This window comes from Solanum stenotomum, chromosome 3 (genome assembly GCF_019186545.1).
Source record: "Solanum stenotomum isolate F172 chromosome 3, ASM1918654v1, whole genome shotgun sequence".
Lineage (NCBI taxonomy): Eukaryota > Viridiplantae > Streptophyta > Magnoliopsida > Solanales > Solanaceae > Solanum > Solanum stenotomum.
The window spans coordinates 21,262,389-21,334,477 of NC_064284.1; the positions used below are offsets into that span (position 1 = coordinate 21,262,389).

The 72,089-nt window shown below is 32.8% G+C and overlaps 4 protein-coding genes across 4 annotated transcripts; 2 read left to right on the forward strand and 2 right to left on the reverse strand.

Moving 5' to 3' along the window:
- The first annotated feature begins 5,968 nt into the window (after window positions 1–5,968).
- LOC125861003 (protein LONGIFOLIA 1) lies at window positions 5,969–9,063 on the forward strand. The gene is made up of 4 exons (XM_049541083.1): window positions 5,969–6,244; window positions 6,391–6,512; window positions 6,729–7,931; window positions 8,248–9,063. Exons 1-4 carry the CDS (start codon window positions 5,974–5,976, stop codon window positions 8,833–8,835), a joined length of 2,184 nt encoding a protein of 727 aa, XP_049397040.1. The 5' UTR covers window positions 5,969–5,973; the 3' UTR covers window positions 8,836–9,063.
- Window positions 9,064–16,912: 7,849 nt separating this feature from the next.
- Window positions 16,913–26,721, reverse strand: LOC125861020 (uncharacterized). The gene is made up of 8 exons (XM_049541106.1): window positions 26,404–26,721; window positions 26,278–26,309; window positions 25,082–25,179; window positions 24,914–24,996; window positions 22,146–22,223; window positions 21,965–22,063; window positions 20,277–20,586; window positions 16,913–17,424 (listed from the first exon to the last, which is right to left on the reverse strand). The coding sequence occupies exons 1-7, from the start codon at window positions 26,515–26,517 to the stop codon at window positions 20,302–20,304; spliced, it is 789 nt and encodes a 262-aa protein (XP_049397063.1). The 5' UTR covers window positions 26,518–26,721; the 3' UTR covers window positions 16,913–17,424; window positions 20,277–20,301.
- Window positions 26,722–27,457: 736 nt separating this feature from the next.
- On the reverse strand, window positions 27,458–31,876 carry LOC125861014 (probable fructokinase-7). Its single transcript, XM_049541100.1, has 7 exons — window positions 31,495–31,876; window positions 30,660–30,877; window positions 29,388–29,600; window positions 29,097–29,294; window positions 28,878–29,018; window positions 28,462–28,578; window positions 27,458–27,739 (listed from the first exon to the last, which is right to left on the reverse strand). Exons 1-7 carry the CDS (start codon window positions 31,514–31,516, stop codon window positions 27,605–27,607), a joined length of 1,044 nt encoding a protein of 347 aa, XP_049397057.1. The 5' UTR covers window positions 31,517–31,876; the 3' UTR covers window positions 27,458–27,604.
- A 12,334-nt stretch (window positions 31,877–44,210) lies between these two features.
- LOC125861007 (phosphoglucomutase, chloroplastic) lies at window positions 44,211–58,157 on the forward strand. The gene is made up of 22 exons (XM_049541090.1): window positions 44,211–44,585; window positions 44,670–44,735; window positions 45,372–45,416; window positions 45,507–45,599; window positions 45,704–45,756; window positions 46,175–46,226; window positions 46,302–46,370; window positions 46,596–46,664; window positions 46,866–46,988; window positions 47,076–47,128; window positions 53,466–53,544; window positions 53,633–53,697; window positions 53,778–53,845; window positions 55,635–55,753; window positions 55,832–55,906; window positions 55,986–56,101; window positions 56,511–56,652; window positions 56,798–56,879; window positions 56,958–57,004; window positions 57,085–57,162; window positions 57,486–57,591; window positions 57,669–58,157. The coding sequence occupies exons 1-22, from the start codon at window positions 44,355–44,357 to the stop codon at window positions 57,734–57,736; spliced, it is 1,899 nt and encodes a 632-aa protein (XP_049397047.1). The 5' UTR covers window positions 44,211–44,354; the 3' UTR covers window positions 57,737–58,157.
- The last annotated feature ends 13,932 nt before the right edge of the window (window positions 58,158–72,089 follow it).

The window sequence follows — 72,089 nt, forward strand, 5'->3', positions numbered from 1 at the left end:
TAGTAGTGGTATTTGTACTACGCACTTGCGTTTCATTAGAAGTGGGGCATATACTATATAGTAATTTGTCGTTAAAATATGAGAACCATGTATCGAATTTATAGTATTAAATTTTGAAATCAGTTTTATAATTTTAAAAATAAATTCATATGTTTCAGAAACCATCTAAAAAGTATAGAAAATCTCAACTTCCATATTTTAATCTTTTGATAATTACTTAAAAATTATAGTCAAATAAACATGACTTAACTCACCAGATAATAAAATAGTGAACATCTTGAGGGGAAACGAGCTTTTCTTTGTGCGTATCCTATATTCCAATTTAATAGCAATAAGAAGGGCATGATTAAGGATCATTCACGTCACGGACAATAGATCCAATGAGCTCAACTTCACTGAAAAGAGAGGCTAGATCTTAACCTTAGATTCAAAGCCTAAAGATAAAAATTCTCTTAATCTTTCTTCTTGATGGTACGATTTAAAGGAAGATCTAGAATATTATCAAGAATTTTAAATTTATGGCGTTTGAATCACAAGTTATTGATCAACTTGTTTATAAAAATTAGGTGAATTCCTTATATGAATATAGAGTTTTGAAATAAAACTATTATATTTTGTTGATTCATAGTAACTTCCATCCAGAGGCAATTCTGAAAACATCAATTTACCACAAACTAAAAAAAAATGTATTTAGTGTGAATCAATTCTTAAGAATCCTATAGGCAGTGGCGGAGTCAGAAACTTTATCAAGGGTATCCAAGAATAATGATGTGTGTTTGTTAAATTAAAACAAAAAAATATTGTGCTATTTGAGGTTCAAACCTAGAATTCTTTCATTCAATTGGATACCTATTACCACTTCGTCAAAGGCATAGGTTATGTCAAAATTAGTGTTCAACTACAAATATTATCCTTTAAATGTAGAATTTGACATATATATATATACAACGTAATTTTCTGACGCCCCTATCTATAGGTAAATAACTTGACAATTAATCAAATATATCAAATAATCTTCTTGTAGAATGTGAATCAACAATTTAAAAAATGCTTATATAGTTTGAGTTGTCCCTTCAAAGAGAATATACAACAAATGTACCAGTGCGATCTTATAAGTGAGGTACTCTAGATAGTATGAGGTGTATCCGGTATACACCCTCAATTTAGGAAAAATATTTCAATAATAGGTTAGACAAATACAAAAGTAAAAGCTATGACGAAAATACTGTAGGAAAAAAAATATATTGATCGCAACAAAAATAATCCAAGTAAAAGTAACAACATTAATGGTAATACAATTAAAGAATAAATATAGAATAACAATAATAATACTGATAAATAAACGAGAGAGCATAGTGCTCTAATAAGCTAGAACCATGCTCTCCTATGTTGAAGGAAGAAATCACTTGACTACCTAACTATTAATTGTCTATCTTAATCATCGACCTTTATATTTTTCAAAATATATATATATATATATATATATATATATATATATATANAATCAATTTTATAATTCTAAAAATAAAATTGATATGTTTCAAAAACCATCTAAAAAGTATAGAAAATTTCAACTTCCATATTTGAAATCTTTTGATAATTACTTAAAAACTATAGTCAAATAAACATGACTTAACTTGCCGGATAATAAAATAGTGAACATCTTGAGGGGAACGTTTTCATAACCAACGAATGAAGCTTTTCTTTGTGCGTATCCTATATTCCAATTTAATAGCAATAAGAAGGGCATGATGAAGGATCACTCACGTCACCGACAACAGATCCGACGAGTTCAACTTTACTGAAAAAAGAAGCTAGATCTTAATCTCAAATTCAAAGCCTAATGATAGAAATTATCTTAATCTTTCTTCTTGATGGTACGGTTTAAAGGAAGATCTAGAATGTTATCAAGAATTTTTAAATTTATGGCATTTGAATCATAAGTTTTTGATCAACTTGTTCATAAAAATTAAGTGAATTCCTTACTATGAATCTAGAGTTTGAAATAAACCTATTATATTTTGTTGAATTTATAGTAACTTCCATCCAGAAGTAATTCTAAAAACACAGATGTACCACAAACCAAATAAAAAAATGTATTTAGTGTGAATTAATCCCTAAGAATCTTATCGGCAATGACGGAGCCAGAAATTTTATTAAAGCTGTCCAAGAATAATGGTGTGTGGCTATTAAAATAAAACAAAAAAATATTATGCTATTTGGGGTTCAAACCTTGAATTCTTTCATTCAATTGGATACCTATTGCCACTTCACCAAAGACATAGCTTATGTCAAAAGTGTTCAATTTTAAATATATATCATTTAAATGTAGAATTTGATATATATTAATCAAATATATCAAATAATCTTCTTGTAGAATGTGAATCAACAATTTAAAAATATACTCATATAAAAAAAATATTTACATAAAATATTTAATTTTACGAAGAGATTATACTGCCTATAAATTGGCACGGGCCTATTAACACTCCTCTATTCTATTTCAAGGCGGTGATAATTGGGAGGAGCGCATTTATGAAAGAAGTGTTGAAACACGTGGCTGTGGTCCTAAGTGGGGCCTTTTGGAAGTTTATTGGTAGAAGCCCAAAGAGGCCCAGAATAAGCCGCACACATCAGTACTCTTAGCAACTGTGGGCCGTGGCCCATCAATGTGACAGGGACACTTTTGTCATTATAAAAGTTAGTAATTGTCGGGAATCTCACATGCAAACGTGTCAGTTTAATCTATATATTCATAATTTACTATACATTTTGTGGGAGTAACGTGACGATAATATTTATCTTCCTCTCATAATTTTGATTAAATCAAATAAAATTTACCATTAATAATAAGTAAAAAATAAAATAGTATTCACATGAATAAATATTTATATAAAATATATGCCTTACGTGTTGAAATAAAATTAACAAAAAATGACTAAATTGTTATTTAGATTCAGGTGTGAATATCTTATTCACTTTTAAAGAAATTCATATTTTTGTTACGTAGGATTTTCTATCAATGCGATTATCTTTTATCTTGATCACAATTACAAACATGTTATGCACGCCGTTAATTATGTTTTCTCTTTGTTCCTTGACACAATTATTATGAATTTTATTCAACATGTATTTGCTTAGCAGAGAGCATTCATTGCAAACTCTACAAGTTGGAGTAAATGATTATAATGATTATATAGCATGTGAAGGGGAAAAATATTACGTGGTTAATTATGAATAGCATTTTAATTATTTATTAATTCTCTTATTCAATTCGAAAAATTTAATAAGTAGTCCGTATCTCATGTCCCATAAGTACTTTTGGTCCCATTTCTTGAAATTAAACTTTTTCAAAATAATGTAGCATTAAATATCATCAAGTGTAGATAAGATAAGTAGGTTTTTCTTATTCACTTTATTTAACTTTCTAGAATTTATATTTATAAATATAGTAAAAAATAAAAGTTTATATTATTTGTGACAAGTGTAGAAATTCAATTTTAAATTTAAGAGATAGTTGCCAGAATTTCTTAGATTTATTTTGTTGAATATTCTGAAAAGAACAGTGTATACTTGTTATCATACTGGCAATTTTAAACTACGTCACTATTATGCAGAGTACTCGAAAACTATACGCCCAAGTAGACGATGTATCATCCTTTGTCTATTTAAGGTTTGGAATTTGGATTATTATTCAAAGAAAATGATTTATAGAGTTTGAATTTTGACAATGATAGTGTAGATTTTTTACCTCACTAGATAAAAATGACAACCTACATTATTATAATAGGTAACTTTTGTTTATAAAGAAAAAATAGGCAACTTTTAATAGTATGTCTCACATAAGTAACCTCAAAAATTATATTCATGCTAGTTGTCGTAAGAGACAAAATTCCCCTTCCCCACATAGCTATCCAATAATTATTCTAAATAACTATTACTCCTTCCGTTTCACAAGAATGACCTACTTTAATTTTACACGAAGTTTAAGAAAATAAAGAAGACTTTTAAATTTTGTGGTCTTAAATTAAAGTTGTGTTAAATGTATAAAATTGCCTTTTAATCTTGTGACCATAAACATGCCATGTGGAAAGCTGAAATTAAAATGTTTCCAAAAAGGGAAAGAGGTCATTCTTTTTTAAACAGACTAAAAATGAAAGGAGATCATTTTTTTTAAACGGAAGAAATACTAATTAATAAAAATTATGATAGAATAATATAATTTGTTGTATTTTTTTAGTATTAATATTTCGGATGAAAACAAATCCTATTCGTGATCATTGTCTCCTTTTAAATAAATTTTAGACGATGCAAACTTGAATAATCAAAATCTCAATACATGTTCATATAGCACAAAAAAAAACATATCTGATCCATCCCTTTCACAATTGAAGCGTAGGCAGGGCATATTTAGCTTTTGTTCAAAATAATTTATTTATGTTAATAAATTTATTAAATATGTATATATAATAAATTTAAAATACTTATAAATATTTGAATGAATAATTAAAAACTTATGAAAAGTACTATAAATTACAATCTTTTGCATATTAATATGATGAAAAATATAATATAAAATATTTGTCAAAGTTCTTATAATTTAACTTTAAAAATAATGTAATTAAAAGTGAACGAAAGAAGTATTATGATAAACTATTTATACCATTCATTATTTCTCAGGTAACTTATGAAAGTTCAAAATATAAATAAATAAAAGTGAACAAGCAAGTAGCATATGACATCCCCTATCTCTTTTCTCCTCTCGGTTCCTTCCCGGATGTAATAGAATATATATTTTTAGTTCATCCAATTAGTTACAATGGAAGTGTGTTTTTAAAATTATATTTATATCATACATTTTTTTTCCTCTAAAATTATTACTCCAACAATTTCAAGTTGCTTGTCTTACTTTTCGTTTTAAAAAGAAAGATTTTTTTTTTTTTTATCATTCTTTAATTTCAACTTTTATAATATGTTTATAATCCCAAGATTAAAAGATATTTTGATACATTCTACATAATTTTAGTCTAAAATCACATTCAAAAGTTTTTTCTACTTTCAACTTTGTATCAAGTCAAAAATCAGACAAACAAATTAAGATGAAAAGAGTCATACATATACTCCCTTCACTTTGTTTTAGTACACCCTCCGTCCAACAATAGATGTCCACTATACTATTTTGGGATATCTAATAAGACTTGTCGACTTTACGAAATTAATGAACAATTTCCACTTGATTCCTAATTTACCTTTATTATTAATTATAGTCATTTGTCTATTACATTTTTCAAGACAATATATTTATTAATATTCAAAGGACGATAAAATAAAACTATCTTTCTATTTATAATTTATTAAGAAATATGCAAAATCAATTGTGAGAAATAAACTTAAAAATAGGAGGTCACCTAGCAGTGAGGGTGTTAACCATGGTTAGGAGAAGAGGAGGGAATAAATAAAGTACGTCATGATTTGAAAAAGAAGAGTGAAGGTGGAGGGAGTACTATTAGATTAGATGCAGATCCCCAATAAACCACATGACCTCGGGTATTTAAAACCCCACAAAGCGCAAGTGAAGAATAGTGGCCATTGCCTTGTTATACCGCATATCGATCTCTTCACCCAACACTACTACTACTAGAGAGAGAAAGAGAAACCTTTATTATTGCAATCTCTTCAAATTTCTATTCCCAAGACTAGATAGAGTTAGTTTTCTGGTCTTTGGTCTTCTCCTCCTCCTGCTATTTCTTACTTGCTTTGGGAGTGAGTGAGTGACAGAGGGAGGACAAGAGAAATACAGATAAAAAGCAAATTTTTCTTCACCAGGATCAAAAGGTATACTCAAATCATCCCTTTCATGGATCCGCATTTTCCGCTTCTTGTTCTTCAGTAATGACTATTACTATACTAGTTTTGTCATTTTCATGATTCTTATTTGTTTCTGTTACTTGTGTGCATCCAGCTCTCACACAAATGGGCAGAGAGTGGTTATACTGGGGCAGTGGCAGTGGTACTAGTAATAAATCCAGTACTCAAAGAGGAAGTAGAAGAAAAACAAAAGGAGAACAAGTCATCAATAATATTATTAATGAAGAAGCTACACCTCCTCCTGGTGGCTGTATGTGTTTCCAAATTTTCGATTTACCCCATTTTCAAGTAGCTTTGAACCAACAATCTCGCTCTCTCAAGCAACATCATCATCCTTCCTTCTTTCAACAACACAAAGAACCTTCTCTCTTCAAAGGTAACTCTCAACAAAATCACTCGTACCAAATCTAGAAATTTTACTCGGAATATTATTCATGATGTTTTCTGATAAAAGTTGGTTCACTCACCCCAACTCTTTTCTCTAGTTTGTTGATTAATTTCAACTTTTATTGATAAATGCAGGAGTTGAAGCACCAAGAAACAGCTTGGAATTAGATGAGCCTGTTCCAGAACGGAAATCGGTATCAAGTTCATTGTCGTCTTCATCAACCATGAAAGTAGACGAACAAAATTTGAATACCCCGGTTAGTCTAATTGTAACCGTTACGTTCATTATCTTCTTACAAATATTATTATAATAAGCTTTTCACTTCCCAATGATGTAGAGTGAGAGAGAGAAGATACTCTATTTTTTTGTTTTGTTTTGTTTGTTTGGAGTGGGGGGTTGGGGTGGGGTAAGTTCTTTGAAAGTTGAATATTAGACACAAATTTTATTTGAAAATGTGTATTTTATATTTCAGGTAGGTATTCAAATCAGAACAAGCTGTGATTCGAGATCACCGCGAGTGTCAACATCAGGCGGATCAAGAACAAGGACAGATCATGATATATCATCAGAATGTAGCAGCAGCTCACCAGCGGGGACCAAGACCCCAACTCTAGTAGCTAGGCTAATGGGCCTTGATCTCCTCCCTGAAAACAATAACTCTCCTCGCATTTCAATTTCAACTAATTGCAATACAAAGTCACAGTCAAAGAATGTGTTGGTTAACAATAATAATAGTAATAATAATCAGTTGAGCAGTAAAAACAGAAGACGATTCAGTAGCTTTGAAAGTAGTGATACTAATTATATCACTACAGGTACTCTGTCACTACCAGAGACACCCAGAATATCTTTAGCCAGAAGGTCAGATGTAGATCATCATCAACGCCACCAGCATCACAGGTTATCTCTTCAAATTAATAAAGAGAACATGGGTGATGCATTTGAATTTTCAGATTCTTCTTCTACTACCAGTGTCGGTAGGAAAATGGCGAGGAACAATAGGAGGAGTTTTTATCAACAAGAAAATGATAACCAAACGAGAAGTCCAGGGTACTATGCTAGGCAGATTGTGAAGCAAGTGAAAGAAAGCGTCAGCAGAAAAGTTGGTCATGACATTACCAACACTGGTAGTACTAGTATCAGGAGAAAAGATGATCAATTAGCTGCTAAATATGATCAAGTTGTGTTGCTCAAACCAAAAAAATCATCAAATGGAAATGACGATGATTTTAGACCAAGCAAACAAACAACTCCTTCTTGCTCACCTAGGTTCAGATTTTTGGAGCCCAAGAGTACTGGTACTAAACATCAAGCTTCTCATTCACCCAAATTTTCACCATTATCTCCACTTTCAGAGACTACCACATTATTATTACCAGCAAAAATTGTCACTAAGCCTAAGCCTCAAAGTTTGCCGAAAGACCAAGTGCAACAAAGAAAAGGTGACAAATTTGTTCAAAAGAAGCCACCGCAAGCTTGCGATGCCATTCGGAGCAAGAAAGAAGAGCTATTTGTTCGTTCAGCAGTAGCAACAAATAAAGCAAATTTTGCGGAGAAGAAATGCAAGCTGAAAACTCCATTGTCAAATCAACTTGTTAACACCAGTACTGTTCCAACTATTTTGCCATTAAGGAAAGACCCTTCTCCTCCAACCACCAAGTTACTCATTAAGCAGGTACCAAATTAATTCTTTACTTCAATATCAAGTATTCTCTCTGTTCCACTTTTACTTTACATGGCATTATCACTAGACATTAAAAAAATAGCAAGATTTTTCAAAATAATTTGAATTATTAATCATTTGTGACTTATAATAATTTCATATCTAAATATGTGAAAAACCCCGTTTGACAATAGATTTGAAATTTGAAAAACTGAGTTGTATTTTGTTTGAACTTTTGTGCCCAATTTATGGAACTTGAAAATTTTGAAGACAGTTAAATATTTGTATTTGTTGAATTTGAAAGATGAGTAAATTTGGTCTGCGACAGTCTCAGGAATCAGATACTTATCCATCGAAAAGGAGCAGCAGAGAGTTATCTAGTAGTTCGAGCCATAATTCGTACTACTACAAACTCACCACACTCCAAGAAAACCGCGACAAATGTAATGGTGTCATTTCCATTGATGGGCTCAGTTTTCATCATCAGTACATTCAGAGAATACTAAAACGTACGGGTCTTGACAAAACTACTCCAATCTCCTTAGCCAAATGGTACTCTCCTTCTCACCCACTTGACCCCTCCATTTTTCACTACTTAGAACTTTTCAATTCTACCACCCTCAAATGCAATCGAAAGTTAATTTTCCATCTCGTCGACGAGCTCCTCGTCGATATCTTGATGAAAAATAACAATTTCAAGCATCGATCGATGGATGGGGAGGAATTGATTGACACATTGTGCTCGAGAATACGAAGTTTTCCTTCAGCTAATTGTCAAGTTCTTGAAGATATTGATGCATTGATAGACAAAGATATGGAAATTGGTGCTAGTGTATTTTTTGAGGAAGAAGTGGAAAGTATAGTGTGTGAGATTGAACGTGAGATTATGGAAGAAGTGGTGCATGATACTGTGTGATGATTGAATAAAGGAACAAGGTCTGACTTGGGTCACATGGGTAATTCACGTGATGAGATGCCATTCATTTTTAAGGGCCAATATTATTAGTCATTGTTGGACTCATTCTACTTGCAAAAAGGCAAATTAAGTGTAGTGATAAAACTATAATAGGAGTTGTTGCTTTTACTTTTTCTAATGTAATTACTATTACTATATCTCAATAAACAACTCATATTAAATTGCTTTCTTTTAATCTTTTTTGGATGTTAGTCACATCAACACATCCTAATAATTCCCTCATAATCGAAAAAAATGAGATAAAAGTGCCTTATAGGTTTTCAATTATAAAAAGGGATAAAAGTGGGCTCTATTACTTTTTGCTCTACTTTTTTATTTTTAATATTAATAAAAAGACTAACTGGACAACTATTGAAGTTGTCCCTATAACTACGACAGTTGTTGGACTAAAGTGTAAAAGTTAAAAGTTTGGGACTAATTAATACTATTTGTCACTTCTACCCAATTTTTAAGACTTGAAGAACTCTTACCTAATTGACTAATTAGTTTATCCCTTTTAATAGACCTTCCCACGGTTATATGAGTTCTTTAAAATATGTATAATTTTATATATATATAAATATATATATTTAGTGAATATTTTAATATGAATATAAAATTGGACTAAAACTGTTGATTCTGTTGAATATATGTATAATATTGAAGCTTTGCTTCAGTCTAAGTAGTTATCCTTTTAAAATTGTTCAAAAATTGATTTGACAGTAAAAAATACTAGTTTAAATTCAAAATGTTTCAACTGTCATGTTGTTCAAATTCCAATGACTTACAAGTTACACCAGATCTTATCAGTTGCAAATTTGTTATTCCTTATTGAACTATTGGCAAAAACAAAAAAACAAAAAAAAAATATCTTTCAAATGGGGTTTTCTTGAATGATAAGCGTTTTTCGCCTCAAACTTTAAGACTCTTGAGTTTAAGAAAAAAAATACAAAAACCCTTAGAAAAGTATATTTTAAAAGAAGTATTTTTTCGATTAAAAAGGGGTAAAACTTCCCTTAAAACACACACACAAAAAAATAGACGAATTAGTCCCGTGTTGCTTTCAAATATTACAAGTTATATGGGACCATATTAGGTTGATAGTTACTCCCTCCCTCCATTCCAAAATAGTTGTAACGTTTCATTTTTCAAGAGTCAATTTAACAAACTTTCAAAACTAAACTTGATTAGATTAATTCGATATTTTCAAATTAAAATTTAGATATTTCATATAATTTTTCTCATATCAATATAATAAAAAAATATATCTTAAAAATATTAATCAAAATTTATACCATTCTGACTGTAAAAAAAATTATGACAAGTGAAAAAGATTTTTTTTTAAAACTGTAAAATGGGTAGCTAGAGGTTAAAACAAGGACAATAAATTACTTAACTACACTCCTTTACTTACCTTAATATCCATTTATCCCTACTTATTTCAAAAATTTCAAAAATCCCTTTTTTACCTATATATCCCACATGTATCCCGTGCACAACGCTATGTATCCCGCTATGTGGAATGTATCAAACATAATATATCCCGTGCANATAAAAAAATATATCTTAAAAATATTAATCAAAATATATACCATTCTGACTGTAAAAAAAATTATGACAAGTGAAAAAGATTTTTTTAAAAAACTGTAAAATGGGTAGCTAGAGGTTTTAACAAATTAAAAGGGGCCTCATTAGGAGAGTTGCATGGTGGGATGTGTAGTACAATAGACAATTTTGAAGACAAAAATAACAAGACAAGGAATAAAAGGTTATGTCATTACTTTTGGTAAAGCCACTCACTTTTGCATCAAAAAGAGGTATCAAATCATAAATCATTACGATATGATTCCTAAACTTTTTTTTTTATCAAAAGACGAGCTTAAAGTTTCTCATAATAACACAACAATAATGCTACTAGAACTAATATGTACAAGTTCAATTCATTAATTAGTACTAGTATATAATTAGTATACAAAAAAAAAACCTAATCAAAAGAAGTACTATAAGAATGCATTATCTGAATTGTTCTGTATCTTGTGCATACATCTGATATATACTAACCAATTTACATATATTCAATTTTAACCTTTCCAAATGGGAAAATCCACTTACAAAACAACAGATGTAATCGAATTTAACAACTTAGGCTTTACCTCAACTTCCAACCTGCGATATAAAATCATGATTTAGAATTAGATTGCTTTGAAATTAAAATTTTGTTTAAACAAATTCATAAACAAGATATCAAAATATTTTAAGACACTATATTGATAAATTACATATTTCCATTTTTAAAAAAAATAAATTTTGTAATTCACAAACTTTTAAATATATATATATATATATATATATATCTTTATAAAGATCTACTAGTCAACACCAGTAGTAACGAGTTATTCTTTAACATATTTTTTTTCATGTGGTATGTGAATCTTTACAAAATATAAACCTATGAGTCAAGTTTTACATTTAAAAAATTTTGAAATCTCGAATAATTCTTTTTTTGAAAATTTAAGATTTGAAATCATTATTCCAAATTATATTTTTAAACATTGATTTAAAATCATAACTTTATATCGTAGGTTCAAACACAAACACAGTTTCTGCTTTGAAGTTCAATTTGTGTTTGCTTTCCCCTAAAAAAAAGTAGTACGTAAAATTTTCTTTTAATACGGTATTTTATTATTGAAAATGTGCTTTTGAACTACAAAAAGTTGAAATCTTTATAAACTTTAATTTCATGTACACTTTCTTGCTCACTTCACCGAAACACAATATACTTTTACTTTCATTTTGACAACTTTTTAGAATAGTTTTTTCTAGGGAACGTTCTCTTTTATTTATTTATTTTATATATATTTCTTCTGGTAAATTTTACTACAAAAAGGGAAATCATGTGTACGGTTATTTTTTGCTTTTAAGATGGTGTGTGAGTGTTCTCAAAATTTTCTTTTTCACCTTATGTTCGATATGCACATTGAAACCTAATTAAATTTGCATTAGCATCAGAAAGTTCCGTTGTTACTAAACTAAGGCGACTCCGTACCCAGAAAGATTCAAATCCAAAACCAAGATGAAGGAGTACTTACTAATCTACCACTCAAATTATTAGAATTATTTTTTGTGAAGATGCAATTTTTCTTTCAAAAATATTTCCCCTAAAAACTTTTGCCACAAAAGTACAAACACCCTAGCAAACTTTAGTGTACTTAAATAGAGATGTGATAGTAGAAAACAATAATTTTTTTCACTAATTATGTCCTCAAGGACCTGCTATTTGACCCACATACATAGTCCTAGCCTTACAAAAAAGAGAAAAGAAAGAAAATATATAAATAAATAAAAGCCTTTTGTTTTTCATCAACTATCTCTGTCAAAAGTTTTTTTTTTTTTGGTTGAATCTGTCAAAAGTGAAAAGAAGTTACTCATCATACTATAGAAGAAAATTTCTTCTTGAAATAGGTCCAATTCAGTAGTACACTCTTCTTTCTTTCAAAATGAAATTCCTCAATCAACCACTACAAGCCAATTCTATATACTTTCTTGTCCTTATTCTTTTAAAAAAAAAAAACCTTTTTTTTTGGGGTGATTACTTAAAGGTTTTGTTCTTCTCCTCCTTTTCAACTTTTTCCAATTTGCTATCTCCCTTGCCTCATTTTAATTCGAAAGGAATTTAACTTATAACATGTATAGTATATACAACAGAAACGAATTCAAAATTTCAAAATAATGAATGCACCATTGATTTTTAAGGTAAGAATGAAATATCAATTTGACATTATTTATGATGGTGATTTAAGAGACAACATGTACCAATTAACTTATGAAAGGTGCAATATAAGTGAAATTAAAACTAGCTTTCAATCAGTGTGCCACTCAATCTTTTTCAATTACGATTTTTTTCAAATAATAATAATAAATATATTTTTTGAATTATACGATATCGAATTTACTTGAATAGCCTGTATTCACGTGACTTTTTTTCATGTGTAAATTCGTCCCTAGGTGCTCCCACCCCACACTCGTAATAAGCAAATAGTACCAAAATGGAATTCATTTGAACTTGCATCATGCTTCAGGACAGAATTGCCATGCTCATTGGACATTTTTGAGTTTCAGTTTTGGTGAAGACTCCAAAGAGGGTATTTTACGCAATAAATTTGAGTTATGTATGACCATTTTTTCCCCATTTTCAAATGAAGACAAATCCAAAAGAGGGAATTAGCATTCAACACAAAGGCATAACTATAGCCAACCTAATTAAGATAAGATTGTGATATAGTGGTAAGACTGCTTCACTCTTAATTAGAGATTTCGAGTTTAAGTCATGAATATGAAAAAAACCTTATTGGAATCATCACCTTAACTAAGGCCTATAGTGAGGGATCCAAATTTAGTTGAGGCTTCAACTTATACTTAAACAAATCTATAGCCAACCTAACTACATTTTAACAAAAATATTTATGAACTGCACTACCAGGTGTCAGCATAATGAAGGAGCTGATACATATTAAATATTCTACCAAGTACCTTTTCAACTTCCCCAACCCCCAACTCTGCCCCAATCCTCCCCACTTGACCCCACCTCGATCTCCTTCTTCCACCAAATTAAAACCGGATTAGATATTTATTAATTTTGAAAATCACAATGATTTTCCAATATTGAATGTCGTATATATTATTTACACATATATAGAATTTACCAAAATAATTGAGTTTTACCAAACATATAACTTCAATTGACTCTAGATTTTCCCCGCAGGAAATAATCTCACATTTGAATAAAATATTATGTTTATTTTACAAATTACATAAATAAATCATTTAATTTGACCGCATCTCATATTTATGTCCTCCAATTTATGTACAAATATATACACTTAAAATTTGTATAAAATCAAATAAATAAATATATAGATCCTACGTGACATCCTAAATAACAATTTGTGTCCTACGAAAATCAAAGTTCTCCCTTGGCCGTCTCCTAGGTTCTAGGTCCATTTTCCTGGGAAGGGTTTTAGACTTAAAAAATGCATACCGTATCATTTTAAGATTTCTTGCTTCCCCCACCTTACGTCACCCTCTTTCTATAATTCAAAACGAAATGTTTCATCCCACCTCTCTACACTATCAGATGATCACTACAATGAAATAAATTAAAGTTTCTGGATAATTTATATACTACTATCAGATAAGGATAAATTTTCTGAGGTTATAGTTATCACCTAGCTTCTAAATTTAACTTATTTTTTAGAAAATACCTTTGTTGAGAACGATTTGTTTTTGTCCAATAAATTTTAAAAATATGTTTGATCAATAATTTATTCTCCTTCCATCCACTTTTAATTGTCATGTTGCGACTTTCAAAAGTCAATTTGATTAATTAGATTACATTAATTCACTATTTAAAGCAAAATATTTATATATTCAAAAACTATACGAAAAGTACTATAAATTGCAATTTTTGACATGTCAATATGATGAAAAAATATATAATAAAATATTACTCAAAGTTCTTAAAGTTTGACTCAAAAAAAAAAAACCATGACAATTAAAAGTGAACGCAGGTAGTATTTGACTAAACTTTCTTACCCTTAAAAAATATTTTTTGGGAAAAATTACTTTTCTTAGCTTCTAAAAAAGTTTTTGCTAGTCTCAAGAAACATTAATTTTCTCTCAAAAACTGACTTTTCTCACCCTGTTAACTTGGCCAAACAAGCTAAAAATAAAAATTCCAACCTTGCCAAAAACTCAACTTCATATCCAAACTTATGTACTACACCAGTAGTGACATAGGTCGACATTGTTTGCCCACATGCCACTACTAGATCCTAGCTCAGTCAACCAACAAATCTCTAATTCACAAAGCAATTAAAATGGCCTCTTTACTTGAACCTAATTCATTCAGATTATTTTTAAAATTTAAAGAGAAATAGATAGTGTGTCTTTGTTAATTTGGAGCTGGGTTTAGTCAAATAGTGGGATACATAATCTCTAGGGTTGCAACCCTGTCAGTCAAACAAAGGACACCTCTCTCAGTGAACGTTAGAGCACTAATGATTCCTCATTAAACAATTATTAATCAAATTTTGGATAAAGACGTTGGAGATTAGAGAAACCCTAAACAAATGTGCACTAAAGCGTCTAATTAAATGCAAAATGCAGATGGCAGAAGTGGCAGTGGGATGACACCCAGCTCATTGAATTGGAGGCACATGGCAAATATTGATGGTTTCTTGTAGGAGTAAAAGAATTGACAAAAAGGTACTGGTTGGAACAGATACCCAAGGATATGGATTGGTTGGGTACCACTCAAATTCTCAATGAAAAGTTGGGGAGTGTTATCCACAACAAAGTGTTATTATCAATCCTTTTTTTTTTCATGCCTGTATCTATGGCCTTAGGCTCAATTTAATAAGATAGTTGGAATAGTTTTGGAGAAACACTTGCAGTTTAAAGTTTTTTCAGTAATGATGTTGAAATATTTGCAGAGCAGAGAACAGGCACTACTGTTAGGGAGGCAAAAAAACGTGAGTTACGGGAGATTGGCAGCAAACAGAAGCTAAGATTGTAGATGACAAAGGACGATCTTATTTATTTATAATGTCTCCACTATAAACATAAAGCATTAACTATTTCTATTTTCTAGTGGTCCTGTAATTGATGGGTGAATTTGAATTCTGAGGTACCATCACTGAAATATTATTCTACCATACCAAGCAATGTAATTTGGCTCACCAAAACTATGTAGTAGAGTATTTTTTTTTTAATTTCCCACCCAGACAGATGTTAGTAAATACTCCCTTCCATCCCAAAATAAGTGTCGCTTCAGTAAAAATAATAATCTCAAAATAAGTATCGTTTTAGAAATTCAAGACACATAATTGTTTCCAACTACACCCTTGCATTAAAGAACTACATCTTAATAGTGCTCGATTCTCAAAATAACATCTAATAAAAAGGGAATTTTAGTGAACTACACCTTGTAATGAACTAAAAATGAGCTAAAATAACACTTATTTTGTGACAGAGGTAGTAGTTATCTAAATTATCATTTCTCTCTTACGTGTCTTAATTAGTAAACCTGAACTGATTGAAGTAGTAATAGTGTCTTAGAGAAAATTACATTTCTTTTTTTGAAACGTCAAATATTTTGAATAAATACTGTTATGAAATGGAGGTAATGAAGCTTAATCCTAATTTTTCTGCCCTGCTAGTAAGAAATCCTAGTAGCCCACTGATGTAAGACTGCCTTGTGACAAAGATCAACAAATATTAGCAAAAGCAAACATCTATTCATAAGAAATGAACCCTACTGTGAACCATCACTCTAAAAAACTTAAAAACAAGTCGTCCAAAAGCAAACTTCAAACACCAAAAATAAAAAGTTGTTTCCTTCAGCCCAAACATTTAACTTTTGTTAATGTATATGCTCAGCTTCTACTCTTAACTCATTAGGTCGTACTCATACCACATGAATTTACTAGTTTAGGTACTACCATGTAAATGCACAAACCAACCCAACCCAACTCAACCCAAATAAGACAAAGTTTACTGTCACATCTAACTGACATCTGACTGGGATCACTAAATTACTAGACTGGAGAACTGCCTGAAACGTCATTAAGCATTGGTGTGTCCACTCTTCATATGAGTCATAACTATGGCAAACCACTTGGGTACTAGAAAACAGTGGGCTTGACTATAAGTTACCCAGAAAAAGGACTAATCAGTTTACTCAAGATATGGGCTTCCACAATATCCAAGATTCATATTTAGCAATTATCTTGGAAATGCAAGGTTCACCTACAGTCAGGTTACTGACTAAAGTTTTCTTACCAAATCGTTTCCACCGTGCCAGCATTTTTGGATGGTATACCAATTTAGGAATTCACTAACTAGCGTACGCAAATAGCAACCAAATTGACGAGATTTTGCCTCACAAGCTGCAGAACAGAAACAAAAACAATGCAATGTACTTGCACGTGACCACTATAATAAATGGGACAAGGACAGCTGCAGGAGTGGGTAGCAACAGCATTGATATTCTTAAACAAAAACAACAGTATAGTGTAATATTATAGTACCTCCTTTACCTTAAAAAGAAAATGAATTGATAGCTCAAAATCAACAGAAAACAAGGAGAAGAAATTTGTTGTGCCTTAACCAAAAGCATATCTTACTTATCAGCTACTAACTGCATATTATAGTCTTAACTAGCACTCTTATTTGACACCTTCACATAATACAGCCTCTACTGGCACAAGCTGAGCAGTTCTTGCAGCTAGTTTGATGTATGGTCACATGATTTTTTCCAAGTAGAACTGTATCTGCAGATAATGAGCTACGAACAAGAGTAACATCTAAAAGGTTATCTTATTCATCTCGGGGACCATATTCACAAGGAAGGCCTTCTGTACCACTTGACTCAACCAGTTTAGTCCTTAAACAAACTGAACTTGAAATCACAATGTAGCTCTTAGACTAATCCAATCGGCAAAGCTCGACTAGACTCATTCAGTCACGAACATGGCCTCCAATCTTTTTCCTCTGCAAGCATAAAAAATGTCACTTACTCTCTAACCAAAGGTTTCCAATTCCCAACCCTTAAGGACCCATTTTTTTCCTACACAACTAAAGCACTTAAATTCTGGAATCAAGTATTTTGGTTTTAAAAACAAAAGCAAGTTGTGATAGTTTCTGGAAACCAAAACATTGATTTCCTGAGACAATTGAAAAAAGCCAAGGATGTTTTCTCAAGAAAATAAATTGTGGCACTATTGCTTGTGAACAGAGGCAGATTAAGGATTCGAAGGTTGCGGTATCACTATTTTATGTATGCAATACGTAGCGTTAGTAACAAAGACAGAGTAGAGAGGTGGGTCGAGTCGATTAATTTTGGATTAACTCTATTAGGTCTTCTATTCGTACATAGACAAATAAGTTTTGTTTGGTTTAGCTTTTATTCACACCTGATTTAAATATTTCAATTCTAGTGTAGAAGAAAATTGCAAAAACCAAACTCATGAAAGAGTGCATCCAATTAGATAATTTGCTAAAAATATAGCTTAATTTCTATATATTCTTTGTTTTGGCTTAGATTATTTTACCTTCAAAATATTCTTGACTAACTTCATCAAAAAAATATTCTTGACTAAGCTCTTCCATCTTAATTATCAAGTTTTATGACAATTATTAGCAAAACAAAGAGCTTCATATTTTCAATCTATGAGAATCAACCCAACACGTCTAGTAAACAAACTGTTTTGATCTTTCAAAAGTTAAAAAAAATATTGTTCAAATTATGTATCATGTCGCGTCATCAAAAAGAGAACTCAAATTATATTCCAAGATATATCAATGTCGTGTCATCAAAAGGAAAAAAATTATGTGTTAAGTAAAATAATTCATATTTACTTGTCAAAAGAAGCCTCTTATGAAGTAACTTTAACTGTAGAAACAAAATATGGTTGGTATAAATAAATTGAAAAAGAAAATATGATGAAGTAGGAGAAAAATTGGAGAAGCTTTTTAAGCAGCAATAATGGAGAATTAAAAGAACAAGAAGAGGAAAGTGAGGTGAGGGACTAGGAGTAGGTGATAAAATCAGTTAATTACTTGAATGCCTGCACTGGGAATCGAATTCAGAACATAAAGAAATGAAGAGCCTCAAGTCCTTAACAGACTACATGAATCAGTGGCACCCGGAGCTGCTTATAATATTACAGGTTCCATTTACTATATTTATATAAGTTTTTTCACAAATATTCACAAACATATAAGAATACCTACAAGAAAAAGGTGGCAGAAGGGGAGCTCTTGAAGTATTTGGAACTTGCTTCTCTATTTAATCAACATGGTAATCTCAGATTGAACATGTAGAACTCGTGTAAATTTTGGACTGGAGCTTAGACAAACTCAAGGACAAGTTCATAGATGAGCTCGATATTAACTGGCCTCATGCATGCACTAGAACTGAATCGGCTTCGTAGAAATTTATTTACCCAAGCTTGAATTCAACTCCTGCCTCGCGTAACAAATACCCAAACTGAGTTTGTACCTCTAGAGCTCAGCTCATCTTGGCTCTATATTCAGCCCTAAATGTCTTACGATTTTACTTGACCAGAAGATGCAATAATTATAAGTTGCATCTATGAAATGAAATCATGGACTGCATGTAGTAATGATACAAAACAATAAAGAGAAAAATGAGGAGGAGATAAAAGTAACGATCACCCTCGTTAAATAAAATGACTAATCCATATATATTACTGCTTCTATGCTTTTGCATGCCATAAAGGTGCATATGTTAATTACAGGACTTATTCACGCATGCTACAAATATCCATGCGAGATATATTTTAACCAAAATGTATGCAATAATCAGACATATTTTACCATAATATACTCAGAATGTCAAGTCATGGATTTCTAGAAATGTCTTGTTTGCATACATTTACCAATGTATTTGCTACATGATTATTAGATTAAAAAATCATCTGGTTCTTCTTTTATCTAAAAGTACACTTCAAATGGTGTTCTGTGGTGTATACTTCCTAACAATAATTGAGTATATTAAAATACTGAAATATCAGTGACTAAGAGCTGTATACATCAGTTAACCCCCTTTCAAACCCAATTTGAAGGACATCTATCACCCATATCATGAGTGATACTACTCTAGTTATCTAGATGGGAAGTCAAGTTCTGTCTCATCCACACTAACCAAGCAAAAGTCATCCCCAAATGAGAGTAAGTTGCAACATTCTTCAAATCATTAATCTCCTCTTCCTCTCCCACCCGATTGTCGGGACTAACTATTCAAATCTTCTCTTTGTCTTTCTTATCCAGGAAGTTAGACTTCCAAAATGGCTGAACTAGGTCGACAACAAACTAGAAAAGTCTTAAAACAAAAGGGACTTAGCTTGTTACCTTTCCAAAAAAAAAAAGAGAGGGAGGATTTGATAAAATCCAACCAGAAGGATTTATTGGATTGGTTATTCGCTGACCTATTTCAAGAAGAGCCTTAAATATTAAGTACTATATTACGTGCGAGTGAGGTCTTTCCCCACAAATACTGGGATTTCAGACTTGAATTCTTTCTGGGCATCACCCGCCTTCAAGAATGTCCGTATATTTTTAAAAACAATTTAGAATTATAACATGATTCACCTACCCTGTACAGAGGATATTGACCGCCTTTCGGCTTTCTGTCGTCTTTGAGTGTAGTGTTGGCCCAGCAATGTTATAACTCAAGGCATTGGTTATGGGATGCTAAGAAATGTTTCAGAATTGAATGTGTGTATCATCATTTTACAAACAACACATAATAGAAGGGAGTAAAGATACTTTACTTCAAAGCTTGTACTAGACATTATACCAATTAAGATCAGCAAGTGTACCTTTTAAATCGAAACTGAACTGTGATCAACTTCTACCATCCACATCAAACCCAGCCCCCGTCCAACCAGGTGGTGCTGCACCTCTACTTTTAGGTATCATGCCAATTCCCTTCCCTCTTCCTTGGGCATTAATTTTCTTCTTCCCTCTTGCTTCACGTTGTTGGTTTTGTCCATTTTCTGCTGCAGCATTTCCAGTGTTTCCTTCTTTCAATGTAGTTTCAGATGATCCATTTAATGATTCTTGTGAACCTTGAACTGAGGGAACATCTCGATTCATACTGCTCGGTGCAGGTTCCACGGAATTCAGATCCTAAGAACATTTTGGGCCATCAGCTTTGGTTAGGAAGCATTATTAAGCTGAATAACACGAGAAGCATCATATCATCTCAGGGCCATTTTTAGTCTTGTAGCTCCTGTTAGAATATGAATAGGTTTATACAATCCTATTAGAATAGGAATAGGTTTATACAATCCTATAAGAATAGGAATAGGTTTATACAATCCTATTAGAATAGGAATAGGAATAGGAATAGAAATAGAAATAGGAATACTAAATAGTATCCTACTTGGTAAAGGATTGTATTCTAGGTTCTCAATGTAATAATGTAGACATAACAACAATTCAATAATATTCTTTACCTATATTTCTCACACAAAAACAAGATTATGGAAGGAGCAAAAAGAAGCACAAGGAACTCTGGTAGTCTTATCTTGAACGATAAAGGTTTCAATCAAACATTTGGGATTGTTTCAGCTTCTAGTTTTGGCTACAGCGTGGTAGTATGTTATCTGGCCTACATTGTGCTCATTCTCCCTCAACATTGTCATCCCTCTTGCAAGGGAGTGTTCAAGTGAAGGTTATTCACACTTCACATGCTTTAAGTATCAAAACGTAGGCTCACATCTTACAAACACAGGGATATTAGAGCTTTTTGATAAAATGGCTTAAAGCATTGACCAAATTGGGGCATTTAGGGGACTGTTTTTCTAGGCACAAGCTCATCCAATCTCATAGTCCATCCAATTTGGACAGCTTGGGAACTCTGTCCTTCAAGCCCAAATAAGTTGGACTTGGTTCAATCTTCAATGCTGCCAAATAGCTTTCTTCAGGTTTAAAAATAAATACTGCTCTCACAGAGTAACCACCTATGACAAGGTTCATCAAGAAACAAAGAAGTAGCAGAAGCTTTGACAAAAACCAAGAAGAATCAAATCATAATTCTCTACATTCAGTTGAAAAATACATCAGTTTTTATAAGCAATGAGAAAATCAAGTAAAAGAATTTGGCACCAGTCCAAAATTTACACGAGTTCTACATGTTCAATCTGAGATTACCATATTGATTAAATAGAGAAGCAAGTTCCAAAAGCTTCAAGAACTCCCCTCTACCACCTTTTTCTTGTAGGCATTCCTCATTGAATCAGCACGTTGGCTGCCACATATGCTAATTCTTGTTGCTTGTTACTGGACTCTAAATTAGTCGAAGACTTTGAGTTACTAAGAGGATCATAGAGGGCCAAGAACATCATCAGCTCCTCAATTCACACACATCCAAAAGGAGATAAAATACAACAGCGTAAAAGGTGACATCATACTGCTAACATATCTAGTAGCCATCTAGAAAATAAGTAGAAGACATACAGAGCTAGTGAACTCCTCATAAAGATTCCCAAAAAGTATTTCTTACCAAGGCAGAGGATGTGGATGCTTTGCTCGGATTTAAAGCTTCCAGCTTCCTTTTCAGTTCCTCCAATCTAGCTAGCTGACTGTTACTACTTTCACGAACCTATAAAAGATAATGACGCTTGAAAAGATTCACACAATCTAACACTGTAAATGAAAACAAGAAATATACAAAAGCAAAATACCAGATTATTCAAGTCCTCACAAAGCTTTTGCTTGAAATCCTCCTCATCCTTGACAGCTTTTAATGCTGCTTCCCATGCCTAGAGATAAAGTCAGATAAGTAGAAGCAAATCACATACCAAATTTAGAAGTCCGTTACAATTTCCTTTAAGTAACAGATCTAATGCTCTTCTTCCATCTCTCCCTTTAGTGTTTTTCCCTTTTTATGTGTAGTTATGTTTTTTCCTTCTTTTCTTTTTTTCTTTTTGATTGGTGAAATCACATTCAGGAGAAAGGCTGCTACTATGGAAGCAAAATCATTGCAAGAGATGAAAACAAGCAAATACTCGTTAGACTCACTGTAAGCTGAAATGTAGGAAACTGAGAGGAGGATAACACCTTCTCTAGGTCATCAATAAGACAGGAAAGTACAGGATATAAAGTAGCCTCAGAACAGACTTCACTCGACACTCATTATCCTATATCTGATCTTCTTGGGAATGAATAACTAGTTATTTATAGAGGATACTATCATCTATTGCTCACAGACAGATTTGCAGCCTGGTTTTTTCATCCACCCATGAAGTTCAAGGAAGGAACCAAGATTTGAGAAGGAACAAAAAGGAAACAACATAATATAGCGGTTGCCTCCTGACCTTGTTGGCAGACCGTAGCTTTCTATGAACGAATAGGCAAAACAAATTACGCCAAACCAACAAAAAGTGGCATTTTATCTGAATGTTATTCCAAAATAATTTGGTAGTTGGTTAGGTAGTCACTGGAGGCTCTACAAAGCGCGTTATCTTGAGGAGATAGGGAATGATGAGATAAAGGGAGGGATGTTGCGAGTGCTAAGTACGTGTTCACCCTCAAACTGGAAGTCGGGACAAAGCTGTAAAATACCCAGTCATCATCATGGCATTTAATTAGAATTTTAGATATGGAATTTTATTATTATAATATTTCAATGAGTTCTAAGATGAAATCAAATGGAGTACCATGGTCAATGAGGATTCGAATAGCCGACCCCAACTTGCTTGGGATCGGTCACCAAATAGACAGTGTCGGTGAGAGGTTCTTCCAAGATGTGCAACAAACATCACGAAAGACATCAGATGGATGGTATCACATTTTTTTCTTTAATGAGTAAATATTTTGCAAACACAAGCTCATTCCCATGAGGTTGGCATCAAGTACATGCAAATTGCAAAATAGTACATCAATACTATATATGGTGGAGGGCATGTGGGCTGTGGCATGTGCTATCAACAAATTTTATAGTAAGAATTTCACTAGCAAAAAATGCATCCAGAAGATGTAAAGGATTACAGAAGCAAGCTCCTATCAAAAACAGAAGGAGTTGATGGAATATCAAAAGTTCAACTACGTCATCTACAGCTTAGAGATCACACCAAAAGAAAAGAAGATCCATCTGGCCTTTAGAGAGAGAACAGGTATGATGACTCCAGAAAATGCATATCTACTATTGGTAAGATTATGCTGACCTCTTCAGAAGCAAAGATCTTGCATGAAGGTCAAACCATTCGTATGAGAGTCAAACCATTCAGTTTCATGGTCTCAATTGGAACATTAATTCCATTTGACAAAAAATGTACACATTTACAAACCAAATTTAAGTCACTAAGTAACAAGTTTTCATAATTAAGAATATGTAAAGAGATGCATTAGAAAATCGTAGTCAACAAAAGCTGTTTGCTTCCACGATTAGTTTATATTTCAAATCTCAGGTGCCTTGAAAATTTAACAAAAGATTTAAAAGCCATTATCAGAGACCGATGTTTCTTTCACCTTCTCATTTCTGCATTCACCGTTCAAAAACAGCTTGTTGAACAACTAAAAATCTTCCACTGTTGCATTGTTTACATCTAAGGCAATATATAGAAGTGACTAATAAACTTCAACAGACCTTCTCCTTTAGCACTCAAGCCACCAAGCAGATATTTCAAATTATGTACTATGTTTTAAAGCCCAACATCCTGCCTGATTGGTGAAATCTTTATATTAAAGAAATTATTTTTTTTTTGAAGAAATCAGCCCAGTTCTTAGTCAAAGGCATTCTGCGCCTCTAATTGGAAATATATTAAGAAACTTTAGTTAGTATAGTATTTTAGCCTATTTTAGAAGTTGCCGTTTCATTAAGCATTGTCAGAATGTGGAAGGAAGCACAACAATTAGAAGTGTGAGGTTTAGCAGGTTTATTGAGGAAAAGAGAGAAACTGGAGATAATTAGCAAGTGAAAGCACTATCTTGCTACTTCCCTGACTTTTAGGAAAAGGAATAGAAGAATCCAGCACTAATAAAGCTTTTAGAAACCAAAAGTCACTTTTGATTAAAATGCAAGCTTGAAAAGGGAAGGACTAAAATACAAGTAATTTAAACATGCCAAGGCACCATTTTTTTGCTTCTTCCCAGACTTCTCATGGGAAAGAACATGAAATCTCCACATAACTAATGCTTTTCAAAATCAAAAAGCACTTTTGATACAAATCCAACTTCACACGTTTGGAAAAGTGTCAAATATCAGCTCATCTTTAAATGACTTCTTCTCAAATGGAGTTTCGGGAAGAGTAGTAATTTGTGTTTGGCTAAAGCTTTTAAGAAACACTTTTTTATTATTAGAGAAACAGGTTGGTGTTTTGTTAATATATCTTAAAAGTTCTTTTGAGTGTTAAATATGAAAAACAGAAAACAGAGGTAAGGATTCAATCAGTATTACTTTTAAATAGATAAATGATTGTAAAACCAAAAAGAATAGAAAGGGGAGACAAACCTTTTGTGCTTGTTCTTCCTTCTGCTTAGCAATACGGATTTTTTCTGTTGACATTTCTATTTTCTTTCTCATGTGTTCAAGTGCTGAAGGTTACAGGAAAGCTCATAAATCAGCTGTGCAATTATAAGATACTTACGCATAAATAAGTAGCATAGACAAGGCACAGACCTGCTCTCTTAGGCCCAGCTGTAAGTTTCATCTCCATTGACAGGTTTGCCAGTTCCTTCTCAACATCACGAATCTTGGAGTAATTTTCATCTATATATCTGACAGGATATACCAGAGGAGAAAAATCATTATGCATAGAAAACCTAGGGTGCATATCTGATGTGAAAAGAACTTTAATGCTGGTGATAACATGATTACAAGCAAATATACACTACCATGACTTCCACAGTATCTCAGGTCCCTATTACATTCTGCTCTAAATCAATTACCACCGACAATGTATACACTGGATATATGGAACTAAGATCATGGACAAAAACATGCAAAACATTCAGAATCTGTAAAACAAGGATTTCCTGGGATGCAAGAGATTTCCTGAGATCATGGACTAAAAACATGCAAAACATTCAGAATCTGTAAAACAAGGATTTCCTGAGATCATGGACTAAAAACATGCAAAACATTCAGAATCTGTAAAACAAGGATTTCCTGGGATGCAAGAGACTTCCTGTGCACGGAAACAATAATTTCCAAGATCTCTTCATCCCATGATGTTCTTATTTGGGAGAATGAAGGAAAAGCTCTTTCATAGATTCCATTTTGTTGAAATTATATGCAATTGAATTTTAGTAATTCTTTTCTTAATGCTCCTTCATTAAAATTCTCTTTGAGAAAGAAGGTTTTTGGATCATGTTTGTGCATAAGTTTATTAGCCATAGATGAGCTTTACATACTAGCCTGGTCCAATATAATTTGTCAGTGTGTTTTCCTTTTCATGTTTACCACCATAATCACCTTCAGAATCTACATTTAACAGATGTTTTAGTCGTGAATTTATCCACTTATTCGCTTTCCCAATCAATGTAGGAAAACTGTCAAATCCATCAGAGTAAAATTCAAGTTCAGAATCTTTTACTATCCAGCTATGCGTTGGATTACAGAATGTTCCACTGAATTTCTTTCATAATCATTTGTGTTCCTCCAATTCAACCGTCTGATATTGGTTACTTCAGATTTGTAAACTAACAATCCTTGGTAAACTTTTGACATTGAAACAGCAGTAACTCATTCTGACGGAGATAACTGAGTAACATTGAAAGGCATTTACTAGTGAAATGGCACAAGGAACAAGCAATGCAATAGTATTGAAGTTGAACATGAGATCCATAAGAGTAGAAAGTAAGTAGTCAACTCACTTTCTTAATTGAAGCTGCTCTGCCTCAATTATCTGGAAACAACATTGCAACAATCAACAAGTGTATACTGTAACTTATAGTATATTGAAAGCACATATTATTAAAGTGTATAAATTAGAGACGGACCTTCTCGGTGTAAGCAATGACCGGTGATTCTCTAGCAATACCATCGGACCCAATCTCCGGTAGCAGCACAGGTTTGGCTGTCGCATTCCGATCTGAACTGGCGTCGGTAGCCATTGAAACAACACTCTGATTGCTTAAAAGAGGGGATATGGGCAGTTGAAGTTGTCGAGAGGTATTCACGTAGAGGGAATCCTAATTCCGAAAGAAAGTGTTTTGGAGTAAGCGTTTCGCTGAATTTGGGGACTAGTTAGTGGGTATTGCTGCTTCATATGGCAATTAGCAGCAAACGTCTGCACGTCGTTGGCACTGGGCAAATGTCTGTAGTTTGTAAATTGGTCATAAAACGGGATTTCTCAAATTTTATGACTTTTTGGCTGACCATTTTTATTTTTTTTAATCACAACGGAACCGCACCGCATTTTTGGGTGCCCAAAGGTAAACATCACTATAGCTCATAAACCACATAAGAGAGTTAACCCGCCCAAGACAAGCTCCACATAAGAGGGTGTTTAAACTTGCCTTTGGTGATATTCGGTGGGTAACAATTTTTTGCACAAATACTGTGTACTAATCTGATAAAGTTACAAAAAGAAAAAACCTCACAAATCATGGAAAAGATCAACAATTTGAGACTAGTATTATTCTGAGTTGTACATCAAACCACATAATATTTTTGTTCTGCTGATTCTAATTAAGACAGATGCCACCATTAGTTCTCACAACTCAATGAAGCTGCCCTCTCATGAAGTCAGCTTATAATACAGACACATTAAAGGAAACAAAACAAAATGGCTCTTGAAAAGAAAACAAATTAAACAAACAAAAGCTGGATAGTCGTTAAATGCATGTACACTTTTGTTTTTCTCTCTACACGCAGTAAATCTCAATTACCAATATTAACCTTCTCTATCTTGGCTTCTGATGGATCCGTAACAAGGATCAGATATGTACCAGAGACATAACAGCTTGTATTTTGACTAGCAAAAAAGGCTTTACAGCATTTCCCAGCATGACTGACAGAAGACGCGCTAAGCTATTTTTTCTTGCATCTCCTAAATGTCTCTTTGGCTGCAACTTTTTTCCAAAGAGAGGAACTAACCAGCAGATGCCAGAGACGAAAACAAAATAAATCGACCATTGTGAAAATAAATCTAGAATAATGCAGATACAGCATGAAGAGAACAAAGCTTGTTCTGCCTTCTCATGCAGTGACCTCGGCAAGAGTTCGTTGAACTGCATCTTGTGTAGGAAGGGATGGGATTCCACCTCTTCCTGTTACTGTCAGGGCAGCACAAACATTAGCAAAAAAGATAGCCTCCCTTAACCGCTTCTCATCCTGCCAAGAATATAAAAAAGGATTTCTAGAGTTAGGAACTAGATGTTCAATCACTGAAATGGACTAAAATGCAAGTGAAGCAATCAATCTATCTCCCGGTATTCCACGTCCTAGGACATACTCATGGAAATGCTGACATGATGAGATCTAAAAATGGAAATAAATAACGAGAAAAAGTGACCGGTATAAGGAAATGTTAGAATCTTTCACAATGTTCCCATTTACACGGGTGAAAGCAAGACAATCTTCAGAAAGACCAATTAAAACCTGTTAAAGCAAAAGCAATCTTTACTTGCTGGGTGTACCATCAAAAACTATGAGCGGACAAATCACCCATCAATCAAATTACTATACAGCCGTGAAAGCAGTGATTTTGCCCCCTCAGCCAGAGGGCACAGTTCAAATTGCAACAGTCGGTATATGAAGCAAGCAAGCAGCTACTTGAAACTATCAAAATTCTGGGGTTCTCCCTATTTAGGAACTTGTAAATAGACTTTAGAATTAGGGGAATAAAAGAAAAAAATAATGCGCAATTGGTTGAAGATTTCACAACGGGTCTCAGAAAGAACAGAATTATTTATATTTTACCTATCTTAACACTGCCAAATGGTAGACCAGGGTTAACATGGGAAGAAAGTATGACAAGAGAAAAAAAAATTGATTCTGCATGAATAATGTGAAAACTACTATTGCCTTTTTTGCTCATATCAAAATTCATGCACCTGATAAAGACTAGAATCAGAAGCTAGACACTTGAGAACTCCACCGGTAAATGCATCACCAGCACCAGTTGTATCAACAGCTTTTACCTTAATCGAATTTACTCTTCCCTTGAATTTCTGCATCAATTGAGTCAGAACCCATTGGCAAATTAAAGCTACTAAGTCAACAAAATCTCAGTAGTTCATGCATTTAACTTCAAAAGTAGTACTCTAACATATAAGTACAAAAATGTACTGTATACATAACATAAAATTCTATTTGGTCAAAATTTAATGCCTGGGAGGCTGAGACATTTTCATCTTCAGAGTAAATAAAGATGTTAGTCATATGTAGTAAAATTTTCAGCTTTAAGCATTATAAGTTCATTTTCATACGAAATTAAAGAAAATATGTGGATAAAATAGGATAAGAATACCTTGGTGTAATATCTGCAACCAGCTGAACCTTCAGTTACAAGCAAAAGCTTCAGATTAGGATGGAAAAGCCTCTTCAACACCACCTCGTCATCATTTGGATCATCGGCTCCAGTCAAGAATGAAATTTCATCCTCACTTATCTGCATGTAGAAATACAGATTTTATTGTCAAGGAGAACTTAGCAGGTGAAGCACTTATTATTTGTGAAAAAATAATACCTTAATAATATCTGCTAGGTTCCATACACTCATTATTCCACTTCGAGCAGCATCTTCTGAAGGCCATAAAGGCAATCTCAGGTTCGGATCATACGACAGTATGCTACCTGATCTTTTGGCAATGTCCATTGCAGCAAGGTGTGTTGACCTACAAGGTTCGTCGATCAAACTTATCGAACCATAATGGAAGATGGTGGCCTGGACATGATTAATATGCCTTTAGTAAAATTTTGCTTTGAAGCTAAATGGAAAACACTTCTATGCATTGAAGTAATAAGGAGGAAGCTACACCTTTTTAATAAGATCTACATCGAGTTCTGACTCCCGAAGAAGCATATCAGCACTAGGATTACGGAAAAACACGAACTCCCGCTCACCTTCAGCTGTGAGTGTAATGAAGGCCAGTGCAGTCCTTGCATCATGGTCAAACCGCATGCCGGAATTGTCAACATTGTTTTGCTTCAAAATGTCAGCCAACATACGGCCGAACTCATCGTCACCAACCTAATTAAAGATGCACAAATCTTAAAGCTATCTATAGGCCACATTTAAAAGTCATCGTCAATTAAGGCTTAGCACAAAGGTTTCAAATAAGAATAATGCAATCAGTACAGAAGAAAGGAAAAAAAGGTTCAGTCCATAAGATGAACAAGCAAAAAAAGTAGTATATAACATGACTAAGCAGATTCAGTGCAGGGCCTTGTATTGATTGATGAATAACATAAACAGAAACTCAACACATATAGATAGTAATGCAAGCAGTGTCCCAACTTCTTCCCGTGAGAGCTAGTTGGATAGCAATATGTACGTAAAGCATGATGATACCAATATACTGCACAATCAGTTTCCCATATCTATATGACTGAGCAGACTGTACACTAGCCTAACCAATAGTATGAAAGATCATTTACACATTTATCCACTCACAGAAGGCAGCAGTAGGATTTAATCATTTTCTAAGAAAGAATGGTAAGAATTCTTAACATTCTCAAAAATAGAAAACAGTGATTTGAATTTGTTCTTTTATGAATATTTTGTTCTTTACATAACACGAAAGAAAAAAAGAACTTAGCATAGCGATTTGCATAAAATACTGACATGTAATCTGTTTTCAGTTTTCTATTTCAGAGTGAGCAAAACCTAAATTTTTACGAGTGATCACTGAAATTCAACAATTGAAAGACAATTACTGATTTGAACTATAATTAAGTATCCATAAGACACAACTACATGAAGAGGAAACAATGCTCTCATGCTATACATTACACAGTACAATTGCACTGCATGGTTCTTGTACTTATTTAATCACCAGGAAATCAAAGAATTCTCGCACTGTATACACTAAGCAAAAAAGCACACGGACAACTTCAACAATTCAAAGTAGGTACCCCTCTGTTATGAGAAATTTGTATTCCAATATCACTGGTGTGCTTATAGAACATTATAAAAGCTAGAGCAAACATTATCACCCTCCCCAACAAAAGAAAGAAAAGGAGCATCTTCGTCCAAACAAGATCCCATTACTGCATTTAATGAGTAGAACAGTATGAAAACAAATTATACCTTTCCAATAAAAGCAGATGAACCCCCTAACTTTGAGATGCACACAGCAACATTAGCAGGTGCACCACCGGGAGCTTTTTCGAAGGCAGGAGCTTCTGCAAGTGAAACTCCGGCAACAGTTGGGATGAAGTCAATGAGCATCTCTCCAAAACAAACAACTAAATGAGACTTCTTTGACACCGCACCATTTCTATTCAAAGAAAGGTCTTTTAAATTGCCTGCAAACATCCAAATTCTGCTGTCAACGGAGCACACAGCCAAATGATCAAGTTCTCTTGAAACAAATCAAATCAGGATAGCTTCTAAATTGAAAGCATCAAAAGTTTTATTTTTAAATAAAATACAGCCTCACCAGCTAACAAATATAATCACTAATTTCATTCAAGAAAACGAAGGCAGGTAGCAGCTTTCACTTTGGGCGTGCATTAACCAAACTGTAGCTAATAAATCCTTGTTTTCATAAACTATAACAAGTAGTTCAGAATTAGATCAACCAGAAAAAAAAACATTTTTCTTTCTTTTTAGCAGAAAGTGTCCAATCTTGTGAATATCTGAAGTCATTCCAAGATACACAATAAAACTTAAAAACAGAACACAACCGCAAAAGAAAATCTACTACTCAATATGACCCATTTGGCCAATTTTCATTGTCAACTACATGAAGTATGATGTACCTATCATCAATGATTGAACAACAAAGATCGAATATCTAAACAAGATTCAAGATAGTAACAAAGAAGCTACTAAAAACCCAAAATTTTGAAACAACAAAGAAAAGCCAAATCATGCATTCATCATTTGTAAATATATGTTGAAGAGATAGAAGATGCAGAACCTGAAATGGATTCGTCAGCCATATTGTGAGCAGTGTTAAAAATGGGGTCTTTGGAAATATCAACAAGAACTCAGAGAGAGAAAAAGAGAGGCGTTAATAGCGAAAGAAAGGGGAAATATAGGGGAATCTTGAAAGAGAGCCGACTGGGAAGAGGGGCTTTTGAAGTTGACAAGAAAGAAAGAAAAATCAACAAATTGCTAAATCCTCCTCTTTTTAGCCACCCTGTTTACTACTTTTGGTGTACCTTGCTGACACCGACACGGCATGATATGTACCTGAATTTTCTTATGCAATGAGGGTCAATATTATCAAAATTCTGCTTCTCAAAATCGCATTACTTTACTTCTATAAAGAGAGATTGGTTAGGAAGACATGAGGAGTGTTGATTTATTTTTTTGGTTTGCCCCTGAGTCATTGAAGTTTGACTAATTCGAAATTGTAGGCTCCATTTAAGAGAAAGAATTTTTTTATATCTAAACACAAATTTGAAATCTGTATTAAATAAGCAACAATTTCATCTACTATACTATATTTAAGATCTATAATTAAAAAAAGATCAGTCTCATCCATCGTATTACATCTTTTGCCTACTTTGCATAATGGATAGTTAACGCACATAAATTTTGTTAAATAGCATTTATTATTAATTTTTTTAGCAATGAATCATCACAAAGTTATTATCTTCAAACAATTTAGCAATGTATGTAACTAATTTAAGTTACTTTAATTTATTTGTTTTTTTTTTAAAATGAGGTAGGAAAAATAGAGAGGATTAAAAATTGAAAAATTAATTTTTTATCAATTAGGTAAATGCTCGTATAGCGAACATGATTCAAAATTTTCCGATCTTCGATCCAATAATAACAGACAATAACTTTCATTCTTTTTATTATCACTGGAAAAATATAGAGAGAAGTATTTAAAAATATCTCTAAACTTAGTGCAGATAATTAATTTATTTTCAAACTATTGATAGGTTTAAAAATTATTATCACTGTAAAATAACAAAAATAAAATAAAAATGGTCAAATTAAATATAGTAGATAACTATAAGCAAATGAGAGATAGTACTACACGAAAATAAACGGGGCGGTGGAGACGAGCGGCACAGCTACTTTTGTTTCATATTCTATTTATTTATTATTTTTTTTTAAAAAGACAATACATAAATTTATGTTAGCATTCACAGTGCAGGGTTGAATGCGCCAAATTAAATTAAACTATGCAGCAGTTACGTAGAGTTTTACGTTAGGAACCAAACACGTATAATACTATTAATTAAACGTAATAAATCAACTTAGCAATTTAAAATGTTATGCTACAATTCAAAAGTCATAAGTATTAGCTTTTCGGATATTTCACCCGGATATTAATTATTTGTCCTAATGCAGCCAAAAATGACCCAGAAATGTTTTCTCCAAAATATTTTTTTTGAAAATATAATTTTTGAAGATTTAATTACCTTAACATTACTAAAAAAAATTGTTCATAAAATTTCTTTTTGCCAGTATAAAACTGAAGGGGGTTCATCAGAAATAGCCCTTAATAAGGTCTGTGTTATTGTGTATAGTTCAGGGGTGATAATTGGGTAGATTGGATTAAATTTGGGCGGATTATAATGGGTTAAGATAATAATCAGGTCAAGATTCAAACCAATTCAAAATTTGCTTGGGTCAGAATGGTTTAGGTAATGGGTTATATAACGGGTCAAGACTCAACCCAACCTAATTTTTGCTAAGCCTAATTGTCCTATTTGTTCTTTTAAAGTATTTTAGTACCTAATAAAATTATATATATATATATATATATATATATATATATATATATATATACATAACATATCAAATTAATTAAAAATATTTTGATAAGATTTGTCATGAGCTAATTCGGGTTACATATCAACCCAATTTTCAATGGATTGAAATAAATTGAGATAATAAATGGATGGGTCAATAACCAACCCAAACTTAACTGGATTGAACGGATTAGACAAGATGAGTTTGATTTTGCCACCCTTAATATAGTCTACCTGACTCTATTTTGTGAAAATATACTATATATAACTTAGGGAAGTGAACTAGTCAGCTTCCATTATAAAATAACTACTAATATAACTTTAGATTCCCTGTTTTAATTAATTAACACTCGACAATTATTGATAGCTTCATATATTAATATTAACAGGTATATTTTTAAAATATATATTTCTCCATAGGCAAAAACGAAAAATTTTATGGTGGAAGAGGCACAAGTATGACTTGATCTGTGAGGTATTATTTTTGAATTAAAAAGTATATAGGTCCCACCTTTCCTCTTCAATATTGTTGTTTCTCTCTCCTATATGTCTTAAATTATGAATAAAAAATTATGTGGGTCCTATTCGTTTTATTTTATATTATTATTCTTTTTCCCATACATTTTACTCCACATTCGTTCACTTGTCCATTTCTTTTCTTTGCCCCTTTTTTTTTATAAAAAAATCTTTTTATTCTTCTTTCCTCTAATATTTCGGATCAATTTTAAGTTATGAATTTTATTTATTTAATTTTTTTATATCATTCGTATATTAATTTTTTTCATATTTGATAATTAACAAATATATTATTTTTAATTTTTTTTAAATTACATAAAAATATGAAAATAAAAAATGGTGGAGAAAATTACAAAATGAAGAATAAAACCTTCATCTACGAAATAAAAGTCTAGATAGTCAATTAACTAAACTATTAATATCCCTCATTTGGTACATGTATTTAAGCATGATTGATTAATTTTTCACTTATCAAATTGAATTATTTCATCAATTTTTATATTAATAAACCATACCAAATTAATGAACTTACGTTTTTTGATTTTCTTATTTTTTTTAATCTTGATTTGAAACATTTTACAATAAAATGAATTTTATTTTTATGAAATATAATGTAATATCATACTATTTTGTATCATTATTTATTTATTTAATATAACTCATTGTAAACCGTTATATAAAAAACTATCAACCATAATGCCACAAAAATGGGAAATATATTATATATACAAAATATTGTTTTCCTTTTTTATGCGTTAAAATGATAGTGTTTATATAATTATTTATAATAAATTGAAGTAGATATAATTGTATGAAATAGTGTGACATTTGCGTCATATTTCATAAAAAATAATTTAATTTCAGTGTAACATGTTTCAAATGGAAGTTAAAAAAACTGAGAAAATTGAAAAACTTGATTTTATTGATTCGTTGTGGTTTGACAGTGAAAAAAAAACTAACCAATCAAATGTATATATACATATCAAATAAAAGATTTTTTAGCTTAATTGATTAACTATCTAGACATTTATTTCATAGATGAAAATTCTAATTTTTATTTTGCAATTTCCCCCCATATTTTTTTCTTGTATTCTCAAATATTTTTTTTAAAAAAATAATCAACATGATATTTATCAGATGGAGAACATATATAAATATAAAATGATATAAGAAAATTGGACAAATAAAATTAACCATTGAAAAAATTGATTAAAAAATTAGACAAAGAATTAGAAAAATAAAAAATAAAAAATAAAAAGGTGAAAAGAAAGAAATGACAAAAAGGAGGGGTGAGAAGTAAAGGTAAGAGAGAGAAATAACAATATAGAATGAGAAGGATAGAACTTAGAAGTGAACCCATATATTTTTTTAATTCAAAAATAATGCCTCACATACCAAGTGCCTCTCCCACCATAAAACTTATCGGAAAAAACCCTTCAAATGATCAATGGAATATGCTTGCAAGTTGCAACTATGAAATGATACGTACAATCAAACATCATCATCATTCTTAATAAGTGGTGGTTTCGTCGGACAATCAGGGTAGTTTCGTCATTTTGCTACTCTGACCTATTAACAAGCTCCAACGGCTTGCCATTTGGGTTTGACGCGTGTGCTTCCCTTCTCGCCACTGCTATTGCAAATGAAAAGCTTTCTTCCCACTAACAATTACCAAAGGAGGAAAAATGGCGCTCCATTTTTCCCTTTTCGATTTGTTTTTTCTTCTTTGTTTTTTCTTTTCTGAATTTGATCATACTCATAGTTCCGTTTAATATTTTACTACATTTTCTGTATGCATGTATTACTTTTTTTGATTCAGTAGCAATAATTTTTGGGGAAGATTGATGAACCCAAGGTGTTCGATGATATGCCTGAAACAACTAAATAATTCGCGAGTAAAGACTAAAATACACCATCAAAGTTGTCCCGTATTTTCATAAAGACACCTTAACTTTCAAAGTGTCCTATCACCCCACTGAACTATTTAATATCTTTGTAAATGGGCCATTTTGACCCNCGATTTGTTTTTTCTTTTCTGAATTTGATCATACTCATAGTTCCGTTTAATATTTTACTACATTTTCTGTATGCATGTATTATTTTTTTTATTCAGTTGCAATAATTTTGGGGGAAGATTGATGAACCCAAGGTGTTCGATGATATGCCTGAAATAACTAAATAATTCCGTAAGATTCTTTGCAATATATACTGAACAAACGAAATATTGATGTGTCTTGTCGCTAATTCCTCTGAATTATTTTCCCTGCTCTTGCTTTTGGGGACTCCAGATGTAGGTTTTTATTTGAAAATTAACCTTTTTAGTTTCAAGATCATTGAAATTTGAAGAGTGACTTTTGGTTTTATTGTTCTTTCATATTGTTTCGAGCCCTATTTTGATACTCTTACCAAGTTTCCAATAGATTTTAATTAAATGGACATTCTAATGCAAATTAGATGCTCTCTAAAGTACTTTTAAAGTGTTATAGTATGCTTACTTAGCATATGCAAGGAAGTCCAACAATGACTAATAAATTCTATCATAGTGCAGAATGTTGTATTAGGAGGTCATAGTATGAAATTCTTGAAGATGTTTTTCAAGAAAGACCAATATGAATTATTTTTTTTGATGTCAAGGGAAACCTGCAGCCGCTACCCTTTGGGTGCGCACAGGGTAACCCTCGCTCCTATGCAATAGCTCGCAAACCACATAGGAGAGGTAATCCGATACTAGGCAAACCCGGTGCGACGAGCTCGACCCAGAAGGCAAACCCCTTGCTTTCTTTCATTGGCAAGGGGTTTCGAACTTGAGATCTCCAACATGAAAGTCTCAAACCCAAACCATTGCCCGAAGGGTAAGACCAATATGAATTATGATGATGAATTGTAGACAGGTATATGCTTATTTTATATAATAGTAATCTGATTTCTCAAGTCAGTGATTGTGCTGCAACCTGTATGTGTATTCCTTCCGTCTTGAGATAAAAATTGCAGGCTAATTTATGGAGACAAAACATTCGGTCATTCGGGTGACTATCACACCAGTCGAGGCTTTTAAAGATTAATTCCAGTTTGCTTATTTCTAATGTCTTACAGGTAGCTCCTCGCCTTCGACAGAAATTAGTAATCTTTTAACAGATATGAGTTCCTTCATTGCATAATTTGAGACACAGTACTCTACAACTAAGTTCTGCACTTCTTCAACGTTAGTCGGGTGTCATAAATCCCTGAAAACGAAATAAAACTAAAGAAGCATGAGGCAATGTCTAATATATTGCATTTCAACCTTATTAGTAAGTCAAAGGTTGCCAAAATTGTCGTTGTTCGTTTTACATGATATATCTTGAGTTTTCATATTGCAACTGTATTTTGAGTTAATATCTCAAAAGGTCACTCAACTTTCAGAATTTATCTATTAAAGTTATTGAACTTTCTTTTGTATCATTAAAATCACTAAACTTAGACATTTGTATCAATAAAATCACTCAATCAAATTTATCACTAAAAAAAGTATTGGCATAGCAAAATATATTAGTATTTTTATATCATGTAAATATGAATCCCACAAATAAATAAAATTAAAGAAATCTCATTAAGAACTTTTCACTTCCTCTCACAATTTTTTTTTTAAAGAAAAACAACTAAAATGTATGTCCAAAAACGGTTTCAAATTTCAAAACTTATTTATCGACAATTTTGAAAATTAATTTATTCAAGCTCAAACAAATCTAATGTTAGCAAACAGTGGAATTACGAAGGAAAAGTAGATCTTTACCTATTATATATGGCAAGAAACATCTAAATAAATTACACGTCGAAGAACTTAATTAGTAATAATACTTACCTGTTCTATTTTGACATTTGTTTATTGTTTTTTTTCCTGTTTTGGATTTAATTTGTTGTTTTGCTGAAGTACTTGTACTCATTTTTTTTTATTAAGGAGGCAAACTAAATACTATGGTATTACAGTAATACCAAAATATGTTTCACTAAGAATTTTTTTTTCATTTATTTATTAAATCAAGACATAAACTATACAACAATATCATAAAAAAAATATTTGTTTCCGTGATTAAGTCTGTCCGATTTTTTTTAATAAGTTTTCTTTAATTTTATCTATTTGTGGGTCCGTGTTTATCTGATATAAAAAAATACAAGTAATTTATTTTGCTATGTCAATATTTTATTTAATAATAAATTTGATTGATAGAAATATCTAAGTTTAGTGATTTTATTGATACAAAACAAAGTTCAATGGCTTTGCTAGATAAATTCTCAAAGTTGAATGACCTTTTGAGATATTAACTCCTGTATTTTGAACTCTATGAATGTAATTTGAAATTCTTGTTTTCTCATTCTTAATTGAAGCATCATATAAAAAGGTACCATGCTAAATTAAAAATGAAAATATATAAAATCGTCATATAAAGGCTTTAAAATGATAACTTTGTATGTGAAAAAGTCATGGTGAGACAATTGTGCAACTTTCTATTTGATTCCCAATAAGCTCTCTCCAAATTGTTTACTCCTACTTTTACTAATATCTTCCTAGAACATTCAATTATCATAGTGACCTTCTTAGGGGTAGCATGGAAGAACCTTAAATGTAGTTCAGATTGACAGAAATATAAGTTGTCCCTAAAATACTGGTTCCTATCTAATATGATTGATCTGTGGTTGTTGTTTCCTTTCTTAACAAAACTGGGAATAGTGTGAAAGTATAAAATGAGGGAGGAAGAGATTAAAATTCAGGTAGAAGGTAGCAACTGATATTTACTAAGATTTCCTTGGTTGTTGTTTCTCAACAAAATTGTGTTTTTCCTTATTTTGATTTTCCTTGCAAATGAGGTAAGTTCATATGAACTATATCCATGGACTTTAAGTAAAAGAAACTGTTGAATTAGCAGAAAATGCTACAACAAATGTGAAGTTGGAACCATGTAAATTATAGATGAATTCCACCAAAGTGAAAAATATGATGTTGGAATGGTAGATTCAAATTAGTTGGATATTTATGTTGCTTTTTTGGTAATTGAGTCTTTATGATTTGCTAATTTATTTTCCCCTTTTTAGCTTATATGTAAGAACCATATCATTTCATTGTTCATTGATAAATTGATTTTGATTCTTCGTTAATCAATAATGTGGAACTACTGACATCACATGTTTAAACAATAACAAGCTAACAGGGGCAAGATGAGAGAGCTACTTACTTAAATTTCGAATTTGAAAATATATGAGTTTCACATTTTAGGCATTATCAAAATTTGGCTAGACAAAGAAGGTGATGCAATTAGAGATTCCAACATTGATTTCCCAGGCTAAGTTCATAATATCCACGTTCTTTTAAAGTATTGAAAAACACCAACTTATGTTTTACTTATCTATCAAAAAGTAGTTACAAGTACTTATCTATCAAACAGAGGAAGTGGTTAGATCCCAATATCTACAGTTGATTTATCACGTCCCACTTCCAGGTTACTTTCCTTTAATTTAGTTAATTTCTCAAAGTTGCAGAAATAATGATCTAATACAAGATGTTACAATAGAATTGCTCACAGGGACTCTTCACAAGGCTTAGTGAAACTTACACAGCTGAAGCTTGATACAAGATGTTACAATCGAATTGTTCACAGGGACTCTTCACAAAGCTTAGTGAAACTTACACTGCTGCAGCTTGATACAAGATGTTACAATCGAATTGCTCACAGGGACTCTTCACAAAGCTTAGTGAAATTTACACTGTTGCAGCTGTGCCATGACCAGCTACTCTCCTGTGAAGGCACATCATTTTGTGTGTCTTATATTTGTTTTTGAATTACCAAATATTTAGTCAAAAACTACCAAACTATATTTATTTGTGAATTACCAAACTTAAACCACAGGTACTCTTCCTAAGTTTATCTTCATTTCTCAGTTCGATTGCAGCCAAAGTCACGGAATGATACATTTTACTCAAAAGTCATTGCAAACACATGTTGCAGTGTTCCTCCTTGCATTAAGAAACATATCTTTCATTGTTTTTTTTCATCTTATAAAGCAGGGCAGAGCAACTTTTACTTTGTCATTGTTTGATAAATGTTAAGACTCCAACAATCAGAGGCGTATCTAGAGGGGGTGCCGTGGGTTCACGTGAACCCATGCTCCCCTCTCTAGATCGTTATATTTTTAAAAAANCATTTTACTCAAAAGTCATTGCAAACACATGTTGCAGTGTTCCTCCTTGCATTAAAAAACATGTTTTTCATTGTTTTTTTTCATCTTATAAAGCAGGGCAGAACAACTTTTTACTTTGTCATTGTTTGATAAATGTTAGACTCCAACAATTATGTAATTTCATAAATTTGTATAATTGAACAAATGAAAAATTATTTATTTTAGATAAAAAATTTGGTTTCTCGCTTCTCTTGAACTTTGGCCTGTGCGGAGCACGGGCAACCCCATCTAGTGTATATATATGTGCAGACAAATTTATGTTTTCTTTTTCCGGCTAAGAATAAAAAATGATTAGTTCTTAATGCTAAATTCTACAGCTGTGTGCAAATGGTTTTGCTTCATTCTTTAAAATTTGCTAATGATGTTTGACATGTTTTATTTTAATTAGTAAGCATCTTTTTGTACGGAATCATGCATTATGCATATCTCAAGTCCAGAAACATGCAACTTTTATTTGTTTCTAAATATATATAAATAAACTAGTGCTCTCAAATTCACCATACGTTCAATCAATATAACTATTTATATGTTTAGTTCTGTGATTACTATAAATAGAGACATAAGAACTCATATTTGATGTTGAAAACTTGAAAAATACTTGGAAGAAAGAAAAAAAACTCTTATATTATGTCTTTTGTATTTCTAATGCTTTTATTTTTAAAGCTTTTTATCTTTTATTCCTCTAATTTAACAACACGTTATATTATCAACATGAATTTCTAATCATATTTCAATCAGTACCACAAATGTCATTCATACAAAATTGCGTTCACTGTATTTAGCTTGCAAAAAAATTCATAACATATATTAGTACTATTGATTGAATATTCTCTGCTCCACGAAATTTCTTAAATGAGGGAGTTATTTTACTGCAGGTAAAAATAAAAGAGTTATTTGGTAAGATTGAAAATATGGCTAGTCATATCTTTATTCATTTTCTTCTAAATGATCTTGAGGAATATTATAATATTCTAAAGAAACTGCTTGACTCTATCATAATCCTGTGATGCAAAAAGTTTTGATTTGTGTGATTGGTGACGAATTGATGATATGTGTCTCTAATTTCAATTTTATTCATACAAAAAAAGAATGGAAAATGTGAATAATAATAGAGTATTGTTTTGATTGCGCTAATTTTTAGGATAAATTATATATTTTTTATATAATTGTTTATATTATCGTGGGCTGAAGTTTGCAGAACTGAGCACTTTAGTCTATTATGCGAATGATTCATGAGGGTAAGGCAATGCAGTTAAGTCCCATCTCATCAAGAGGGTAAGATATCGAGTTTTAAAGAGTTTTCATTGATTAACTCTAATGATTGTGAGATTGTTCAACATAAGAAATGATCAACTAATTAAATCTCGTGAAAATGGTTAGAAAGCACCACGTCTTAGTCAGTATGGCGGAGCCACCTTACTATTAGGGGGTTCATCCGAACCCCCTTCGATAGAAAATTATATAATTTATATATGGTTAAAATAACTTTTTAGGTACATATAGTAGATGTCGAATCCCCTTCGGCTACTTTGTGTGTCTATTTTTCAGATTTTGAACCCCCTTATTGAAAATCCTGGCTCCACCACTAGTCTTAGTGCAATTGATGCACTTATATATCATGCTATTACTATTGATGAGATAATATTTTTTTTAGTGTGCATGCAAGATATAGTTTCACTTTGGAGATATTGATCGAGTGAAATCAAATATTGATATGAATTTATAAATTCTAACCAATGTTATTAAGGTTTTATTGATTACACAGATGCATGATATTTTAAGTCGATCTTTTCACCTACAAATCGAGTAGCACATTGAATTAGTTCCAAAAAATAGAAATGAGCAATTAAAATTCGGGAGTATTTAACGTATTTGTTCTCAATCAGAACNTTATTCAACATAAGGAATGATCAACTAATTAAATCTCGTGAAAATGGTTAGAAAGCACCACATCTTAGTCAGTATGGCGGAGCCACCTTACTATTAGAGGGTTTCGATAGAAAATTATATAATTTATATATGGTTAAAATAATTTTTTAGGTATATATAATAGATGTCGAACCCCCTTCGGCTACTTTGTGTGTCTATTTTTCAGATTTTAAACCCTCTTATTGAAAATCCTGGCTCCACCACTGATCCTTAGTGCAATTGGTGCACTTATATATCATGCTATTACTATTCATGAGATAATATTTTATTTAGTGTGCATGCAAGATATAGTTTCACTTTGGAGATATTGATAGAGTGAAATCAAATATTGATATGAATTTATAAATTCTAACCAATGTTATTAAGGTTTTATTGATTACACAGATGCATGATATTTTAAGTCGATCTTTTCACCTACAAATCGAGTAGCACATTGAATTAGTTCCAAAAAATAGAAATGAGCAATTAAAATTCGAGAGTATTTAACGTATTTGTTCTCAATCAGAACAAAGTATAATCATGAATTAACAAAGCTTGACTAAAACACGTATAAATGCATAAAATCACGATCCCACACTTTAACCTTTATTCGCCCTAAAACAACCGATTAAACACTTAAAACATGTCACACTCTTAACTACGCCCATCAAACATGTCTACTCCTACCTAGATCACCAATACACTCTAAATATCAAAGCAATTCTAAATTACAAAGTACATTTAAAAATATACAATTATATTAAGACGGCTAATCTTTATTGCCAACTCACCAACATAATATATAGGGCAAAAACAATCACATCACTAGGCAAAGAAATCAAGCAGTTCACCAAGTTTTCATCACTTAGATGCCTTCACTTTTCAAGAGAATTGTCTCTTCATTTATTCATAACTTCCGTCTTCCGACACATATAAGAAAATAATTTTATTTTTTATTTATAATTAAATTTTCACAGATATTTTTATTTTAAAAATACTTATAAAGTTGACTACGCTTTGTAAACAACTAAAATGTGTTAAATATATAGTATATTCACAAATATGCCCTTGATTTAACATCATTTGATTGTTCATGAAAATTAAGATGTCATTTATTTTATTACTAATGGTGATAGAAAAAAATATTGCATAAACAGTTTGGTCACTAGTGCTACTATTTGATTGATAAAATGATTCAACTATTGTAGTTTAAATAAATAATCATATTTATCATTATTGGAATTTGGAATGTTGCGTTGTGAATATATGGACCGTTCACTGACTGTCCTATAATTTGTACATCATTGGTGGATTATGTCAACGTTTTGGAACGTTCCATCGAGAAATATGGATCGTTAATTAGACATAGTTTTTTTGAACCCCAATAAATTTGTAATTGCTATTTTTTCGGATGGGAACCGAATAAGTCTTCTCATGTAATATTACATGAAAAAAAATATAAATTGTAATAGGTACAGTTATTGTCCATTTATATAGGAAAAAAGATTTGCAATGTCTGCTCAATTGATTTATAAAATACCAATAATGAACTTATTTAATTTGGACAGTATTTAGTAAGCGTTTAAGTATAAAATAAATTTTTGATACAACCAACATTTGATTTTTTATTTCTAAAAATAAGTAAGTATTTAAAAATTGAGATTGTATCTGAACATGTATTTAACTTGAAAAAAGTAAAAAAATTATGCATAGAAAAATAATTTCACTCAGAATAATTTTACACAAGGTGACACATTATATAAAATAGTTTTTCTATGTATAATATTGTATATATTCTATATATATTAGACAACGTGATGTAAATATTTTTAAAAATTACTCCTATTTTTTTAAAAAATCCTCATTTATTTGATTATTTGACATACTCCCTCAGATTAGTATGAATTTTACACATATGTTAAGAAATAATGATTGATATAAGTTTTTTTAATCATAAAATTCATATTAGTATTAGATTTTGAAAATTCAAAATTAATATTTAATGTTAAACATAGAAAAAATAATTTTCTTTTCTTACAAATCTGAATTAATCAGGCTTCTATGGTTATCGAAAAAACCGGATGGGAAAAAAGAAAACTTCTATGAAGGAAAAGGAATTATTTACTTGAAATATTATTTTAGTTCATTATTGAACAATTATTTGCAAATTTTAATTATTTCGAGAAAAAAGAGGAAGTTCACGTGAAGCGGGTAGCATAAAGCATGAGTAATTGTGCCGATAAGCAATCTATAAAGCATGTGGCGGCTATGCAATTCCGCTGAATCTCATTAGATTTTCAAAAATATCCCACATTTTTCTCTTTCACTCCAACCTATACTGAATACTCTATTTTTGATTTTTGAACTGAATTCACTATACAATAGTTCTTCCTTCTTCTTCGAATTTCTTCTTCTGCTGTTTTCAGTAATGGCTATGGAGAGTGCATTGACATCCACACGAGTTTCAATTCCATCGTTGTGTTCTGGGATCAGTTCATCTCATCATCACCATAGATCCTTCTCATTTCTCAATTTCCCCAAATTGTCTTCATTCAAATACTCTTTTCGAACAATTTCACCTGTTCCTTTCGTTGTCAGTGCATCCTCTGTTTCTCCATCATCTCCTTCTACATCTGTTGCCCAATCTCAGGATCTCAAGGTATCTAATTGCTTCCAAATATCACTATATAACGTGTATATTTTTATGTGATTTAATGGAAAATTTGATTTACTTGAATGCCAGATTAAATCAATTCCTACCAAGCCTATTGAAGGTCAAAAGACTGGTACCAGTGGTCTACGCAAGAAGGTGCCTTTTCTTTTGGTTTTATTAAATTTTTACACTTTGTTTGGATGATTGTTACCCGTTGTATTGTATTGTTAGTTCAAATATGACGTTTATTTTGATTGTTATATAAATTTGTTGTTTAGTATCATTTAAATTCATTTTCATTGTTAGCTACAAAAAGTCCCATTTTGTGTAAGGACCGATTTGGTGTGATTGCCTTAGTTACTTTTAATATTTTCTTCTCATTTATCACATTTTAATGTTTTATCCTTTACCCTATTTTTTTGTAGTAGCTACATCCCGTGCCTTACTTTTCTCGTAGGCTTATCAGACATATCGCAATGACGGAGAATGATACAATCTATCCAAATGTTGTATTTATTAAAATAATATTGTACGATACAATACAACACAATATGATACATAATGAAATAATACATAACAACCCTCCAAACAGAGTGAACTCCGCCTGCGTGAAGGTGTGCCAAAATAAATAGGAAAACCTCTCTACCACTTACGGTAGGGTTAAGGCTGTGTATATTTTACCTTCCTTAGACCTCACTTGTGCGATTACACTGGTTTGTTATTGTTGTTGGTTTATTAAATTTTTTATTGCTTACTGTTCATTTGGATGACTTATGCTTCTTTTGTCTATAGGTTAAAGTGTTTATGCAGGACAATTACCTTGCCAATTGGATACAGGTATGGTTCCTCTCATTCTTTGAGCTTGGGTGATATTGAATTCCAAGTGTACTCAATTTTGTGCAATTATTTTGTGATGTTTCAATACAGGCACTGTTTAATTCTTTGCCGTTAGAGGATTATAAGAATGGACTCTTGGTCTTAGGAGGTGATGGTCGATATTTCAATCGAGAAGCTGCACAGGTAGTGGTCAAGTTTGTATATAATTTTGTGTTTCATGTGTATCCTGATTCCTGAAGACTATCTGAAGTTTTCTGATCTCTAATGCATCTTAAGCTACAATGCAGATAATCATTAAAATTGCTGCGGGTAACGGTGTTGGTAAAATATTGGTTGGCAAGTGAGTGTCCCAAGTTACACTTTTAGCACGAATGAATTCTTCAAATTTCACATCTTAGCGATATTGTTGCTTGAAATAATTCTTTTCTCAACTTATTGCTTTATGTTTCCATGTGTTTCTGAATGTTAGTTTTGAAATGCTTAGCTCATTGTACTCACATGTGGTAATAAATTACAGTCTCCCTGAGCCATATCTTCTTGCAATCAATCCTTATGATAATATTCTATAATGCTATCTGTTCAGAGAGTCCATATCCTTCCACTTTTTATTCAAGTGTTAGCATATAGGTAGAATTGTTTCATTTCTTTTTTTGGGGTTTCCCTTATTCTGGCATAGTTCTATGCATATTTTTGTGCTCTTACCGAAAAATGAGAATAAAGTAGTTGATATATATAAATGAAGAATCTGTGTTTGGCAGGGACGGTATACTGTCTACTCCAGCTGTGTCTGCTGTGATACGGAAAAGAGAGGTGACAATTCTGCTTTCATTTTTTATTTGCTTTTTCTTTGCTATTTTTGAATGACACTTAATGTTTTATCCGCAGGCAAATGGTGGCTTTATAATGAGTGCAAGCCATAACCCTGGTGGTCCCGAGTATGATTGGGGTATCAAGGTAAAATATCTAGTTAGAAAACATGTACCGGAAATCTGGGACTGCTTGTTCTTAGCTGTTCCATTGACTGCTGAAATACACAGTTATACTTTGTTTTATTATTTTACAAAAAGCCAGTTCCACATTGAATTTCTTAGATTGACTCTTTCTGAATTCTGATATGCGACCTCTCTAAATTGAATAGTCCAATAACTTAGTATTTCTAATTATCATTTTTTTTTCCAGTTCAATTATAGCAGCGGCCAACCAGCTCCCGAGTCTATCACGGACAAGATCTATGGAAATACCCTTTCTGTACGATTCCATCACCTTGTGCTAAATAATATGCTATTCTTATTCTGCATTAGAAGACTTAATGTTGCTATGATTCAACGCAATGTTCTTTAGTGCTATATATGCATAGACATACACAATATAGGTAGCTGTATGAAATTGTTATAGTTCATTGGTAAATGATTCAATATCTGAATTCCTTGTTTCATAAGGGCTATGCAGATTTCTGAAATAAAAATTGCTGACATTCCTGATGTTGATCTTTCTCAACTTGGAGTTACAAAATATGGAAATTTTAGTGTGGAGGTGGTTGACCCTGTGGCTGATTATTTGGAACTAATGGAAGTGAGTAACCTAAAAAGTTTAAATTTCTGTTTTTTTTTAAAAATGAACTCCATGATACATATGCATAACTTTACTGATAACGTGCAGAATGTATTTGATTTTTCACTCATTAGAAGTCTTGTTTCACGACCAGATTTCAGGTGTGTTGTTTTACTTAGTGTTGTTCAATTTTTTTTTTTAATTTGCTAAATTATATTTTCCCTGTATTATTTTTGAATTTTATTCATCCCTAGTTTCATAATGATTTCTATTATCCGGTTCTAGCATAATTATATTCCTAAGGTAATTTTGGAACTATAATGTAATTATTTTTGGTCACACAGATATTGACTCTAATGTTTGTAAGACAATTTTTTTTTATTAGAATGGAACTCTTAGGACAACAAAATCTCGTGTTGTCTAAAACAAATTGTAGTATTATCATTTTCATTTGACTTCGTCTTCAAAGTCTGATTTTTTCCATTACCTACTACATATTTAGGAATGTCTTTTAGGGATGAACATAAGAACATAATTTCTTAGTAAGGACTGTATGATCAATTTGAGAAGCTATCAAATTATCAACGACAATGTTTGTCTTTCAAAGGATTGGTTGACGAATTACACTCATCAATAGTATATTGGATAGTCTACCAATCTATGTAAGGTGTCTATTTTTATCCTCTAATAAAATGGAGAAGAGATTAGATTCTAGACAATGTTAGAAATTTTTTTCTCTCAAATCGAACAAGGATAGAAAGAATTTTTATTGATTAAGTAAAGTAAATCGATTTATAAAACGTATCTCGGTGATTTTAGAATAAAATGAGTGGATTACTTTATAAATAATTGCTATCTAAGTGGTTAAGAAAATACAATAAAAAATCAAATGATCCCGGAAAGTAGGTTATCCATGCAAGTGTAATAGATAATGAGTCTGATGCTCAAGACTAGTGATATACTAATAAAATATTGCCTTTGCAAATATAATGAAAAGTTCCATAAATTCCATACAAGTAAATCAGATAACACATCATTAATGGAGAGAAAGAAGTAGGACTATGGTAGACTTTTATATTGGATTATTAAAAGAGTAGGTGGCGTAGAGCTGGCTCAGAGCCTTGAGGGGATATGTTGGATGATGTTGTATAAAATTTTATTTATCAATACAAGGATGTGAGTCGTTTAATTCAAAATTCTAAAATATTATCTAACATAAAGAAATTTTTCTATTTTTTATTTTTATCTAAATTTTATATTATTTAAGTGAAAATAAAAAATCATAAAATTCACAATTGATTAAAATAAATTGAGGCCTCAAATTTTTATTTGGGGGCCTAAAGCAAAGGCTTCATTAGCCTCCCCTTGATAAGCTTGGTTCCTTTAATAAATTCAAAGTAGGTGATGAATAATATTGGAACTCAAGTTTTTGAAGAGAGAGCATCTCACTAGAACTCGAGAGATATGAAGAGTTCTAGAGGGGTTATGGGTTACTACATCATATACATTTAGTAAAATACAGCCAAATTCAAAAATACACAAGCATTTCTATCTAATATCATGTATGAGCATAACTTAAGTATCTCTGGCTTAATGAGGAATAAATTCTTATGGGAAGGAAATAGTAGCAACAAAAAGTTTCACTTAGTTAGATGGCAGGTGGTCACTAGTGCTAAGGAAGGGGGTGGATTGGGAATTAGAAACTTGAGATTGCACAATAAAAGCATGTTGTTTAAGTGGCTTTGGAGATATAGCAGGAACGAAAGGGTGGTCTGGATCAAAATAATTGAAGCAATCTATGGTAGCAGACAAGGCTGGAACCGCCCTTCAAATATTTCATACACTAGAGGGGGAATATGGAAAGGTTTGTAAATTATGGGCCGAGTTTCAACAATTCACCAAATTGGAGGTGGGGAATGGAGCAAAAAATAAATTTTGGATCGACTTCTGGACGGGTGATGAGTGCTTGAAACAAAGATTTCCTCTTTTTTTCAGCCGTTGCAATAACAAAGATGAAGTTGTGGCTGAATTTTACTTCAACACGGGATGGCAGATGAATTTTAGAAGGAATTTGAACGCTTGGGAAATTGACGACTTTTGTCAATTGCTCCTTCAACTAGATTATACCCACATTGATCAGAGTAAGGAGGATTCACTAGTATGGATAGCTAGTAATGATGGAACCTTTTCAATGAAAAAGTGCTATAGCCTTCTAATGAAGCAAACAAGATTTGGAATACTAGTTGGCCATGGAAAGAGATTTGGAGAACTAAAGCTCCAATAAAGGTAGCTTGTTTTGGTTGGATTGCAGCATGGGGAGCTTGCCTTACTCAGGATAATCTTCAAAAAAGGGGTTTTGCACTAAGTAATGGTTGTTACTTATGTGAAGAAGAGTTGGAGGCTGTGAATCACCTTCTTTTGCATTGCAAAATAGCTAGACAATGTTGGGAATTTTTCTTCAGTATTTGCGGGATATCTTGGATCATGCCTCAATGTGTGAAGGAATTATTGGAGAGTTGGCAGTACCAGAGAACACACAAAGCTTTGAAGCAAAATCTGGAGAACTATACCTTTGTGCATAATTTGGACTATCTGGCTAGAAAGAAATAAAGCTTGTTTTGATGGACAAAAGGACCATATTTCTAGAGTTAAAAACAAGTGTTTACATAATTTGTTTTGTTGGTGTAAAAGTAGTTTCCTTGATAATATAGATCAACATATGGAGTTTTTGGAGCTGCTAGGGAGATGTTGTAATTGACCGCATGGATATTCCCAACAGTCTTTTGTAACTTTTGGTTTTGGTATCTTCTTGGTACTTAGTCAATAAACTTTTACCTTGTAAAAAAAAGTATCTTTGGTTTTTTTTTGTCCAAACTACCCTAAAAATGCAAGAAATGTATTTCACATACTCCTCTACTATTCTTCTTGTCTAACTTAATTTCCCTAGATCACCCAATTCAGCCTATTCAGGATCAAAGCAAAATGCAGGGCTACCTCGCTAGTGAACAATGCACCAATATATTTCTTCATTCAACATATATAACTTGTAATAGAAAGTGTATTTTATAATCGTGGTGTCAGGGCCATTTTGCGCGCACCTTAACTAATTCAAGGAATACCTTCTATCTTCCCAGCCCAACGCATGTATTGGATAACTCTATCCATGACTTGGATAAATTGAAAGAAATCACATAGCCTCCCCGGGTCTTAAACCCGAGACCTCATGGTTTCCAACCCACTTCATTGACCATTTAGGCATGCCCTTGGATGTTGGCATCTGGTACAACTCTAAAGCCTTTTTTGCAAGTTTGCTTGCATCTAACACCGCACACAATTCAATCCAATGAAACATAGGCACTGTGGGAGGAATAGAGACCGTTGGTTTGAAGTACTAGAATGATAATCATGGTATAAATTATGTGTTTAATTTGTTGTTCAATTACCTTGTATTGCCTATATTGGGATCAATTACTAAAAGACCAAAATATCCTTGATAACATATACTAGTTCTTCTTCTCAAGCCCTTCTACACTCCAAAAAAAAGCATTTACAATAATAACAAACTCAATGTGGTCCCACAAGTGGTGTATGGGAGGGTGGTGTGTACGAAGACCTTACCTCTACCTTGAGAAGGTAGCAAAGCTGTTTTCGATAGACTCTCAACTCAAGAACAAATGTAAAAGAAGAAGAAAAAAGTTACAAGCAGAAACAACAAGATAATGAGATAACAGAAGCAAAAGAAATTGTTGGAAGTAATAGAATTCTATGAATAAGAAATTACTAATACTCGTGGTATGGAAAGGAAATACGTACAACTACCTAATATCCTTCTACTCTAATTCTCGAACTAAACACCCTCTTATCAAGGGTCATGTTCTCGGTGAGCTGATGCTGCATCATGTCATGCCTAATCTCCTTTCCCCAATACTTCTTTGATCTACCTCTACCTCTACCTCTCCTCAGGCCTATCATGACTAGCCTCTCACACCTCCTTATTGGAGCATTTGCGCTACCATCTTAGTCTTATTTCAGCATCTTGTTCACCACGGGGCCCGCTCCTATCTTGTTCCAAATATCTTCATCACTAATCTTATCTCTCCAGTTGTGCCTACAGGTCCATCTCAACATGCTCATTTCTGCTACATTCTTCTTGTAGTCGTAGAAGTTTTTGACTTGCCAATACTCTGCTCATATTACAACATACCCAGTGTAATCCCACAAGTAGAGTTTGGGAAGGGTAGTGTGTACACAAACCTTACCCCTACAAGGTAGAGAAGTTGTTTTCGATAGACTTTTGGCTCAAGTAAAAGCATCATAAAACAGCTCAAAAAAGAAACAACAGGAGTTAAGAAGTCAAAACGAAATACTAAAGAAAGCATGACATACTAAAAACAGAACAGTCACTACCACAAAATAATATGATAATCAAAGTGTTAGAAACGATAAATAGTAACAGATGGAATAACAAGAAACTCCTAAAGATTTCGCCTATATGACATAGTCGGTCTAACCACCACTTTGTAGAACTTACCTTCAAGTTTCAATGACACATTCTTATCACACAAGACACCGAATGCAAGCTTCCATTTCATCCACCATGCTCTAATACAATGTGTGACATCATCATTGATCTCCCTATTACCTTGGATTATTGACCCGAAACTTCCTCTCGTGGGAATGACTTTTGTATCAAGCCTGACTTCCACGTCCGTTTCATGGGGCACAACCATGAACTTGCACTCTATGTATTCAGTTTTGGTCCTGCTCAATTTGAAATCTTCCGACTCCAAGATCTGTCTCCAAATCTCTAGCCTCCCTTTACCTTGCGTCTCGTCAATCAATACTATGTCATTAGCGAATAACATGCACTAGGGTTCCTCCCCTTGAATGTTTCGCATTAGTACGTCCATCGCCAAGACAAAAAGAAGCTTCAATAATAGTCCTAACCAAAATATAAAGTTTTGACTTGTGAAAAGCTTCCCATGTAAAGGAGGCAACTTAAACTGATTCACTTCCAACTAGTGTTTCGGACGACGAAAGGCGACAAGGGTTTGTCTTGCCACAAGGCAAAGCGAGTGGCGATGCGCTCAACTTTTTGAAGTGCGGCCCAATTAATACCAAAAAATTAAAATATTTAATTGCATATATATATAATCAAAATCTCAATAGCAGTAACATATAAGAAAATATTTCAATCCAAAAGCTGAAAATAGATAATACATACTTAGACTGAGGAGTCTAGTAGAAAATCCTAAAATTACCTTTTAACATTTAAAACCCTAAATTGATTGCCTTTTTTAAAGAAAATACAAAAGGAGACGCCTTTCTCGGCATGGCGTCGCCTTTTGACGATTGCCTCACCACAATGTTAAAATGCGATGAAGGGTTGCTCGCCTCGCCTCTCGCCATTGGTGATGAGGTGATCGCCTTTCACAACACTGCTTCCAACTTGAGCACCTTTTTCTGTTCTTTTTCCTTTTTCTTTTGGTGACTAAGACCCAACAAATTGAGATTAATTTATATATCAGAAAGAGAAGTTTTGGGATTCTGCAAGATTTGTGAGGAATGGCAGGTTGCTTGCTGTTCTTGTGTAGGAATTGGAATGGAATCTTGTAAGCAAAATTTTGTTACAAAAGGTCAAGGGTATATAATGATAAAATCCATTTCATTTAGTTTAAAATAAAACCACGTGTTTAGAATTATTTTGTGTATATCTAATTTTTAATACAACGAACCAAACTTCAACAAGAAATAATCTCCGGATTACCAACCCTGCATTATTAATCCTCTTACTGCTACCCTGCACAACCTGTCCTTAAACCAGACACCCCTAAAGTCTTTGAAAGGCAATTTAACCAAGGAAACATAAGATAAAAGATAGAAGCGTATGCCCTACTCTTCCATCCTTCTTCTGGTAATCCGGTACATTTGGTGAAACTCGTTTTCTTTCAATTTATTTGAGGTCTAAGTTATCCTCTCAACTTCCTTATCTTCACAATTTGTTCAAAAAAATAGTTCCCATCCATGAGTACAACTGTACTGATAAGACACTAGCAAATCTGGGGTCTCAACTTGTGTCTCCAACTAGTTTCTTGGGCTGGAGGTAATTAATTTTAGTTGTGTAAGCAGTTTGTTAAAGCAAATGAAGTCGAATTATTATTATCTCTATATGATCCCCCCCCACAAACACACACCAAAAAAATAAAGGAAGGAAATCCACGTTGACTGACTACAAAGAGATCACTGTTTAACTGACTGTACTAGTTCAAATGTGATTCTGTAGGTAGTGCATTTTGTGCAAACACAATAACTTCTAGATATCTTGCTTAATCTCAATGCTTAGTAAAATGGGATTACGCTGAAGGACCCTATATACATACATACATACATATATATATATATATATATATATAAATGTATCCTTCTTCCTATCCTCCCCCATCCGCAAGATATCTTTGCTCATGCTTATGCCTTGTTAACGTCTGATGCTGCTGACAGGTTTGTATTTGATGCCATGCATGCAGTTACAGGGGCTTATGCAAAACCCATTTTTGTTGACAAACTAGGAGCTAGCCTGGTATGTATGCCTTGGAGTTTTTTCTTTAACTATTGAACTATCTTGTGTGTTCTTGATTATAGCCTTATCATCTATGTATGTCGTGTAGGAGTCTATTGCAAATGGAGTGCCACTGGAAGATTTTGGACATGGTCATCCAGACCCTAACCTTACGTAAGTAACGAGCATCTATTGAAGTAGTTGTGCTTTAACTTCTTGAAAAGAACTAAGATACTTTAGTTATTTTGGTCAAGGTATGCTGAGGATTTGGTGAATATACTGTATGGAGAGAATGGACCTGACTTTGGTGCTGCAAGCGATGGTATGCTCAAAAACCTTCTGCCGCAACACTTCACCTGAGTTGTCTTTCAATTAATCAGAAAACATATATAATATGCTTGGCTGAAGTTCAAAAATGATTGAATCTTAGATGAAAGGAAAATAATTAGAAAAGAGAATCAAAGTTAGAAGCCATCAAAAAACATTGAGTTAGATACTCCACCGTTCTTCCCACCCCATTCCACCTCAAAATCTCTGAAATGAAAAGAGACCAGGGACAAAGGAGGGCAATTAGACAGTTAGTCTCAACAACATATGGTCATATTCTTTCAATTGCATGCTTATACCATTACTGAAAGCGTGGTTACAATGATTGCTTCTTTCTTTCACTGGTCTGCACATGATTCTATATGGAGAATGAAAATGAAAATGTTTTGATCAAAACAAATTAGGAGTTCTAATTTCTAATTTTACTACACATGAGATAAACATGATAATGCCTCTGGAGATTTCCTCGTATTATTGTTTAGAAATGATTTAGAAGAGTTTTTAGAAGACAAACTATTCCAGTTTTTCTAATTTATCTCCTTAAGACATTTTCTTTAATATTTCAACTATTTCTTAACTTGTACTTCTGGCTAATAAGTTATACAAAAGGGGCATGTATAACTTATATAATTAAGTTCAAAACATATTTGCTTGTCATAAGCTAAATCATGATGTTTTGTTTGTAAATATTATAACTCCAAAAAAGAATTAAAAGCAATGTCCTTTACAACAAAGAAAAACAGAACAATGTTAAATTTGTAACAGAAATGAAGAAACTTTATTCTGTTCTCTTGCATAAATTAAACAAAAGAGATCAATTTGAAATCTTATCTTTATTTGTTTGAATGTTGAGCCTCCGTTGTGGGGCTTGTGATTCTCTATGCGGACAAAAATGCCAAGCAGAAAGTTGTATTAATACAATGGAAAACATAAATAGGAATTCTAATTAGTCTAGGATTTGTGTGTAGGGTGTTTCATTTGGAGTAGTTCCTTAAGGAATTAAGTACGATAAGTAGCATTGAAGTGTCCATTTGTTGTTGTTGAAGAACATTTGTAATGAGAAAGGGGAAATAGTTTGTAGTTCAAACCCAGTCAGCGTGAAGGTAAAGCAGGCATGGATCCAAATCTGGCATAGTTTGATTAATTACTGTTCATGTTGACAAGAAACAAGATGGAGGATATTGAGGGATGGGAAAGAACATAATGATGAATTGTCTTGAGCTTCATGTCAGCTTACTTAAATTGTTGTGCCCTAATTATCTATTTCCTAGCTGTAAGTTAAGAGTTCTACATTAACTTCTTTCTATTTTTCGCATCTTAAATAATAAGTAAGTCTTATCATGTCTACTCCAAGTTGGTGGTTATACTGTTACACAATAAATGTATCAGTAGTTAGTTTTGCCTAATGAGTAATTAGTTATGCTGTTGGATTAGTTAGAAGCAGTTAGCAAGATAAGATTCTTTTTCATTTCTATGTAAGGCATTGCATCATTTACAGAATCATCAATTGAATATACAAGTACACCTCCCGATGGAATCCTATTCTTCATCTTCTATCTTTTCATCCACCATAGCCAAATAACTCGAGCTTCTCCACTAAGCTCCTGTCCAGCTGCTAAAACCTCGGATTCCTTTGAGAATCCCTGCATTTAGGCTAACATATACACTGCAGTCTTCTCATCCTAAATAGCTCTTTTCTTGATGCTAAAACGACAGAACACAACGCTGTTCTGCCATATTGAAGTTGGAACCAAAGTCTGATTTTCACTTGTACACTTACGCAGGAGATGGTGATAGAAACATGATTCTTGGAAGAAGCTTTTTTGTTACTCCATCTGATTCTGTTGCAATTATTGCTGCCAATGCCCAAGATGCTATTCCATATTTCCAGTCCGGGCCTAAGGTATGAAGCACTTAAGCTTTTTATGCACCTCTGGCTTTGGTCTTTACACATCACAAATTTGACACATTTATCTTGTAGGGTTTGGCTCGATCAATGCCCACTAGCGGTTCTCTAGATCGCGTTGCCCAAAAGCTAAACCTCCCCTTTTTTGAGGTTAGAACTTGTTTACGGTTTCTTTAAATTTTGATGATGTTGCACTCTTCAACTATACTTCTCAAGTTATGCCCCTCAGGTGCCAACTGGTTGGAAATTCTTTGGTAATCTAATGGATGCTGGAAAACTGTCAATCTGTGGCGAAGAAAGTTTTGGGACTGGTTCTGACCACATCCGTGAAAAAGATGGTATATGGTATGTTTACATGTTCACCTGTGATTCTTTAAGTAGTTTGTGACTGCCAAATCGGGTTAAACATTGCTTCAGATATGTTCATTTCCTTGTTTCATTTTGATGCTGTGGCATAAAGGCAAATACGAATGAGAACATCTATCTCCTACGTTGTTAGTAATATAGTGATGGTATTGTTCATTGTACACGTTTTTTGAACCCTCATCCTGTGAAACTGTTGTTGGTTTACTCTTCCATTTCATTTAAATGATGCCAGTGGATATTGCTGTGTGTCCTCGCGATATGAGAGTTCTGTATCACCAAAATGAATTGTAGCTCTTCTCAGTCTCTTCTATGCTACATTGTAAACTTTAGCGTAGTATAACAGCTATCAACTCTTTGTGGTCCTAATTTTTGAACTTGTAACTGACAGGGCTGTTTTAGCTTGGCTTTCAATACTGGCATATCAGAACAAGGACAAAAAATCAGGGGAGAAATTGGTTTCTGTTGCTGATGTTGTGAAGGAGCATTGGGCCACTTATGGAAGGAACTTCTTTTCGAGATATGACTATGAGGCAAGCACATTTTGTTATGTGACCACTTTTTGTGTCTATTAAACACCTTATTGCAGTTATTTCAGTTTCTGTCTTCTGGACTGATTTGTGGATTACTGATCGGCCAGATGATTAACTGCAATACTTTGTCATAATTTCTGACCAGGAGTGTGAATCAGAAGGAGCAAACAACATGATCGAGTATCTTCGGGATTTGATTTCTAAAAGCAAGGCTGGTGATAAGTATGGTAAGTTCTCATTTTCAAGTTAAAGTTGTCAAGATTCACAGCATTTAAGTTCTTTAAGTACTGAAGGTTCTCCTGCAGGAAGTTATAGCCTAGATTTTGCTGATGACTTCGCCTATACTGATCCTGTAAGTTCTGAGATTTCTCAGGAATGAGAATATCTAACCATCTTTCTGAATTTTTTAATTAATTGTTGCGTGTTTCTCAGGTCGATGGAAGTGTTGCATCCAAACAGGGGGTTCGCTTTGTTTTTAGTGATGGGTCACGGATCATCTTTCGACTATCGGTATGGAACGAGTCCTTATGTTAAATCTCTGAGAACAGGAGTAGTATAATCTGAAGTCTAAATAACTGCAACTAAATAATAACGGCATAATCCTTATATTTCAAACTACTCTGAAAAAATTGTATGATTTCTAACTAGTGTTCCATCAAGTTTTCATCTTGAAAAGCATGTTAAAGGGGACAAATGAGATGTTCAAATTGACATGGAGGGACTAGTATCTTATTATGTTGTGCGGGGTTTTGTGACCATTCTCTTCTATTTCATCCATAAACTGCACGCTGTAATTTATTAAGTGGATTCAACTAGAGATCTCAATTTTACAGGGTACTGGTTCTGCTGGTGCAACAGTCAGAATATATATCGAACAGTTTGAGCCGGATGTTTCCAAACACGACATGGATGCTCAAATTGCATTGAAACCATTGATAGGTTAGATTGTTCATCTACAAGGTCAACTATGAAATATTCCCATTTTCCTTGAAAATTTATCTAGATATCTTTTGCAGATCTCGCTCTTTCTGTATCAAAGCTAAAGGACTTCACCGGAAGAGAAAAGCCTACTGTCATCACATAAGGGCATAGATATCTGCAACTACAATTGCATAGATGAAGCCTTCTTGTGACAGTTGCTAGGTTGGGCACTTCCTTTCTTCCTGAAATTTTACGTGATGCATGGTTCATCCTCATTTGGCTTGCATGTGGCTATAGTCTTCTGAGGACCAAAATTAAAATCATGTAAATTATGTATAATCATCTGATGATTTTAGAACGTATGATTGGAGTATTTAATCAATAGAAAGCTGCAGCACCTAGAATTTTTATTTCTTCCTAGAAGTTTTGTTAAATTTGTAATAAGTGAGATACCTGCTCTAGACATTTTATTCCAGAATATATGACAGTTCCCATACCTCGTACTGGCTGTTGGTGATGGAATCTTTGTGGGATCACTCGAGTTCCTTCTATATTGATTAGTCTATTTCAGATGGTTCCTGTGAGATTTTTGGGCATCTGTATTTCTGATCTTCATCTTCATAGTTTATATACTAAAATCTGTTCCCTGGCGTTATTGTGCATTTTTTAAGACCACACTTCGAAAGGTTAATCATCCTATATCTATAAGCATTTCCCATAAACAATGGCTTCCTTTTCTCTTAAAAGAAAAATTATATAGGGAGGACTTATTTAATCAATTTTGCTATTGTGGTAGTTAATTTGATAGAATGTCTCAGCTTATAAACATCATGAATAACATACTGTTATGCCAGCATTTCCTTAAATCCATAGCGGCATGGGACCTTTGCTTAAAGTAGCCATGTAATAACGCATTAATGTTAAGGTTGAATCTATCTTACTATTGTAGCTTGCCCTTCCTCTCTAACCTCGATGCTTTCTTTGAGCTGAGGGTCTTTTGGGAAACCTCTCTACCTGATAAGGTAGAGGTAAAGCTTGTGTACACTCTACCCTCCCCAGACCTCACTTGTGGAGTGGAACTATGCTGTATATGTTGTTGTAAATAGAATAAGGATCGGTCATGAAGAAATGAGGTGCTCGATGGAGTTTCCTATGATATATTAATTATATGTTATACTGCGGAGCTAGTTCACTGATGAGGTAACTCAAAATGGTACAAAATTGAAGCTTGTCTGGGGATAAGTAGTCAAACTTGTCCTCCAAACAGCTTGATGAATTGCTTCTTCAAGGTACCAGTTTTCTGGAAAAGGACCTACCAAACGTGAAAAAGCTGATCCAAGAGAGGATCAAAATTAGTAAGCAAACGTTGAGTCGAAGAGAGGTTTTCTTGATTGAAATCTTGGCTCCATATGGCGTACAAGATTCCAGAGCTAATTTTAGCTACGGCTAGTTCCAGAAAAGGATGCAATATGGAAAAAATGCGGATGTCATCGTTCATATTCTGGATTGATGGGGAATGTTGTGACTGGATTTACCTCCAATAGATCACTGTAAACTTGTCAGGGAAGGTTGGAAAGTTATCCAAAAAGGGGAAAAAAGGTGCTTTAGGTTGTCATGTTGTAACATGGGGAATTTAATCCTGGAATATTTACAGCTTATAATGTGTGTTTGGCTAGTAGGCTCATTTGGATCAACTTGCAAGTGATGAATTTTGATTATATGACTTTACCTTAGAGAATGTTGAGCTTAATGTGGTTGAATCAATGACATACATGGTTCAGCCAAAGTGGGTTATCGGATTTTCCCTCCACCTTAAAAAGTTATAGGTGCTAAGCACTTGGGGTCGTTTGGTAGCTGGTAAGAGTTATGCATGATGCATGTATTAGCTACCAAATGTGATATTACTTAGATCTCTATTACTTATGAAAAATTTAATACCTGCATAACTCACCTACAAACCATCTACCAAACGTCCCCTTTTAGTTTATACAATGTCAATACAACCCTTTTTATTCAAACATACATGATTGGTATCTTAAAATCGAGTTAAATATGCTTCAGATAGCTTAAGAAGAGTGAAATTATCTGAAGCATATTTAGTCCCGTTTGAGTGCATAAATATAGGAGTTAAGAATAGAGCATATTTTCCAGTTTCCTTTTGGGTATGTTATTTTTTTTACACAACTAATAATATATGTATTTTGGGTATGTTGTTGGGCTACGAGCAATTTGCCTGTTTTGGTTATGTCCAAAAACGAGTGACTCCGGATTCTTAATATGCTTGACTGGTGAATCCAAAACTTTGCGTAATTGGATGTAGTCATTTGCTTCAAGTCTAGGATGTAGCCTTCTCCTTATTTAATTTTTTGTTTTTTAGATTTAACTTATATATACTAATGATATACCAGTATTATAACCAATTGGTTAGAGGCAGAGGCGGACCTACATGGATGAAAAGGGCCGTTAACTTTGAAAAAAAATATGTATATATACGTTGAAAAACGATCATATATTTAGTTAGACACCCTTAAACACAAAATTTAATTGGAGGCACTGAATGAATTTGTTTAATAAAGTTTATCGATCCTTGACTATGTATGTTTGATAAAGTATGTGACACCACTTCGATTAATGTGCATGCATCCACCCCTGGTGGTACCGTGATCATTTTCAAATCCTGGATTCACCTCTAGTAGTGAAATATGGTTCTTGACGACATTGTCCCATCAGCTCCACGATGTCCCATCTCTGCCTAATGCCTCCAAACTTCCTCCTAAAAGAACATGGCTATTGGCTAGGTCATGCTGGTTGCAACTCTCTTTGGATTTTCTTGGGGATAAATCCAGCAGCACTTGTAATGGAAGAGGTCAATTCAACTGTTCTTTCTTGTGTATATTGTAGTTCCACTATCATATTCTCTTCCAATGTTAAGGTCCCACCATCATCAAACATCAAACATCAATGTACAACTTGGACAAGAAAGAGCTATAACCACCCCCTCTTACAAATGTTTCAACATTATCTTTGTCTTTTATGAACTCTAAATCTCTTAAGACAAAACTATTTCTAATCCAACATGTCTAAGTGATATCATGGCACAGCATGCACTAAAACACAGAACTAGCTAGTTCATGAGATACTGTGTCTCCTCGGATATCTCCTCTTCTGGACCCCTAATGTCTTATGCTTTTCTAGTAAGGAGCAAGCTTTTAGATGATGGGAGTTTTTAACCAATTGAGGAAAATATATATGCTTTACTTATGGATTATATTTTATTAATGGAGAGGACTGTGTGACGTATTTGATGTCATCTCAAAAATAATCAAAGGCTGTTTACAAGCATAAAATAATGTCATCTTTATATAACCAATAAAAGCTAGTTGATTGTCATAAAGCTTTAAGTGTGTTTTTGAATGGAAAGGACTGTATACTATTTAATTGATGCCATCTCACAATTAAGCATACTTGCCCCTAATTGCTACCCCACCTATATTTGCCCCTAATTGCATCTCACAAGTATTTTGAGCTTCAACCTCACAGCTTTCGGATTGGAAGTGAGGGATACTCACCATCCGAGCAACTCCATCTTATCGATTTGTTTTATAGATTAAAGGTTCGACACAAATAATTTAATTTGATATTTGAAAATTTTAAACCAATTCGATCCATGTACACCTTTAACTGGTGTGATGATAACAATTGATTATGATTGTTGTGATGGAGTTGGTTGATATTAATATAGTTGACAGTTGATGGTAATGACTGAAGATCATGTGTGGTGAGGTGATTGACGATGGTATTCGTGGTAAGAACGACAATGCTAATTGGGATGGTTGATAGTAGGGATTGTTGATTGGATGTCTTCTCCAAGTAAATCTGGGATGATTAGGGCAACTTTAGGGACTATTCATTTTTTTTGTTTATTTACTTAAACATCATTAAATTATAAATAAATTTTGATGAAAACATATAAGATATCTAAAATTTCATAAAAAACAATATTTTTTGGTAGAAACGGAGATAATTTATATACATATAAATTAGAACATTACAACATTAGTTAGTAGATATAGTAGCATCTCTATCATCTAAAGTAGTAATAGCATCAGTACTAGTTACATCGTTACTAAGAACATTTTGATCGATTCCCAAACATTGCTAGTTTAGTAGAGGTAGATACAAATAGTTGCCTATTAGTTACTACTCCATCTTTATCAGCTTGCAAAATAGGTGTAGCACCTGGTGGAGTGGTTTCAAGGATAGCAGTTTCAGTAGTAGTATTTAACCTGCTTCCTTCCTTAGACAAAAAGTCTGCTAACTTATTCCCCTGTCGGAAGTTATGGCATTGTACTGGATTCCTCAACCTCCTCAATAGAAACCTATAGGAATCCACAACAGTTTGATAAATAGGTTGCATATGGTGTAAAAATTTAATTAGCTCTATGGAGTCAGTTTCCACTTCAATGGGAATGATGCACCTGTCAAGAGCAAGTTGTAAACTTGTTTCAAGAGCTTTCAATTCCGCCATAACATGAGTGAGAGCATATATTTTTTTTCCTGAAACCAACCACTCAATTACCATGGGAGTCTCTGATTACTCCACCTATTCCCCCAATCTGGTTATCTTTATAGAAAGCTCCATCGATATTCAGCTTAAAGGCATTAGTGGTCGGAGGAAACCAACGGATTTTAATGTCTATTCTGTTTAGGGAGGTTATAGAAGAATCAGTCATGTATTTGAATTCAGTGGCTCGCATAAGAATCATAGGAAGGGATAATATATGAGGGGGATTAGCATTATTTTGAAAAACTTGTTGATTTCGTCGTAGCCAGATATGCCAAAGGGCGAAAGGGAATAAATCTATCCAATGTAAAGGCGATTGATGAATAGGGACATTAAGATCATGAACATTTTGCAGCCAGTGAGTTTGAGTGTTGGCAACATGATGCATGTTTAGTCCCATCTCAAATCAGAATTGTCTGAGAATGTTTTAAAGATTAAACATTCAACTTGATCAAAAGTGGCAACCCAAGTCTTAACAATAAGAAACGATAATGAAAAGACTCAAATGACTAACATCTGACTGTCTATGAAGCCTTTAAAACAACTGAGATGGATGTTGGGACAAACCCCACAACATCCTAATGAACTAACTAGAAAGCAATGAACATAGATCCTCCGGAATGCAAAGAGGCTCACCAACTGACTCTGAACTGCTCACTGGATCAACAGTACGCTGGAATGCCAATCCTAGTTACCTGTGTCTGCATCATAAGACGATGCAGGCCAACTGACATCAATATATTGAATGTACGAGTATGCGAGTTGGAATGCTAAAACAACATAGGCTGGAAAGAGAATCTGAAAGAAACACTTACATTGGCTCTTCTCAACTCATGAATACTTAACTGAACTCATTTCAATATAAAACAGTTTAAAACAAGTGCAATATAAAGAAAAGTTGTTTAAAAATATGATGTCAACTCTGTGTATATACAAGGATACAACATAACTTTGAAATGTATGTAAAAATACAATAAACTGATGTATATAAAGATACAATAACTTTTGTGGGAGTTTCTCTAACCGACAATCATCACATAAGAGCTATAGTGATGATACATCGATCTACCTCACGTTGCCAGCGCATCCTATACCCAACCAAAGGTATAGAACCTGAACTACTAAGTGGATCCACTAGTCTATTGTGAAAAGGGTTCATCTAAAAAGTATGACCCTTTTCTACCCATGGTGGCTATATGGTTTTATGGAGACGTGAGTTATTTGAACTCATGCTCGCCCCCAATTCGGTGCTCAATACTACTCCCAAAATATACTACCTCTTATGTTTAAAAACATACTTCTTCTGTGATTTGAGATTAGTGCTCAAAAACTTAGCTCAAAGGCTATATATGAAAAAAAAGTTTCCCCTCTTGCTTCATTTAGAAAGCGATTACTTTTTCTGAAAACTATCCCGAAAGCTCTTTGGAAATCTCAGTTTCCGTTCTTATCTAAATGTGAAAACATTTTTAATCTCTTTGGGAATACTTAGTCCCCATATACTTTTGAAGAAATGAACTTCAACTTTACTCTTTACTGAACTCAAAAACTTAAGTCTTAAAACAAAGTTAAAACGTTTGCAAAAGACTTTTGGAAAACTCTAAGAACTTCTCTTGACTTGACTCTTAACTTTCCTTGAATTGGATTATGGATTCAAGGTTCATGATCTCATGTTTATGGATGATTTCATGATGTTTAGGTATACCTTAGAGTGTTGGAATCAACTAGAAAACATAGGTACATTGCTAAGGAACAAGTATGAAAAGGTGAGGAACGAATGGGGAGAACTGGCGTCCCTAGCGCTCTAAGAGGCGCGGGGCGCCAGCCCTCAAACTTCAGAGGACCTGCTGGGGCGCGCTGGCTGGCGCGACGCCCCATCCCGTTTCCCAGGTGTTTGACGACTTTTCTTCTCCGTTTTTCAACTCTAAACCCTCTTAACTTCAATGGTTCTTTTCCTAAACACTTAGGATTATTTATATTCTAGCTATATGATAGATTCAAATCGAAATTTCACCCGGAAACACGAATCAAATTGCAAGAACCATCAACAACGCAACCCACAAGAAATTCAAACGAAACTTCAATAATGTTCATCACGAACTCAATTTCTAAACTTTCAAAGACTTTAATTCGCTGAATTAAATTATGGTTGGCGCATGGGTGAACTGACCCAACACTATGTGATCTCACATACCTTGTAGGGATCACCCCCGACGAAATCCATACACAAACCTCGTACGTTTCTTGGCGATTCTTGATTTCTCTTCTCTTTTCTCCAAGCCCTAGCGTGAACTCTAACTTTTCTAAACCGACTAAAATCTTGTTTTACCCCAATTAACTCCTAGAAACGAATTAGAAAAATTAGGTAAGGAAAAGACTAATTTACCCTTCCAAAACCCGGATTGGACATTTTCTTAATCCAACAGCCCAACTTCCAAAGGGAATAACTCACTCATCCGAACTCGGAATCGCGCAAACTTGGCGGCGTTGGAAAGATAATTCCAAGAGCTCTCCAAAAATATCTGTAAATTCTCCTAACTCATCCTGATCTAGGAGTTATGGTCGTTTGAAGTTGACCAAAAACTCACTTTAACTTACTTAACATTTTCCAGATTTCCTTATACTTTCCAAAAATGACTATTTCCAGATTTTAAACTTCCTTCTAGTTCTTTCTAATTGCGAGATGTTACCGTAGTGCACCAACAACTTAAAAAAATAAAAATATTTATAATATGTATAGATAATCTAAGAATGTATTATATATTTAATTGTGTACTTTTATAATTAAACTCATTGGGGGTGTAACCGCTTGTTTTTAGTTATTAATCTTTATACCTTTAAAGCAGTCCTTTCTTAATCTTAACTGCTTGTTTTTAAAAATAGTGATAGTGATGGTGATATTAAAGATGATTAATTAGTGATTGTTACCGGTGATTTGTGAATATAATGATGGTAGAAAAAAGTTATTCATGATCTCGTGGACCCTCTGCATTACTTTGATAGATTTGATAATATTTCAGAACACCTATAATTATAATGTTGAGCATCTTTGATATCTCTAAAAATGTGCAAGAATTTAACTAAATTAAAATTGCATAAATATAATTGTTATTTTTTTAGTTGAGGGTCTATTGGAATTTGAAAATATTAAGGTAGGAATAAGATATATATACATATTTGATATTGTTCTTTTATATTTTACTCGTGAAATTAACTGAATATGTTGTTATTTTTGAAGTTGCGTAGTAAGCATTAAGAAAGTCCAATTGGATTTGTAAATTGGAATATTTTGGAAAATTTACGTAGTAAGATAAATATGTGATTAATTATAATTTGTACCTATAATTAGGATTTTATAGCAATTTTTTCTCTCCTCTTTCTGCACTCTCACTCGTCTCTCTCCTCTCTCTCTGCCCTCTCTTGCTCGCTTCTCTCCTCTCTCTGCCCTCTCTCTTGCTTGCCTCCTCACTCTGCAATACAAATGCACTAGTAACAATCTATGATACAAATGCCAATATCAAGAATCATTGATACAAATACAAATGATAACTGTAAACTGTACTTATACTTTTTTGTGGTGCAAAATACAAATGAGATATTTCAATGATACAGATCCTTGTCTTGTCTACGATTTCAATGATACAAATGGTAACTTTTTCAAGGTAACAAATGGTAGCAAATAAATGCAAACACACACGGCAACAAATACAAATACACAATTATATTCGTTGATACAAATTATATTTTGTTAATACACTTAAACTTGATATAACATTGATACAATTGTATTTGTTGATAAATTGTATTCATTAATACACTTGATACAAATGATTTGTATCAATGATATACAATTATCGATCATAGGCTATTTGTATGATCATATACAATTATACAATTGTGAGTTAATGCATATACATACTGGTTATATGTATATAATTAGCCATCAGATATACAAATACAATTGTATATTTGTCGCCTCTCGGCTCTCTTTGGCCCCTCTATCGCCTGCCTCTTTCCTTCCTCTTCCAGTCTCGCTCGCTTCTCTCCTCCTTCTAAAATATACCTTCAACAAATTATAGCTATAAATCTCTAATTAAGCCCAAACTATAGTCATTTTTGAAATTTCCTCCTAATATTTTTAGTAATCCTCAAAATGTTTAATATACCGGCAAATTAGGTTGTTGAGAAGTTGAATTAAGGATTGCGAACAAATTGGGTCTGATCTGGGATGGAGGCAAGGGGATTCATTTGAATCATGATCTTCGACGAAAAGTATATTTTGTGCAAATAAGGTAAAAATATTCTTTTTTATTTTATATAATATATAACAACGGTTGAATCTCCTTTGATATAAAAGGAAATATTCCAGTGTTTGTCATAGCTAAAGCCTAAGGGGTTCAAAATTTATTTTACGTAACAAATTTAATCTTTAGATGACATTCTAGCAAGTAATGTGGGATGTTTCCCTTGTATTTGATATGTTCGCACTGTCCTTAACAAGAAGACAAATGGTGAATCATTTGATCTTGAAATAAGTCATTTTTGCTATCCGGATTTTTATTAGTTCATTTAGTCAAATATCTAAATCATATTTTTTGAATCCATTACATGAGTTCGAATGATTCGCTAGCAAATTAATGAGGACAAACTTTTGAAACAATTGCCCATGCATGTAGCCAACTCAACCCCAGTAATCCCCAAAAAAAATCCAACACTATAAAATAAGATAAGATTGTCTTTGCTCCCCATTTTTATAAAATCAACATCCCTCAGCAGACCCACCAATGAATTATAATGTGGAACGTATACAAGGGTAGATAAAAAACCAAGCAATCTTTTAGTATAAAGAGAGGAAATTGTATTTGTCTGCAAATACATAATATAATTAGTTGATGAGTTTGAAGTTATATATATATATATATATATATATATATATATATATATATATATATATGAGAGGTATAGTTGTAACATTAAAGATCCAACCTTGCAGAGTCTGTCAATTTCATGGGATTTTGTTCTTGTAGAAAACTAATTAATTTGCCCTACCATTTTGTCTTGATGACATTGTGACCATTCCACCATCATGTTACTTGCCTCCTTTCATGGAACTTTGTTCCTCCCCTTCCTTCACCTAAGTTTTGTATGTTGCTCTTTTTTCAGAATCATGCACGATAATGGAACTAGATATGTTTTAATTTCCCCATATCAACTAAGGAACAATTTTTTATTTTTTTAATAAAAGGTAATGATAAAAAGCATACTTGAAATATCATTTTTTTGGTGAATTTTCTATCTGCACTATCATGTGTTGGTATTTTCTTCTTGAACTATCACCAACTCTTTATCATAACACACTTCGATATTAATGGATCAACTGCCATGTGGATGAAATTTTATGGGTTAATTAAGTTGTCACATGCTTTTTGGCGATTGTATTCAACTAATTGGTCTAGTCAACTTTGATGTGTGGCATCCAAGGGTGTGACCTAGTGGTCAATGAAATGGTTAAGAATCCTGAAGTCTCACGTTCAAAATTCAGCGGAGATAAAAAACAGTAGGTGATTCTTTCCATTTGTCCTAGCCTTGGTGAACAGAGTTACCTGGTACCTATTGCTGATTGGAGGTGACAAGTATCCCGTGGAATTAGTCGAGGTGTGCGAAAGCTGACCTAGACACCATAAGCATAAAATATAATCTTGATTTTATTCCAAAATTAACAGTCGATGGATGGCTTTGTCAGTGGTTAATTTATGTTTGATTAAAGTTGACGTGCTTTAATGGATGATAAACGACCAAAAGATTTGAAGATTTGTGCTGATCTACTAATGATACTCTTTAAATTCTTGTGAATTATTTGATTTGATCCTTTTTGCATTATGCTAAATGCATTTCTGATCAACTTAAAAGAAGAAAAAAAAAGCATCTAATTATTTATCACTATAAATTGTTTAGTGATTTGTCTACTTCCTCCAAAATACAAAAATGTACTGATGATATATGATGTGTTAAATTGAGGAAACAATGCACGTGTTGAACTTCTTTTACTTTAAGTAGAGGGGCATAGCCATCATCTTTGCTTTTTGCTTGTTAATTAGATTTGTATGGTTGATTGGTTTAATTATTTGAATGATTGTATGCTTAATTACTACGGTTGAAATCTCAGATTGTATGCTTAACATTATAACAAAAATCTATTTTAACGACTATATATACATATATATAGTTGAAAATTTATAATATTTTCTTTGTCTGAACACTCTCTTTCACTACTGTCCATTACAATATTTTTCACACTTAACATTTTTCTTACTTCACTTCACAAAGGAAGAAACACCACTATTTATAGGTGAAGAAGTCTTCCATACAATCACCTACTTCTACAATTGGTAGGTCACCGGGTTATTCAAATAAGTCGTGTTTTCCGTGGTTTTCCCATGTTACAACTTCCGTACCAATTCGGTCGATCCGGAATGGATCGGTTAAACATTCCATTAGGTAGCCTGGTCTTGACTCTTCTGTGTAGTATTCATTCTCGTTCAGCTCTTGGAATCACATCCAGCAGTGGTTGGAACAGCTCGCAAAACTCAATGACCGATGAACAGATGAACCAAGCGAGCTCAATGCAAAGAACTCGAGTGAGTAGAAGATAAATGTGATAGATGTTACATAAGTTACAAGAAATTAATGACCATGAGAGTTTCAAGAATTAATGATCATATAAGTTACAAGAACTAATAGTCATCTTCTACCACAATTTATACCCACTAACTTATGCACTTAGTATTTTATTTTTAATAATAAAATGCATATACACCAATTTATATAGATACCAATATATATTACCATTAAAAAAACTATTATTGTTATATTGTTAAGCATACAATCTAAGATTTCAACCGTTCTATATATATGGTGGCAATTAAGTTATAATCGCTAATTAATTGTCATTTTTGATGTAGTATAATTAGCAAGTGTTGAAGTCTTATCAAGTAGATTTTGACTAAGTATGAAAAATCTACTAGTAGTATTAATTAGTTTGAGGATCACTAGTCATTTGTGTGTGACTTGGAGTCCACTCTGGTCTAAACTCTGTTAAGTTTCTTCAATTAATTGAGAATGTACTGCATGTGGTTATCTACGGATTTTTGGTTTTGATAATATCAAAGTCCCATATCATATTATTATTATTACGTACAATTCAGATGTCCAATCTTAAACGTAGAAAGAACATTTACTTGAGTTGTGTGATACCTTTTAAGTTGTAATGTTGGTCCCTCAATGGGATATGGTTGAGATTCTTAATTGATCTGTCTGGCGGGCACTTAGAACAGAAATAGCTTTAATTTTGCCTGTAAAAGAAAGAACAAAGAGAAGAAAGCTTAGTAGAATTTTGACAATTGGGCCAACCACAAGTATATGTACCAACAAAACAATGACATTAAAGTATGGTGATGAATGCTGTTGTGGATAAAGGAATATTAATTAATTAATTAAAATAAAAAGAAGCAGCTAAGGAACATATATTATAATATTATTTTATTATATAGTATGTGTTTATGACACCTTCTATTTTAGTTATTTCTAAACAATATATATATATATATATATATATATATCCTACTACTTTAGGCTCTTGGTTTTACTAAGTTTGCAGATACCCCAACATATCTATCTACTTTGAAGAAAAAAACTTATCCATCTCTTGATATCTTTTCTACATTTTCGAAGCTATATGTATGTATTTTTTTTCGGAAATTTAATTCTTTGTCACTATTTAATTTAATAATATCTATAAGATGGAAGTAGATAGACATTATGTCAAGTCGCTATATGATATCATGACTTATATTTTAATAAAATATACATCTCATTTTACTTTATGTATTTTAATTTTTTATTACAAAAATATAACCACCACAATAATTTATATTTCACTATTACAATTTAATTCTTTCTTCTTGCAATACTCTCTTAAAAAATACACGTATAAAAATAAGAGCTTAGATATGAGATCTCTAATATTAATGAATTTTACAAGATCCAAATACATATTAGATGAGCCTTAGTAGTTAGTATGGGCATCAAATATTGGAGACAGAAAGCAAGAATATCTCTCTAATTTTTAAATTTCATGTTTAACTATGTTGAAATATAACTCAAGTATTTTCCTCTCCCAGACTCCCTCAATTGTCTTAAAAATATTTATTTATTTTTATTATAAAGGTATTTATAAATGAAGAAAGCCACCAATTTATGAACAAGTAAACTTAATATTATTTGTTAAACCAATATTATTGTATTTATTATGAAGTTATGATAATTAAGTGGTCGATTAATTGTAACCTTTTATATTAACTTTTGTGTTTTTCTCCATTTTATGAGCAATTTAAGTTGAAATTGCAGCTTGAGAGCATCTCATTAACAATTTTTCTGAATATACCATCTCAATATCATAACTTAATTTATATTTCTCTCTTTATTACAATGCTTATAATTAGGGTATTTGTTAATATTAATTATTGAAAAATATATTTACTTTTTTCTTGTAACCACGCAAAACACAGAGAAATATATTAGTTATCTCTTAAAACAAAGCTTTTTAGAAGTATTTTTATTTACTTTATTAGTTTTTGGTTATTTCACCACCACAATCAATTACTACCACCATTGTAGTAAATTTTTACTACCAACCAACTTCACCATCATAATTAGCACCACCATCAATTATCATCAACACATTGTTAACCATCATACATTCTTCTGTCATCACTATCGTATCACCGTCGACGCCACCTTCACTATCACTATTGCGATCAATCCCTACCGCCAATACCTATACCATCATAACTAGTATTGTCACTAACTATCACCAACACATTGTCATCCACCATACATTCTTCGACCACGATCATCAAACTCAGAGGCGTATCTAGGAAGGGGTTACCGGGTTCACGTGAACCCATGCTCCCCTCCTGAAATCATATATTGCTATAGAATGTCCTTCCTGCATAAGAATAACTCTTATTCCATATCCACTAGCATTTGTCTCCACCACAAAGGTCTTGGTGACATCAGGTAATGCTAATACAGGGGCCTATGTTAATGCAGTCTTTAGTGTGGTAAATGATGCCTGCGCTGTACTTGACCATCTGAAACTATGCTTCTTAGTTAAGTCAGTCAATGGTTTGCTTATCATGCCAAAACCCTGGATAAATCTCCGGTAATACCCAGCCAACCCTAAGAAACCCCTTAGTTGTTTAAGAGTGGTTGGTATAGGCCAATTCCTTACAGCTTCAACCTTCTATGGATCTGTAGAAACTCCTTCAGATGTAATAAAATGGCCAAGGTATTCTATTCGTTGAACCCCAAAGAAACACTTGCTAAGTTGATGCTTCACCATCTCTACAAAAACAGATCTCAAGTGTTTAACATGATCTTCCATAGTTCTACTGTAAATTAGGATATCATCAAAGAAAACAAGCACATGTTTCCTGAGATATTTTTGAAATACATAGTTCATTAGACCTTGAAAAGTAGTCGGGGCATTTGAGAGGCCAAAAGGCATCACTAAGTATTCATAGTGTCCTGAATGAGTTCTGAAAGCAGTTTTAGGTACATCATCTGATGCCATTCTCAATTGGTGATATCCAGATCTCAGGTCTATTTTTAAAAATATCTTGGATCCTCTCAACTCATCTAAGAGATCCTCAACAATAGGTATGAGAAACTTGTTTTTCACAGTGAATTTATTCAAATCCCTGTAGTCAACACACAGTCTCCATGACCCATCTTTTTTTCCAACCAATACAACTGGAGATGCAAATGGATTACAACTAGGCTGAATGATCCCCTGATCTAGCATCTGTTGAACTAACCCCTCAATAACATCCCTTTTTTATTGAAGGATATCTGTAAGGCCACTTGTTCATAGGTTCAGTCCCAGTTTTCAACA

Bases quoted from the DNA above. Each gene is read 5' to 3' on its own strand.
- LOC125861003 (XM_049541083.1), top strand. From the start codon at position 5,974: ATGGGCAGAGAGTGGTTATACTGGGGCAGTGGCAGTGGTACTAGTAAT. The intron at 6,245-6,390 runs GTAACTCTCAAC...TGATAAATGCAG, and splicing joins AGAACCTTCTCTCTTCAAAG to GAGTTGAAGCACCAAGAAAC. The intron at 7,932-8,247 runs GTACCAAATTAA...GGTCTGCGACAG, and splicing joins CCAAGTTACTCATTAAGCAG to TCTCAGGAATCAGATACTTA.
- LOC125861020 (XM_049541106.1), bottom strand. From the start codon at position 26,517: ATGGCTACCGACGCCAGTTCAGATCGGAATGCGACAGCCAAACCTGTG. The intron at 22,224-24,913 runs GTTTGTCTCCCC...CTTTATCTCTAG, and splicing joins AGGAAGAACAAGCACAAAAG to GCATGGGAAGCAGCATTAAA. The intron at 20,587-21,964 runs GTAAGAAATACT...AAATGTTCTTAG, and splicing joins CATCCACATCCTCTGCCTTG to GATCTGAATTCCGTGGAACC.
- LOC125861014 (XM_049541100.1), bottom strand. From the start codon at position 31,516: ATGGCTGACGAATCCATTTCAG. The intron at 29,295-29,387 runs GTGTAGCTTCCT...AATCATGTCCAG, and splicing joins ATGTAGATCTTATTAAAAAG to GCCACCATCTTCCATTATGG. The intron at 27,740-28,461 runs GTGCATGAATTT...TATTCTTGGCAG, and splicing joins CTGATTCTAGTCTTTATCAG to GATGAGAAGCGGTTAAGGGA.
- LOC125861007 (XM_049541090.1), top strand. From the start codon at position 44,355: ATGGCTATGGAGAGTGCATTGACATCCACACGAGTTTCAATTCCATCG. The intron at 45,417-45,506 runs GTATGGTTCCTC...GTTTCAATACAG, and splicing joins ACCTTGCCAATTGGATACAG to GCACTGTTTAATTCTTTGCC. The intron at 55,754-55,831 runs GTATGAAGCACT...TTTATCTTGTAG, and splicing joins ATTTCCAGTCCGGGCCTAAG to GGTTTGGCTCGATCAATGCC.